The 70,702-nt window shown below is 38.8% G+C and overlaps 2 protein-coding genes across 3 annotated transcripts; one reads left to right on the top strand and one right to left on the bottom strand.

Annotated features, from left to right (window-relative positions):
* Positions 1-15,020: 15,020 nt before the first annotated feature.
* On the bottom strand, positions 15,021-46,857 carry ACOX3 (acyl-CoA oxidase 3, pristanoyl). Of its 2 annotated transcripts, none has more exons than XM_084205288.1 (18): positions 46,779-46,857; positions 44,434-44,600; positions 42,768-43,001; positions 41,694-41,765; positions 40,839-40,928; positions 40,202-40,345; positions 39,270-39,358; positions 29,623-29,719; positions 29,012-29,194; positions 27,614-27,736; positions 25,857-25,977; positions 25,265-25,384; positions 24,210-24,323; positions 22,749-22,864; positions 20,041-20,215; positions 19,493-19,560; positions 18,680-18,766; positions 15,021-15,586 (listed from the first exon to the last, which is right to left on the bottom strand). In XM_084205288.1, exons 2-18 carry the CDS (start codon positions 44,587-44,589, stop codon positions 15,467-15,469), a joined length of 2,109 nt encoding a protein of 702 aa, XP_084061414.1. In that variant the 5' UTR covers positions 44,590-44,600; positions 46,779-46,857; the 3' UTR covers positions 15,021-15,466. The 2 variants fall into 2 exon arrangements, with proteins under 2 accessions (XP_084061414.1, XP_084061415.1); XM_084205289.1 differs by lacking the exon at positions 46,779-46,857 and adding an exon at positions 46,492-46,606.
* On the top strand, positions 46,799-64,423 carry TRMT44 (tRNA methyltransferase 44 homolog). Its single transcript, XM_084205290.1, has 11 exons — positions 46,799-47,269; positions 49,499-49,616; positions 50,541-50,760; positions 51,919-51,987; positions 54,158-54,265; positions 55,671-55,742; positions 58,350-58,456; positions 59,076-59,259; positions 59,926-60,316; positions 61,149-61,265; positions 63,680-64,423. Exons 1-11 carry the CDS (start codon positions 46,867-46,869, stop codon positions 63,910-63,912), a joined length of 2,022 nt encoding a protein of 673 aa, XP_084061416.1. The 5' UTR covers positions 46,799-46,866; the 3' UTR covers positions 63,913-64,423.
* Positions 64,424-70,702: the final 6,279 nt, after the last annotated feature.

Raw genomic sequence — 70,702 nt, 5'->3', positions numbered from 1 at the left:
GAGGCATTGCTGGGCATGGCTCCTGGCTGAGCGGGGCTGAGCTGCCAGAGCAGGGGCAGGGCTGGGGTGGCAGGGACAGCCTGGAGGACAGGGGAGCTCAGTGGCAGAGCTTGCCCTGTGCCTGCTGGCCTGGAAGCCTTTCTGAACCTGCTTAATTTACCAGCAGAGGCTTAACCTCAGAGTCTGCCATGGCACCTTTCACTAGCAGGTACAAGCTGTGGTCCTTCACTTTTGCCTCTAAGAGCACTTAAAGAGGAGCAGCATTGCTTCATCCCTCTTGTGTTGGACTCTGCATAAACAGGATGCTTCCTACAGAACTTGCAGTTGGACTGATGTGCCTAATACCCAGCGTGGGACTTAAATAAATATCCCCCATCCAAACAATCTTAGCTGTTGGCTAAGGTTTCATTTCTTGAGACACAGAAAGTTACCTAATCTAAAATGTCAAGGTTCTTGTCCTCTTTCTCACTCTCTTACTCATGGTCATACTTCTTCTCAGGAGGAGAGGGAGCACCACCACTCCATCAGTGGGATACTCTCCTTTCTCCCTGTGATGGCTGGAAATGGCAGAGGCTGTAAGCAGGGACTCACAGGCTTGTTTCTGGATCTCACCAGAGCTGGTTGGGTGCAACTGCAGCAGATCTGGGGACGTGTGAAATAGACCCACAGGTATGTGCCCTGACAAATATTCCAGTCTGGAAACAAATAACTTTTTAGTGCCTGCAGAAAATGTGGTTCATCTCACCCCACCACAGACCTCTAAAATAGCTGCTATGAGCTGTACCCTGCAAGAGCCTGCTTTATTCAGTGATTATAAGGGCATTCTAGATGATCACCTCAGCAGCACCTTCAGTAGATAGCTAAGGCCAGGAGAGGCTGGTTCAGACACCAGTGCCCTGCTGAATGTAGGTCTGGGTGGGGGCTGCTTGGCCCACCACTCGATGCAGTATCACAGATACTATCTACAGAGCAAAAACCTGAGATCAAATCTTCTGTTTCTCCTACATGTCTCTGTCCACCCCTATGTATTCAGCCTCCTTTGGCCAATGCCCAGCCTGCAGACTGAGCCCTAAGTTTTTCTTACAGCCTGCCTGACTTGTATTTTAGGAAGACCTACGTGTTCCAGTCCCAGAATCAGCATTTTCAAGTTGTTCAAGAGCTGAGGTCGTGCCCAGAGAAGTACCCTGGGGGCTGCCTTTGTGAATATTCCTGGTAGATGCTGACTAACATGCACCTGCTGCTCAAACAGGTCCCTGCCAACATCCTGGCTGTGCTCTGGTTTTCTGTTGTCTCAGAAGTGCTGACTCATCAGAGCCTCTCCCATTATATGCTGGAGGAGTCTCCCCTTTTGTCCTGGAGTTTCTCCAGACCTTATCACCTCCAATAGCACAGGATTCCCAGGAAAACAAATCATCCTTCATGAATGACCTCATAAGACAAGCATTTAATTGTTCTCCACCTCTGGTGAGCTACAAAAGTTCCATGTAAATGAAGGAGCTGAATCATCTTGTTCACAAATGTTTAACTTAACCCAGCCTATAAAAAAGGAGAAGAGTAGAAAAAGGTTTTTATAAACATACTGTACATGTCCAATTTGTTCTGCTTTAGCAAAATGTAATTAAAAAGCAGAGAGGTGTTGACCAGTACTTGGTAAAAAGCTTGTTATCTATCTATCTATCTATCTATCTATCTATCTATCTATCTATCTATCTATCTGTCTATCTGTCTATCTGTCTATCTGTCTATCTATCTGTCTATCTATCTATCTATCTATGGCTGGTCAAGCAATTAAGTTTAGGGATAAAGAAAAGTCTATTAAGGCCTAAGTTAAGGAGACAGCACTCTAAAATTTAGTTGAGACCATGAGCAAGTAAGTTTGAAGGCAGCTACTGCACAGCCAAGTGCTGTAAATCCCTAGCAAAAATCCCTAACAAACTCTCTGGTGCAACTTTATCACCAAATGTTGTGTCTTCATTTAATTAGTGGAGTAAATTACAAGTAGAAATTTATTTTTCTCTTCATTTCTCTACTCCCTTATTTCTTTACTTTAGCTATCTACAGAATAAGATTGCTTGTGCAAAAGAAACAACAGCAGTGGCAGTTTCTCACTTCCTGTGATTCCAGGTTAAAGACAAAAAACAACCTCTGATGCTTCACCTCCTGCCTGTCCATTCAAGCTGCTACAAGTCAGTATTAAATGCAGATAAGATAATACTTACCTGCATTTAATACCTCTTTGCTAATTTAAGCCCTCAAGCAGCAATTAAGGTGATTAATGGAATGGACAACCCAGTATCAGACTGACTTTCCTTTTGAGCCCAGAAAGTGTCCAGTGTGGTGAATATAAACCTATAATAGAAACTGTCAGCTGCAGAACCTGCTGAGGCCCTGGTCAGAAGCCCTGGTCCCTGAGGATGTGGTGACCACACTCCTCCTCCTCAGCTCCAGCCAAGGACATCACAGAAGTTTTTGGGAAGGAGCTGGGAACCATGTGCCAAGCCTAAACTTCTACAGCTGAGCTTTGCTTCTGGCAGCTCAGGGTGCACCCAGGCCTGGTTTCCACTTGCTTCATCCAGGAGTGAGTGTGGAAGGAGCTCCCCAGGGAAGAGCAGGTCATGCTGAGCAGGGAGCTGGATGCTGCCTTGCCTCCTCTGCAGCAGTCACCTCCTTGCTGGCAGCGTGGTTATAAAGGCTCAGCCTTCCCCACAGAGGGGGCTGTGGATTCTGCACCCTCCTGGGTGTTCATCTCCATCCTGAGCTGGACTCAGCAGCTGCAGGGAGGAGCAGGGCTCTGGGTGCACCTGCCTGCAGCATGGACGTGTCACCAATCCTGCACCTCTCTTGTTCACAATATAAATACCTGCTTATACCTGTGCTCTTGCATTTTCAACCCACAGCTATGCCATGCAGTTTTGAGTAATGTGATTACAGTGAGTTTGTATAGCACTTCAAAAATAAGGTAAAAATGAATATTGGTACGTTTAAGAGGTGCACTGGACAGTTTGGACAGCCAACTATTTGCTGTCCCACTTTAAGCAGATTTCTTGCCATAAGTATTTAATGAAAATAAGTTTAATTTGTTGTGTGAAATAGCCAAAGATTTTAGGGACCATTTAACAGTTATGTACAATCCAAGCAGATAAGTAGAACAGAAACAGAGCTGTTCAAATCTCAAGGAATCATAGCATGCAACAATGGTAACTTGACACAGAGCTTACAGAATACATTTCATTTTTTCTGAACTGAACAATAATTGAAAACTGACATAGCCCCTTAAATTAACCACTGACAGCTGGAAAAATCAGCAGATTGGCCCTTTGTGCCTGTTTATAGTAGATTTTGGCAGCAAGATAGTTGATGTAGTCTCTATAGGACACAGCTATTATATCTTCCAGATGTGCTTGACCTTTATCTTGGATAAAAAAGCATCTTGCCATAGAAACTATCAATTTATGTACTCTTTGCCCAAGTCATCAGCTCCTTTAAGGTGCTGGAAAACCCCTCTTGTGATGGAAATGCTTCCACTGCCATTCAGTACAGACAACTAACTTGTGAGTGCCTAGATTTTTCGAATATGAGTGCAAATTTTAGATCAATGAGCCTGTGGAGCTTCCAAGATGAGGAAGATCTGTAACAGGGTAAGGGTTGCTCAGTGCTTGCAGAAGGACATTTGGGAGGTCCTTCCTTTGCTAGCTGCTCACACTGGGTGGAAGTAGAAAGAAAAATGGCAATGGCTTCTTCACAAGTTGCATTATTATTTATTTATGTGTACAGGGTGATGCTAATGTTATCTTTAGTGCTTTAGTGCTTTTAGGCACATCAAACACAGTGCCCAGGGAGGAGCTAAACTGCAGACAGCTCAATGCTCACCTGCCAGGCAGTGGAGGAGGGCACAGGCCACCTCACACCCTCTGACTCAAGGGGACAATGTTGGCACACCTGTGGCAATGTGGATTGTCCCATTGGCAAAATCCCAGAGCCAGGAAAGGAAAAAAAAGCCTCTGGCTGTTAAATGCACTTGAGTCAAAGGAGAATTTGAAGTATGTTAATTTGATTCAACATTTGTGCCAAAAGCTACAGCAGTACTCAGAGTGGCACAAGAAGAGAGGGAATGTCAGACATCACTGCTCTTGGGGAGGAGAATAGGGGACACAGTGGAGCAGAGGAAAATAGGGGAGACAGGCTGTGGGACAAGAGGAACCTGTGGGAACCTTGGGCTTGGCTTGGAGTCACAGAGGAGAGGCTGAGAGCAGCACATCATCTTGGAAAGAGGACTTGTTTTGATGGAAAATAAAGCAAGATGGTGTCAAGTGTGTTGTACTTGCTGTCACATACTCAGGGCTCTGGGCATGTAGTTGAAGAGTGTGACTACCTGCCTGCCAGTGGTTTTGTGGCATCTGCTATCCCTATGGTGACTGAATTTCTTGCTTTTCTATTTCATACAGGTCAGGCATGAGAACTCCTGAAACAGAACACAGGTTCAGTACAGGAATCCAGGCTGGCACACTCACCCAGAGGGATCTGTGTTCTGGTCAGTGCATCCCAGAAAACCTCAGTGCAGCACTGAAAACCTTCTGTGATGCCCTTTCATCACCACAGGATGGGATTTCTGGGTCCCCTGTGACTAGGCAGGCTCCTAGGTGTGCTTGTCACCTGCTCTGAGGCTTTGTGCCCCCCCCTCATGATGTGACTTTGCATGCAGATGCCTTGTACTGGGAATTTGGAGGTTTGAAGTGGGGTGTGACAGGATGGATTAAGGTTCCAGCAGAAGAAACCTTGCTGCAAGAAAGACAAGAGCCAAGCTGTGTGGGCCTGTGGCTCACCAGTATGGACTGGTGACAGTGATGGGCACAGCTCTGCCCTGTGCCTTGCTGTGGGACAGGAAGATGAGCTTACAGAAAGATGGGAGTATGCAGGTGAGGAAGGGAAGGGAGAAGAAAGGGGCTGAACAGCATTCTCTCATGGCCACATTTCACCTGGATGTAAAACCTTTGAGGTCCTGGGACACAACAGTAAGGCAGTTTTGAAGGAGTAGGAGGATTCTGGAATGCAGTTTCTAGAATAGCATGTAGCACTGTTTCTGCAGCTGGTCTTCTGAGGAATTTTTGTGGGAAATCAAAGAAACAAACCCACAGTAAATGCTCAAATTGGACCTAAATTGAGCACAGATCAAAAATCTTGATTTTCAGCCTTTTTGTCTGTCTTCTAGCTCTTCTACTGAGTCAAAAATCCCAGCTGGCAACAGATGGATGGCACTTTCTGAGATGTTGTTTCCTGGAGGTGGGAATATTTTTAAGAGAGGTGGCAGGCAAGGCAGGACTTTGCTTCATCATACTGGTGGAATGTTGTTGGAGGACATTGCTCAGATTTGCAAAGTGGCAGCTCTAAGCAGAGCTTTCTTCCTGTGTTCTGCAGAGCTTCCTGAAAAGGACACATTCCACCTAAAATCCCTGTTGAGGAAGATGTCATGGTTCACATGCCAAGTCATCCACATTTGGGCCTTAAGTCGTTTCACAGCATCTTTAAATCTTGAGGTAAAACAGGGGAAACAGCAAAGCAATATGGTAGAATGTATTTCACCAAAAAGCCCAAAATTTTGAAAGAGCAAAAATAAGATAAAAAATTAATTTGACCGGTAGGAGGGGGCAACAGCTGCGTCAGTTGTTATTTTGCCGTGTAAACAATTTAAAGCAATTATAAATATGCTTCTGGTCATGCTGTGTTGTAAATAGAAAGGTTTTTCACGTACACACTTCCTCTGCTTTCAGCTGTGCCATAGACACACACCATAACCTGCATTAGACATGGCAGAGTTTGCATAGGTCACAAATTCAAGGAATAGGTTTAGGCAGAGTTTGGCCTTGAAGTGTGGAAAGAGTACAATGAAATAATTTAAAACACATTTTATTGCCTCAGTAATCAGAGAGGGTGTATGTGTTGACATGGAGTTTGCATGAAACCTTCAAGCTTTTCTAACCATTTATAGTTTACATAGCTATATGTTATTTCACAGACAATCTATAGCTCTCAATAGCCCCATAGCAACCACAGATCAACAAATGATTTCCCTGGGCTCTTAGGCATACCACTGCCATTAGGTCCTCTGATTTTTAATTAAGAGGAAATGTCTCTAAACATCTTGAGGTAATTAAAGTGGTATATCTTCTGTAAGATGCATTTGATAAAATAGCAGGAATTCCCCTGTGTGACTCAAAAATAGAGCTGCAACTTCATTACAAAAATTAGATTTACCAATTTTCTTTTTTTGTAGGAACTTAAAATGTTAAGTATGCTCACAGTTCTGCTGTAATTCTTGAATGTAATAAGAGAATTCCCTCTCCCACATTTTACAGTAACTCTTGATATAATTATCTTATTAACTTTTATTATGATCCTAATTAATATGCCATATTACAAATAACTCCTTATTATCTCTTTGCATTCGTTACACTTTCATAAGGAGATGATTACTGTGATAATGTTATGACTCTTAAAAAAATATACATGCTAACCTACATTTAGACATTTATTTTTGGCTGAATTCTGACAGAAAGAAGTAGCGCCCAGAAAGAGAATGATTTGCACAAGCCTGCTTAAAATTGTTTGGTTTTGCTTCTGAACACACTCACGTGGGTTGAGTTTTGTAAATAAGTGTGTGTCTGTGTGTGTATGAAATCTGTAACTGGAAATGTTACAACATGTTGCAGTGAACCACTGCATTTTAGAAGTTTTTAGAGAATAATATTATTCCAGGTGTTGCCTAGATACATGTGGAAGCAAAAAAATAACTGAAGAAAAATTTTAACAGATGTAATTACTTAAAGCAGTGGTTTAAGGAGAGATTTCCAATGTGGATGAAAGCTCACTATCAGCCAGCCTTGTTCTTATGTCCAAACTATCTCTGGACTTTAAAACTCTTTCGAGTTCTCTGTAAAAACTATTGACTTCCCTCTCAAACAGCCAAACATACTTATAGAAGTATGTACCCATCATTTCTTTTTCCCTGTCCTTGGAAAATGCCCCTCTGTCCTTACCATTTCCATGCCAATATGAGATGTTATTTGCACTTTCTCCTAGCACAGCACTTGGCTTGGCTGTCCCTTGCTTTCTTTGTCTCTCCACTGACTTCATTCCTACTTTAAGTGTAAACCCTTGGTCTTCCCTCTCAGAGCTCATCAAAGTGCAATCCCAATTTTCAAATCTTTAATTGCTGATAGGATATTTACTCCAGGCTCCATGATGCCATTCTGGATGCTGAGCACTGGGTACAATTTGTCACGTAAAGCTTCTTTTCCAAATTAGGAAGGCCTCAGAAAATTTTGGCTAAAAATGGCAAATGGAGCATTGAGATTGCTGCACAGAGTGCTAGCCAGTACTGACATATTGATTTGTTCAAAGTGCATAATTTCTTGTCTTCTCTAAATTGCAGTGTTCTGGAGATCTGTTTGTGTACAGCACTTAGGATGGTGGGACCCTGGGCTGTGATTTCCTCTCTCATTCATTACAAGTCCACCAATAATCTACAAAAACATGTGATGAAGAGGTATTAGATTTCTAAAACAAGATCTGTGTCTGCCTGTTCCAAGAAGTTAATTACAATTTAACATTGGATCTGTACTGAAGAAAATGAGAGATTTCAGGACTAACACAGCTACCATTAATCTTGTCTTGAAGAACAGCACTTGACCATGTGACACTTGAGTTGCTTCAGTTCCTATGACGTGGGAACATCTATGAGTGAGCCTTTATTGGACCTGCTAATTGTTTATCTTGGTTGCATCCCTGAATGGGAATTTGAATACACATGAGGGAATGTCTCTGCTAGTTCAGAGGTGAAATGATGGTTCTGAGAAGTGGTGGGACACACCTCACTATTAATGATGACGCCAACGTATTCCTCCCCACTGAAACAGGCTGTCATGCATCATTTTGCAGACTGACCTTCTAAGGAATGTGCCTTTCTGTAAAACTTTTTTGCTCTCTACCTAATTAAAGCAAAATACAGTATGAGCCTTTTGACTCTGAGCTTTCTTGGGTCGAATGAAAGAAAAAAAATTCAAGAAAAGATTTTTTTTCTTCTTTAAACATCTAAGATCCTCTCTTGTGAGATTAGGGGATGAATCAAGATTTGAATAATATTATTATGGGAGAAGTCAAGCAAACAGAAAGATGACTCAAACCATTTACTGCCAGGACTATTTCTTAACAGAGAGGAAAATCATATCTGGTTGCATATGGAATCCTCCCACAATGAACAGAGAACCTGGTAACAGAAATAAAGCTGCAAATACTCCAACTTTTGTTGTTGAACTGTCCTCACAATTGAAATGTAATGAGAAGACACCAGAAGTTTGGACACTGAAGGAGGAGAAATCGTAACATAGCTAAGCAATTCTGTGCCTATTGCCTTTCTTATTGTCCAAACAGACAACCTGGTAAAATTAGAAAGGTAAAATTAGAAAGGTAAAATTTTCTTTAACTCTCCCTGCCCATCAAAAGAACCAAAATTATACCCAAAGCAAAAAGTGATCCAAACAGATAGAGGGGAAAATCCCTGGAGACATGTTCTCTCTGTAACCACGATGGGCTGTGCAGGCTAAGAACCTGTTCCTTCTGCTCCAGTGGGATCCAGCAGGACAGCCCTGCACCACCTCCAGGGATCACCTGGAGACTGCCACAGGGAAGAGAGCCCGGCAGGGAGAGCAGAGAGTGGCTCTGGCTGGGTCTGTGCCCATGGGCTGTGCCCTGGATGAACTGGGTGCAACTGATGGCTGTGAAAAACATACACGGTTTTCATCTGCCCGAGAGCATGGTGCAACCAGGCAAATATTTATGTATTGAGCAAAGAACTGGGCTGCTCTTGCTGAGTGTCTGAGGCACTGGTGTGTTTGTCCCACTGCCCCACACTTCTGGCTGCAGGACTCACCCACAGATTTGGGACTGGAACAGGATATGCAGTTCTGCAGGGCTGGAAGACATCCCTTTAATAAGAATTTGTAAGGAGATCAAAACAAGCACAGAAACCCAATTCCATCCTATATGTGTCAAAAATAAATTTACAGCTGGGAATACTCCCCAGGAGATATGTTTTTCCTGGCTTCTCCCTCACGCTAGTGAAACACAGCCAGTGCTCAGTTCTGGACTTTGCAAACACTCATCATTGATAAACTGGATGGAAAAAGCCAAGTGTTTGTGTGGGCTTAGAAAAAAAGCATTATTTAATGACACTCAGACAAGTATGTTTTTGGAGGGCAGTTCATATGGCACCAGCTGTTCTGATGTAAAGGGTGTTGGTACAGCATGTAACAAAACCATAGACCATGGTTTGGTCATCCCAAAAACGTGTGCATGCACAGACCTTCCTTCAAAGTAAACCATACCCTGAAATCTCTCCCCAGTGATCAGACACAAATTATATTTGTTTTGACATACAACATTTTGCTCCACTTTGGAGAAGCCTATAATACTGCAATTGCTCCAGATTTTAAGCTCCTCTTTGACATGCTAAATATTGAGTTTGTTCAGTTTCCTGTTGTACCACACCTTTCTCTGGCTTTGAATTCAGCATTTTTGCTCCTTTCTGTTACTTTGTACCCTGTAAGGAAAGCAGGAGTTTGGCATATGATTTCTGCAAGCACAGATGAATACTCACACACAATACAGTTTCCATTTTCCAGGCAGGCTGGCATTTGGAGCTGGCTTTTTTAACATGAGAACTGGACAAGAATCAATTCTCTGATCATATTAAGGCTAAATGACCTTGCATTTTCTTACTCTTCCTGTGACACTCCTGGTTCATTTAGAAAAAAATTCAATCCTCTCCCAAATACATCAGAGAGAAAAGCACTCACCTTCCCTCAGCTCTGTCTGGCCTAGGATGACAAAATCTCTCTTTACCCCTCCATTTTTGAAGGGGATGTTGCACACTTGGGTCAGCAAAACCAATCTGGTTTAAACTTATTATGCATTTCAGATTATATCTGTTCTCACTTAATTCACCAGTCCACCAATTCTGCACATTTTAATAGAAGAGATTTTAAAATTGTTTCCAGCTTGTAATATAATTCTAATACTAATACTAATACTACTACTAATACTACTACTAATAATAATAGTAATAAGCAGTGGCAGGTCTAGGATTATCCTTAACAACATCCCTAAAGCACAGAGAATGATTTCTCCACTGATGGCTTCCTGAGTGTGTTTGCTGATAGACAGAATTCTGATATTTTTCATCTCAGTGTCATGAGACACTGAATATGGTGTGTTAGAGGTACATGTCTATGTTGCATGTCACATATATGCAAAAACCAGAGTTTGAGATTATCTGGAATGAAATCAGATTTGTCTGACAAACTTCTGATTGCTATTTTCTGTATTGCTATATGGTAATTATTTTATTAACTTTATCCCCCTTTAGGTTTTCCATTAGTTTGTTTTTCATAGAATCAAGTTTGTCACTTTTCATCCTTTTAAAATATTGGTAGAACAGCTAACTATAGCCTGGTGGACTTTCATTGATACTCTTAAATATAAGATAAATGAGTGTGCTTAGGCCAGTCAAGTCTTCACCCTTTTTTGTTACATGGCTCTGCTGATTTTTGTGCTTACCATAGTATGTGTGGCTTAACAGCTTTCTGTTACTGAGGGATTGGAAAGTATTTCATCACATCTCTGTGATAAGAACACATAAATACAGCGCAGAACCACTTGTTGAATACTTCTGCCTCTTTATAAACCATTTTGTTATTGAAGCTCATATTTTTGCCATAGCAAATTATCTCTGCCTATACACGTTTGTTTTGATTCTTACATCTTACAAAACAACCCCAAAACACTGTTGAAAGAGGTTTCATTCTCAGGCAATGGGTGCCCATTGCTTGTGGACAGCTGCCCCAATAATCCTGTGCAGTGGTGAGGAAGTTGTGAGTGCAGTCAGTATATGCTCTACAATACAGTGGCAGTCTGGTGGCTTTCCTCTGCATGCCCTGGGAGCTGTCCTGGCCCATGGATCACACATGGAAAGCATGAGTCACGTCCCAGTCACAGCCACAGGACAAACTCCAGATCCATGTTGGTCCTTCCAGGCTGTCTTCTAATTCCTGGTTATCACTCCATGGCAAATATGCTGCCCTTCTGAAGAAAATGACATTACGAATTGAAGCATTTTTTCTATCAAAAACCATGTCATTTAAAAATATCCTTTGCTTAAAACAAGGAATAACAATGAAAAAAAAAAAGTATTTAGCAAAGCTCTGTGTAGAGAGAAGATGACAAGTGAAATGAGTTGGGAAGGGCAGGAGGATGGAAGAACATGGGCAGGTGAAGGCAGCTAATGCCCAGTGATTTTGGGTTCTTTGGAGACTGATACAAATCTCAGCAGATGCTCTACACTAAGACAGACCAAACAAAAAATGTAAAAATGTGGAAATTGCCTTCAGGAAATACACTGGGAATTTTTCTAGCCAGGCACTTACTAGTCTATTATTTGACAAATGCACTGAAGAAAATCCTAATAGAACTTGAATTTATTCAAGAGGGATTCATGCTGAGGCAATGCTGAACAACCACAACCAGGCTGCAAACACTTGAGAATAAAACAAGGCAAGGTAGTCAGCAGAACTGCTGCTCTTAGCATTCACCTCTCTCTCTGCCTTGAAAGGAACTGATGTGAAATGCTCTGCTGTCTCTCATTAACCTGTGACTTGACTGGCTTGGAGAAGAAGGAAGCTTTGTGCTCCTGTTGCCAGCGCTGTGTGCAGCCCGCTGTGCTCCAGCTGACCCCACCTGGCTGCAGCGTGTGGCTCAGATTAGACCATCACATGGATGTCTCATGCAGCAGCTCCCTCGGCCTGCAGTGCTCCTCAGGCCACTGAACCCAGCTGAAATGATCTCACTGTGACCTCAGGCTAATGAGGATTGGGAATAACAAAACCCTGGAGGGCTGTGAAGGTGTGGTGCTAGCAGAGGACACCCTGTGATGTCCATATGGCTGCAACAGAGAGACAGACTGCTCACACTCGTAGCACGGGCTGGTGTGAAATCACCACTGGTGTTTGAAAACACATTAAGTCAGTAAAGAAAATATATGAACAAAGGCAAACAGCAGAGGAACTTGCATCCCTTCAGAATGTGTGATAAATCATGAATTACCGTGGGAAGGAGGCTTTCAGACAGAAAGAGCAGCATATGAGTCTATTCCTTCCTGCAGAAAACAAGAACCTCTGAATCCAGATCCACAGACATGGCAGGGCTTCCACCTGATCCACAAAGCACTCCTGAAACTACCCCTCCTAAAAAGGTGATGTGAAATATTCATGTATTTATCTTGCCACATCAGCAAGGGAGGCCAGTGCATTCCAGCACACATTAACAATTTCAGTCTTTCTGTTAAAACCTTTTTGCTTTGAGTCACACCAGCAGCAGAATCTTACCACAGAAGCTGTTCCTGGTTTGAAACACCTGAGCAGGTAGGTGGTTTGACAGTGACAAAGCAGAAAACTGCCACTGTCCAGGAGAGGAGCAGGGCACAGGGCACTGGGGAAGCAGTCTTAGGGCTCTTTCAGGCCTACTTGGACTCAGCTTTCTGGTGCCTTCATGTGGCAGCTTAAAGGGATGGGTCCCTGAGGCCAAATTATTTTGGACTGAAGCTATTTGACTGAATTTGACCCAGCTCCCCAACCAAGATAAATGACACTTCCAACTTTATTTGGCATTTGAAATGGGAGGGAAATGACTTCTCTGTTCTGCCAGAGGTCTCTTTTATTTAATGTTCTACAAAGAGGAAGAAACTGCATATAATAATGACATCTTGTGGTAGTTGTTGAATTATTGCTCTATGATTTAGTAGATAATTGGATGCCAAATTTCATGACATCTCTCTCTTTCCATGCTCTGCAAGTTCAAAGTTACAAATTCCCCTGCTCTGAGAAGCTGGACGTAGAAGATCTCTGGAACTGTTGACTTCAGAGGAAATTCTTCTCATTCAATTACATAGATCTGACTAAAAATACAGATCAGAAATTCATAGTCAAACCTGATCACAGTTACCCAGGTATTCATACAGGAAATACTCCTTTTGATAATGTTGAGTGCAGAGTGGCTCTGGCCCATAGAATGAGCCTGCCTTTGCTGCACCATGGCTTTGTACTGGTGTCAGAATAGAGTAACAGCCTTTGCTGCAGCCTGCAAAGCCTGACAGCTGCTGAACAGCTGCACTGAGCTTGCAAACAGCCCTGGTGAGCAGCCACCAGCACCCAGTGGCTGGGGATGCAGGATTTTTTAATGAGTAAATACCCAAGGCCTTACAGTGCTTATTTCAGCTTTGGTGCTCAGGTCTGTAACTCCTGCCATCAGCCAGGTGTCCAAGGGTCCCATGAAGCTCTGAGCATACTGCAGGCTGCGTGACATTTCTTCTTTAGGGTCCATAACTGTGCTATTTTCCTGAGTACCCCACTTTGCCTGCCCATAATCATGTCCTTGCTGGTGCAGCCTCTGCTGTGCTTGCTCTAGTTGAAGTTAGAAGCTTTTCAGAACAAACAGCACTTTTCCTGCCAGTTTGTACAATCCTTATCATCAGAGAGAGGCACAGCTTGTATCAGAGAGTTTGGCTGCTGCCAGAATAGTCATAATAAATAAGATTAGCAGGGAGAGCTAATCTCAGGGATATATTTTTACAGGGCATCTGTTCATCTTGTCATGTGTTTGGTGAGTATCCTTGTGGTTCACCAGGTCTCTGCTACTGTGACACACTTTTGCTGTGGTTTCTTTTATTGGGATGGAGCTGGCTTAAGCTAAATGCCAAACACCTTTGTGTTTTCTTCTGGGCTACCAAGGCCTCGTAAACAGACTTATAGTTTATACACAAGATTTACACACAGCTGTTTCCCAGCTGTGGGGAAGGAGGCAAGAAAAGACTGAGTCACTTATGGAGAGCTCGGAGGTGATGGTGAAATCACACACATGTAGGCCAGCAAATAATGCTGCTGATCAGCATTGACAGTGCAGAATGGGGACTGACAGATCAGTGCTACTCCATTTAATGGTGCATGGCATGTCTTCTCCATTTCCCTTTTTCCCTGCCAGAGTTCACATTGGATACTGGGCATTACAAGCTCTGCCTCTTTCCTTCTGAGACCCTTGTTGGATTCCCCACTGATATGGAAAGTTCCTAAAGATAATCATGAGACCTCATGACTCCATAACATCTAATGATAGGTGTTTAGCTGTTTAACTGATCTATTTTTTCTTCCATAGGATGATGCCACCTATTGGACTTTATTAAAAGAGGCAAAACAGTTTAAAGAAAATAAACACTTTATACGGGGTTGGTTTTTTTAAGCAAAGAAGGTTAAACTTTCCTACAGTTCAACTGCAAGAAAAAGAGCTTCTATTAGGACATCCTGAGTTAAGGTACCTCATTAGAAAAGAAGAAAGAATAGAGGCAGAAAAACCACAGGCAACACTGACTATCTCTGGTGAAGAAAAAGAAATTAAGGAGAAAAAATACAGTTTAATAGGATAGCTTTTATCCATTTTTCCAATGGGACTATAAACAACAGCCATAGAATTTTAGACTTTTTGTTTGGCTTCTTTGTTTTTAAACTGAAGTGTGTTGAGGGTGATAATTTTTAATTGACCTTGAAGTGGTAAAATTATTAACATTTAAGACTGCTGTCAGTCTGGCAAAGAAGTTATCTTTACTAAAAGAACATTCCTTTCAGCTAAAAGCTAACAGTGTGATCATTTCCAATTTCCACTTCTGAGCTAAGACAACACAGGGTGTGCCCCTAATGAGAGCCATCTTCCCACACTGCCACGTTACTGTTTGGTTCCTCAGAACTGGGGCAGCCAGCAAGCTCCTGAAGGCATCCTGTGCCTCCAAGGACAGAACCTGCCCTTGTGACACTGAAACCTGCTTGACCTGACCTCTTCCTTTCTGTTCTTCTGAAAGGCAATACAGGTTGGTTCTCTGCAATCTGAGGACAGGGGAGCAGAGGGAAAGATGCTCTCCCAGTGTTTTCTCACTGTAATCATAGTTAATACAGGTTTTGTCCAGCCTGTCCTAATTTTTTTTTTTTGCCTTTATCAGCTTACTCATAATCCCTGGTGGCAAATGTTTTTTTAATTATTTATCTTCTGTAATATGAAAGTAACAACAAGAGAGTGATTGGAAAATCTTTTTAATATAAACTTTGCAAAGCAATGATTAAAATAAATTTTCTTTTTTTTTTAATTTAATTGAGTAAATATGTATAGTGTGCAGATATGTTGCTCTTGATCTTGTCATTATTATGTTAACAGTCCCTCAGATCAAGCTGGACTTGATTTCAAAGTTATTTTAAAACTTGGCACCTCTCAATGAAAATCCCTTCCATTTTCAGCGTTCCTAGGGTCTCATTTCCTCCTGATGTTTGTAACAAGGTATCCATCTCAGGCCCATCCAGACTCTTAAAAGCTGTTTGGTTTACAATCTTGACCTCAGCCTGCCTATAACAGGTTTATTCATGCAAAATTCTGCCCACCATGAAGGTCTGTTCAGAGCTTTGTTGCCTTGAAGGATCTCTCCCCACATATTTTTATATAACTGCAAAATAATAATAATAAAAAAGGATTAATGCACAGAGAAGAAACAAAACTTCTGCAAGATAAATTATTAATGGCTGAAATGAGATTTTGATTGAACTTCTAGATAACAAATGTGAATAACTATGTACAGGCAAGACAAACAGAACAATAAGAGCAAAATTTCAAAGTACTGTAAACATCAGATTTCTGTGTAAATCATTTAGACCGTCCTTGGATAAGAGCAGGAAACCAGAAACCTTTATTATCTCTGGTTCTCAACTTGACAGGAGTTGTGCTATCAAAGGTAGAAATTTGGAAACAAGGTTATATTAAGCCAATCTTTGTTCTGCCCAAACCTGAGGGCTGTGTCTGAAAGCACTCACGGACAGCTGGTGTTATCTTGGTTTGAACACACTTCTGGAAAGCAACAGAACTTCTTTCCCAGTGTGAACTGTTTGATTTGAGCATAAGAAGTTCTTCTCTCATGAGCAGATTGCTTATTTGTCATTTTACTAATTGGCAGTTTTTTGCGGAAGAGTTAAAAAGAAGCAAATTTTGCAAAAGTAGAATTTTAGCAAAATTTGTTAATTCGTAATTAAAAAAAGCTTAAAACTTTAAATAACTTTATAGAAAAATCAGGAAAGAAAGAACATCTTTTCAGCAGTGTAACAAAATAATAATGTAGTATAAAAGCAGTCAGTGAGGTAAGTGAAATGCCATTTTTCTTCACCAAAGGATGCTGTGGCCCTAAATATCTGTGATGACTTAAATAAATATTGAAATAGAATATATTTAATATTAAATATATTTTACCTTGATTACATGGGCTAATGTTAACTACTTATTCCATTCTAATTTTGATTAAATATTGTCTAACAAGTTTTAATCCTGAAGTAAATGTGGCAATACCTTCACAGACTTTGGCTGAGACTGTCAAAACTTTTATGGAGAAATTATCCACACCATCAAAGTTCCTTTTAAAGAGAATCTGAATTCTTCTTTAGGGCTTAAAGCTGCCTATAAAAAAATCTGAAATTTTTTCTCAGCTCCAACAGTGTGATCTGTGGTTTATGGTGCAAGGCACTCCACTGCAGCACAACACAATTTATCCTGATTTAAATTCACCTTTTTGTTATACTTGGATAATCTATTCTTTAAAATACTGTAATTTTTACTAAAGTGTTTGCATTGGTTCCTAGAAGGTGCAAAGATAGCAATGAATAGAGGATTAAACATAGACAGGCAGGAGACAATGATCTTTAATAAGTATTTTGATTGAAGGATTGGCAGCCTTTTTTGAATTTCAGTTGAAAATATTTACACAAGTTGAAAACCAGACTTACAGGCAATTCAGAAAACCTTCCTGAATTCTATAGAACATGGGTTGAATAGCACTGATTAAAATTATTTTCTCAAGGAGTCAATGAATTTACAAAAAAATAAGTACATGAGGAAGTGTTTAGATTCCTACATGCATTTCTCACATATTAAACTCCTAATATAGTATCTAATATTAATAATTCTCTGTAGCTTCTGCATTTGTGAGAGTTAAGAGGTACCCAAGGAGGAGCCAGCCAACTCCACCATGAGAAGCTTTGTCAGCTACTGATAAGAAACCTCCAGGTGACTGCTAGAAAGGGGGTACTATTCTAGGAATGGATCACTGTATACTTGTACCATATTTTATATTTCTGCCTATAGCATCTGCTCACAGCTTCTGCTAGAGACAGAAAAATGTGTTAAAATGGCTTTTGGCCAATACAGATACTTGGAACACGTTAACAAACTACGTTCCTTCTCTGAAGTTATCTTTGGAGCTTCCCTCCCATGACCTCCTGCATTAATTTAATCCTTGAAAAAACCTACAGAAATGGAAACAAAGTTTCCAGTGATGATTACAGCCCTCTAGGAGATGGCTGGTTAGGTAGAGACAGCCTTTCCTGCCTCACTTGTAGAGACTGCTAACAAAGTAATCATTGTGTTAGGTCAGCTTAGAAACATCTGTTCTGCCCTCTGTATTGCTGGATCACCATGGGAACAAGGGGCAACTTCAGAGAAGAATTCACACGAAATACTGAAAACCACGGAGTCTGATGCAGCATTCCTGTCAAACATCCTGGCAGGCTCCCCAGGCTCCAGGGATTGTCTGCAGCATCCATCCCCACCAACCCAAACTACTGTACTGTGACACTGGGCTCTGCAGAATAGTTATCCCACAGCTCCACCCTGATGAGTAGGTTTGGCTCAGTAAGCAAGAATTTTGGTTTGTTAAGATTTTGGAATAAAGACAGATCTTGAAATATGTCAAAAAAAAATGCAGGGAGGGACCAGGAGCTGTTGTAGCCAACTCCATGATGCACTACATCCCAAGTCCTGCTTGTAGGTCTGATTATGCCACTTCAGAAAGGATAAGGCAGAAGCAGAAAATACACAGAGAAGGAAAACAAGCTCTGTCAGAGGAATGTAAAGGCTCCCAGAGATGGCAAATAGATATGGGCTGGGACTAGGAAGCATTTTCTCACAGTACTCATAATTAAATTGTAGAAATGATGGTGTGATATTATAAGCCAAAGGACAGCTGAATTTGCAAATGGATGGAAAAAAAATGGAAAATAGCCACATCTGTGGCAACTAAACAGAATGACAGAAACAGAACCTATGGCATGAGACATCTCTTAAACTGCCAACAACTGAGGCATTAGGAAAAGAACACCTCGCTATTTCATCTGTCCTCTCTTTGGCCATCCATCCCTGTCAGGCACACAGTATTCTGTGAACTGAATCCAGCACGGCCCTTCTTATGCTCTTTACTCTAGCTTTGTGTAATTTTTTGTATACCAAAAAATTTCTCTCAGCCCTTTTCCAGTTCAATGCACAGATGCCCACAACAGCAAACTACAGCAATACTGTATAAGTCTCCCATTGAAGCTTATCTCCAGTCAATGAAAAAGTTCATTTTCTGCTGACATCAATTTAACTCTGGTAGTATGTTCCACTGAAAAATTGTCTTTCTTTTCTTTTGTACTTGTGAAATGTCTTGAATATGTTAAGACTAATTACAGGCAATAATCTTCATAATTAAAATTACAAAATTTACAATGGGTTTTCTTACCTCTCCATTTGCTTTACCAATGGTAGAATTGAGAATGAAGTCAGAAGGAGCAAAGACATCAACCAGGGCAACTGCATCATCTTTCAACTGTTTAAAACCAAAAGACATACATTTGGCAACTTCTGTAGTTGTCTATGGCTGAACTACAGAGCAGCATAAAAATTATTTTCATAAAGTACCAGCTTTGATAATTTAAGAGAAATCCACAATAAATAGCCTAGTTTTATTTTGATTTTTTTCACTCCCAGGGTAACTGCCGAAAGAGACTGTATTTCCTCCTTTACCTAGGGGGTTTCAAACACATTTGAACCAATATAGTGCTGTTCACATGTATAAACACATATATTTTGGGACTTTAAAAACATAAGGACCAGATTCTTCTTTGAAATTTTGCTGACCTGCAAAGAATATGTAGCAGATTGGAAAGCTTTTGTGCTAAGAAAAAAGAAAAAAAATCACAAACTAACTCAACAATGAAATAAAAACAACTGGATTGAAACATTTCACTGGCTTTCCAATAAAGATTGCAAGGCCACAAATGCTATGGTGTTATTTGGTAGGACATATTTTTTTCCATTTACTGATAAATAAATTAAGACTAGATTCAGGGTCAATGAGTTGCTAAACTTCACAGAAGATTATTCAGAAACCATGACTGTAATATCCTACTAACTTACCCCATGAAGTACAGAATAATCTGATGAATATAACTGATGACTATCTTTTTTAGTGATTATATAATATATACTTAATCACAATAATTTAATCCCAACTACATATTTAATCACAATAATTTAATCACAACAGGCTTACCCTGTAACAGAGCTTCAGAATAGCATCCTGAATAAATTTCCCAGGTTGTTCACCTGAAGCATAGCCACCTTAAAAATATTCACAGAGAAGCTTATACCAGTTAAGATCACACTGATGAAAACTTTTTGCCAAGTTCATGAGTTCAGTAGTCAAGACTAAGTAGCTGCACCTGTGTAATTGAACTGACAGTCTTTCATTAATGAGCTGACTGCAAAACTTAGTCTAAGTTATGCAGAGCCTTTTGCAGTGACAAGCTACACTACAGAATCTTGCTGCCTATCCCTCATCCTCTCACACAAGCACTGGACCACAGCAAACCTGTGATCTCTCTATCATCTCTGAGTTAAGAGACAGACTTTTGAGTTAATTTTTCACTGCAGATTCCTACTCCTGAAAATTTGGCCGAGAATGATTGTTTTGTATTAAACAAGCAGTAAGAAAATGCTGTAACATAAATCATCACTAGGATTCCCTGCCCCATCCAGGGAATACTTTTTGTACTTTTTATAAAAGTGACGTGCACAGCACATTCAGGGAGCTAATCTCACCTTGGTAGAGCACAGCCAGGTGTTTACTCAAGGACCAGAGCCCATAGAGAGCACTGAGATCCCTCAGCACTGGCTGCAGAGCTGCTGGGACATTGGGATCATGAGCGTAGTCATGGTAGCGCTGTAAGGCTGTCTGCTCAATGAAAGCCAGAGCCAGAGACCGACAGTAGTACACCTGAGGAGACAGGGAAGGAGAACACTGAGGAACAAAACACAAAGAACCAGTCCTCAGCCTGTGCAGGATGGCATTGGTCTGGTGAAGTTAGTGGAGGTCTGCTGATTCAGTGTGATGATACAGTTGGAGAAATTCTAACAGTAGGAGAAAACACTTTCCACAATGTCTGTGCAAAGGTTAGTTATGGAATGTCTCATGAAATGCCTATTAGAAGTAAAATTGAGTGCCTATTACTAGTGTAATTTGGCAGTTGCACCCAGGCTTCATGGGATAAAGAAGCTACATCAGAGAGAAGAAAATGTAAAATCAGATCTGCTGATTTTAGGATTGTTAGGAAACCTACATGAATCTAGAAGGAAAAAGGTAGGTTTATATTTATTTAATATGATCCAGAGTTTTATAAAGAGAATAAAAAACATTCCTATTGAAAAATTATTACAGCCCCTTCAAATAATAAACAAAAATCTGATCATGTCAGCACGAGTGGATTCTGTTGATGGATTGCAATAGATTGCAGTATGTTTTGAAGAAACTATGCAACTAGTCCTTGCCAACTATCTGATGAGAAAGACAAGTCACCAGTTACTGTTAATGCAAAGTATATAACCCTAAATGATTGTATGTACTAACATAGGAACACTTGTCTACATTTATATACTTCAACTTTGCTATATGTGCTGCCATGGAATAGATTGCTGACTGACAACATTCTAGCTGGTGAACAGCAGGGAAATATGATGCCATTGCTGTTCTAGCTGACTTGCTGCAATGATGTAACTCATGTTTGTTTTAAGTTTGTTTTGTAAAGGTTTGGGTGTTTGATTTCTTTCACGTAGAATTAGTTGATTAGTTTTAATTCTTTTATTTTAAATACTTGCAATACCCTTGCATTTAGATCCACTGCAGCCTGTAAAGAAAGCATGTTCCAAAGATCACTGTCTCTCTCAACAGCAGCTGCCCAGTGGCACACTTATGTCTAAGCTCAGATACATTTATAATTAGCAAAATACACATCCTCTAGTCTTTGCAGCATTAAGGAGGACTGCCCCCTTACTAGATGTTTTTTTGAGATATGCTAATTCCCTAGTCAGAATGAAATGCATCTTAACATCCCAAATGAAACATTAAGAATTGTTTTGCTGTTCTCCACTTTAATTCTGTTTTCCTCTTTCCCCATTGTTTGTACTTCTGTACTGTTTCTATCAAGCTGTGCTCAAACCAAAATAACCTAGGGATAGGCCCGGAATCTCTTCCAGATCCCCCATAGCATGAACAAATATTTTGTATTAGTCAACCACTGGGCTGACAGAAAAGTGTTTCTTTATGCCTAGAAAGTTTTAAATCAAATATGTACATGCCTTCAAAGCATACCTTGTAAATCATTTTCAAATGTTTTTGAAGCATGACATTTAAAATAAAAAGTACTGCTGTCCTGAGGATGAATTGTAGGGAGAAAAGAAAAACTAATGACCTACAGTATATCAATGCCGATCTCAAAAGCAGTTGTGTGCCTGAGCCTCTTTGAATTTTAAATATAATAGATAAGACAATCTTCATACTTCTGAGTTCACCATTCTCTCTATTGCACTGGCCCCTGCACCAGCCTCACCAGAACCTGGGTAACTGACAGGCTATCAGCCTGGAGTTTCTGGTAATTCCCTTTGATTTGACCCTGAAGAATTTCTCTAATAAGCTGCTTCTAGGGTAAAAGCAGGAAAGATTTTCTCCCCTCTACCAGTTAAAGCCAGGCTGGGTTTTTCTAGGTGCAGAGTGGAATGTTGACTACTCCTTTCTGCTGTTTTTTAGCTTTGCAGATAAAGTAAATGACACCAACCACCTTCAGGGAACTGACCTTTCTCAGTGACAAATGACAAGTGCTCATTCTTTGGATGTGAGCCAATTTTTCTCAGGGAGGTAGCAGAGGAATCCGGTGAGCTTGGGGATAAATACTGAAATTTGGAGTTAAGCCATTCCTAGCTGCTAAAACTCTCTGGTGAAAAAGTGGATCTGCTATATGTAAATTGTCAATGTTTCCTTTTCAGGTTCCAATGCTGTCAGTCTGGTATCTTTCATGAGTACTTTGCACTATAGGAATTAGAGATGAAAAAGACCTATTAGGTCATCTAGTTTACCTACCTGCCAGAGCAAGATTCTTTCCTACACTATGTATTTGGCCACAAGTGCAGATGGAGAAGTAATAGTCAGATGCTGAAGTGCCTTTAATACTAACAGATTCAGTCTTCAGAAGTTGTGCTATCAAAATTGCAGACATCACACAGCACATGCCTGCAACTTTTCTGAAGAGAAATATGTCCTGAACGTATCCTGGAAGACTTCTGCTGATGGCAACTGTCCTCATGCTATCATGTTCTATGCAATGCACACTGTCAGGTATTAAGTTTTATTAGTTATTTGAATTGCTGCTTTATGGGTCAGGAAATGGTACTTTATGACAAAAGAAGATAAGACTAACAGAAACTGAAAGACCTGGATGAAAAGAAATTATAAAATAAGAAAGATTATTAACTATTACCTGACAGTTGTTTTTTGCCTCAAAATCACTTTGTCCAGCCTGCTTCTCCTTATTCATTTTTAGGTCACTTTCTCGGAGCAGGTAGCAAACCAGCCATTTAAAAGCTGCTAAAGGAACTATGAAAAAGGAAAAAGCAAAATTCTTAACATTCACAGTTATGATGCAAGAAGTCACGTGAAAATTCTACTGCAGACTCAGATTTTGTTACTTGAGATGAAAATTGAAACCATTAATTAATCAATCGATTGACATGTTACTTTTTCCATTAATTTAGATACAATAAATATCTGGGGAGAACAGTCAGATTTTGAGGGTACAGCGCAGACATAATCATGTCTGGCCATACACTACTTCAAACTGACCCCAAGCTGGAAGACAAGGTGTATCCACAGCTCAGTTTAGACTTCTTACTTGAATAAATATATTTTTTTTTCATATGAAGACTTAGGCCTGCAAGGTACAAAGTCTCTTCTGAGAATACAAGAACAGAAGACAGTCCACAATTACAGGAAGCATATGACTTCCAACACTGTTTTCACTGGTGGCTGAATGTAATCACATTTAAATTACTAGCTTTGTACATAATTGTGTCATATTTCTAAGAGCAGCCTAGAACTATTAAGGTAAAAAGTTATTCAGCATAAAGTCCTTGCATGAATGCAGCTTGCTTGTTTCTTAGCTGAACATTAAATGTAGAAGCTACCTTAGGGTATAGGGAGTGTTTACATGCTGCCTAAATTAAGGCATTCAGATTAACAGTCCAGTTTCTAACAGAACAGATCAAGAAACAGATTCAGACATTTTTTAAACTATGGTCTTGTTAAGTAGGTACTGCATGAGAGGAGAGAACACGAGCTGCTCTCTCATTATGTGTTGATATTCTTTTAAACTTTTGTGTCCAAGGGCCAATCTGGGCTCAGAGATACACACATGGGAACAGCATCTAATGTCATCCTTTACTTGATTATAGCAGAGTAAAGCAGGAAAAGTACAGGGAACTCTTTTTGGACCATTACCAATTTTTCTCTATACAACAAAAAGCATCTGTCAAAAACAGATGAAGGTCATGTCTTTTCAACATGCTTGTAAATCCCTTGTATGGTTTTCTAAAAGAAGCTATTTTAGTGATAGAAGGGAGGGGCAATCAAACCCCTTGGAACTGGAAAACAGCAATACAGTGGTGAAAAAAACCCTAACTCAGAGATGCTATTTTAAGGGAAAAAGAGAAAAAATAATATCTGATGCTATCCTCCATTCCAGAACTGAATTTGGGGGAAATAGAATGTATTTTGAAATGCAAACTATGTTCTTAGTAAATAAAAATGCATGTAGTACAAAAAATGTCAGCAAATATGACAAATATCTAATAAGCAGCAAAGGTTGAATCTCAAATCTCTGGATCCTTTCCACTGGAAAGGAATTTAAAATTCTACAATCAGTTTAATAACAGCAGAAGCCTACCTGAGGAGTCCATGCAATCTTCAACACTAATGGCTGTGAATTTCCAGCCAAGAATATGATGGTAGTCTTGCAAAAAGTTTATTGTTCCCAAAGGGGATTCAAAAGGAGCTTTATCTGAAATACCAAAGAAAATAAAAATGATTTATGAGAAAAGAAATCAGACTTTTTGGAACAAAAAGCCAATTACAAAGGCATGCATACACTTGACAGGCCAGATGCAATTAGACCATAATACTTATTTTATTATGGCCTAGTCCAGCCAAAAGAGGACTGGTAGACAAGTGTGGAAAAACCTGACATCACTGCCTATAATTATTCCCCATAAGATTCAACTGCAACTGCTGAGTTTTCCAGCTCTGTAAGATGCTAGTGAAACTCGCTGCTGGAAAACTGAAACAAAATCTAGGGAACTACAAGATGTGGTGATGGATATTGCTACCAAGTCAGGTGATATGAACTGTTCTAGGTAAAATAAACAGACTTATGATGACTTTACCAATACAGAGTCACAGAATCATAGAGTGGTTTGGGCTGGAAGGGACCTTCAATGTCATCTTCTTCTAACCTTCCCATTCTGGACAAGAACACCTTCCACTAGACCAGGTTGCTCCAAGCCTATCCTATGGGGCATCCTCACCCATCACCCTTGCAGAGAAGAATTTCTTCCTAAAATCTAATCTAAATCTCTCATCTTCTAGTTTAAAACCATTCATTTGGCCCATGACTATCTGCCCAGGTAGATAGCTCTTCAGACCTGGATGCAGTGCTGAGGTAATTCAATTGAACTAAACTGCACTTCTCAGGGGGTAAGATATGGCTTAACCTGATTAGGGATGGCAAAACATCTAGCTAGCTGCTGCAAGACAGGAGAAAGAATATTTATTGCAGCAAATATTTCTGTATTGCAAACGTAGCATATGATGGAGTCTGAAGCACATTATTTATGCCCCACAAAATTATTAAATGACGGTAAATTGCTTTCAGTATGAAATTACCTCCTAATTCCATTAGCTACACACTGTTAGGTCCAGTAATATTCCACAATGAAGACATACCTCTTATGCAATTCATCCAGCTCATTAAGTAGTTGCTGGTTTGCTGAAGCAGGACGTTGTTATCTCCCTCATATGTGCAGTTTGGATCATTGTCATTTCGGATTTCACCTAGACGATTCACTTAAGAACAAGTGCACAGTTTAATGTATTGCAACATATAAGTAGAAGCTAAGAGAGATTAAATAATTCTGTCTAAATAATTAAATAATTCTGTCTAAAAATGCTGTCTATTCCTGTATGTAAAACTACTGTTACAAACAGATGAGTTTGAAAATTCACTGATTACCTTGTACAGTAAAGATTTTAGAAAAGTGTTGCATAAAATTTACAACAGAAATTTTCATCTATAAACTCTGCATCTTCATATTTAAAACTGAGACTGAATTGCTTGTACAGTCTTTCCAAATACGGGTTTAGGGAAGTTTTTGTTATGACTTCAGGTATGAAATAAAATTTTAAAATATGCATAGGAGGATAAAATACTTTCTAAACACATTGGTAAAATTCAGAAATCACAGCACAACAGCAGTCAAAGAACACATCAAACTAACCATTCTCTTTCTGATCAGTGCATGCAGTGTCTGTAACTTACTGGCAAGGTAACCATGCCCTCCACAAGCTTCTCGGCACTCCTGGGCTGCCTGCTGAGCAGTCCAAGATGTCAGTGATTTGCTGGCAGCAGACAAAGCATGAATCTCACGTCCCAAATCAGCCTTTGTGAAAAACAAATTATAAATGAGGAATAACTTTTATAGAAATTAAGCTGGTGACCAGCTAAAGCCACAGATACACGTACTGCTTTATAAGGAACAGTAACTGGCAACACAGACATAAAACTCTCTGAGATCTATGTAAGTGCAAAGCATATTCTTTGGTGCCGCAGAAAAACCCCGCCACAACTGAGGAACCTTCAGCACCAACTTTCCTATATGAGACAGCAACAATTTGTGTCAGGTAATGGGCACATGGGTGCATCTTAGTTCAGCTCTACCAGCAGGCACAGCATTGAGTGACTTAATTCACCACCTGCCAAGCTTTCCCTCCTGAAAATGGAGAAGCAGGTGGTTGAGGGTGGCCTGTCCAAAAAAAGGCTTCTATTCCCTCTGTGACATAAGCAGTATCTCTCTCCCCAGCCAGCAACAGGATAGTCATAATGTTTATTGCCTTACACAGTTCTCACTGATCTTTTAAGCATCAGTTTTAGAAAGAGGAGGAAAATTTTAATGTGCACCCTCAGAGACTCCAGAGAATCACAGTAGCCTGCATTTACACCAACTCTGTTGACCTTCTCAAAACGCATTTGGAATTCTGGTTTCTGGAGACAGGGGCTTGATACAACCAAAGCTTACTTAAGAGCATCTCCCTGCTTGATGCTGTTTGTTTTAAGATCTCCTGCAGAACAAAAGGAATCCATACGAATTACATTCTTAAAATTTTCAACAACGAGATTCTTTCCTATCATGACTTTTTCGTGACAGCCACTGTTTCACCTAAGATTAGTGACTGCACTGCAGACCTCCAGAGATAAAGTATCAGGTAAAATATCAAACCTGGTATCAAACCTGATATCAAACCTGAATCAAATAGATTCTTCTGTGTTTTGTGCAAAGAGGAGAAATTAAAATACCCTACCATTAGTACAAATTATTTCGTGAGCTTTACTTCAGCTGAAAAAAGCTTGAGGACTTAAAAAAGACCTGAGCAATCACAGCCAGTATGTAGGCCTTAAAATTTTTATTGCCAAAAATTATAAAAATTATAAAATTTATATGCTGTAAAAATACAATACTGCAGTTAATTTGATAAGAATCAGTCCTTGCACAGAGACTCATACATTAAACTATTTCCTCTGTAAAGGGATGACTTCCATTGGGCTGACTGTGGAAGAAAAATTCAATGCTAAGGCTCAGAAGTCAACTTTTTTCACTAAAAATATTTATTTTAATGCATGAATTTGAATTTCAAACTCAAGTCCGACTCAGAGAACTTGTGTAGGAATTAAGATATTTTCAGAAAATCTTTGATATATGCACCCTGTAGAATCATTTACAACAGTTATAAGCTGAATTTACACTATCATAATATATTTATGATAAAAAAATGCTGCAAGAGAACACAACCTTCAATCCCACAGAAATCAATAAAATTTTAATCACTCCATCAAAACTAATCTGAATGCTTTTCTAGTGCAACTTCAATCAGTACTGTGAATGCCCCATATTTCTGAGACATTGCTCTATCATTCCTGATAGTAAGAGAGCATAAGACTTCTAAATTGGTCTTCCATTTAACAGTTTCCAGTTTATTATAGTAAGAATTCAGTGAAGAGGAAATATGTAAACATCTCACCTGTCTCTGACTCCTTTGCTTTGTCAAAACACCTGCAAAAAACTCTACGAAGTTTCCAAACAAGGACTTAGAGAAATAATCTAAGGCATACGCAGCAGCCAGATAAGGTAAAAGACGCCATTGCTGAGAAAAAAAAAATTAAATTGATTTGATTACAAATTGGTATATGTTTTTAATAGTTACTATATTGAACCAACTCGTTAATTTTTACTCTGCTCAAAATGGAAAACTGCTTAATGGAGAAGAGAACAATAACCACCTATAATATAATTTAATTACATTTAATTATGTTATAGGTAGTTATTGTTCTCTTTATACAAGTTATGGTTATATTGTTTTAGTTCTCACATTTCATGAATTTGTGATAAGCATTCTTTTAAACCACGGAAAAAGTTAACCGAAGCTTTGGGGACCAAAGATATATTTTTGCCATGTGTTTATAAAATGTCTGGCATGCCAGGGTCAGTCTTGATTCATAAGTTTCCTCAGAACAAACATGACAGATGTTGTAACCATTTGATGGGGCTCATGAAGGAAAAGAAGAGCTGCTTGAAAGTCTTTGTGGTAAAGGAAGAAGGGAATGAGAGTTTCAGCAAGCAGAACCCACAGAACAAGCCAAAACTGGGAAAAATTGAGAGACTCAAAGAACAGTGGAAAGCAGACCCTGCCTTATTCAGAGATGGTGGAAGGAAGGCACCTTCCACCAGTCTGCAGAAACTCAAGAAATCTTTCAACATTACAAGATAAGTGTCAACCTGGAAAAAGGCACCCACACTGCAAGGACCAACTGGGCAGGTTTGTTTTCAGCACTTCTTACATAATAACCTCTGTCATTCAGCAAATCTGAGTTTTCCCCTTTTCCCAGTTATTCTACATACAGTTTTTCTTTTTTTTTTTCAGAGCAAAAAGTGTTTCTCATTGGCATCAACTGCAGGTAAACCTTGGTTATAATCCTCTTAAATCACGATTAGCTTGAGAGTTTTCCACAGTGAATGTCATTGAGTTCTATACTTTTAAAGCATACAGGCTACAAATGAGAAACAGCATAGCAACAAAAGAAGCACTGATATTTTGAAACAAATGCTACTTTCTACATCTGCAGTACTTTTGCATGTGTATGAAAGACAGTCTTTCTCTTACAAGGTTACTGTTTTAGAAGACTAATGTTTCTAGATACTTAAGAGAAACATTAATATTTTTGGTTTTGCTCTTCCAAGAACTTGTTCTAAAAGCCTGGTCATGCCAGGAGAAGGTTTTGAGTTGGAATGAACCCCCAAAGCTGTACTAGAATGATGCTTCAGGTGACACAGACAACTTTAATTTCACTGTGACCCGCAGCAGCTCTGAACGTGAGCTTCATTACACAGAAGTCTGCAGATTGAATTCCAAAGTATTTACCTGTGTTTGGTATTCAAGGACAGGTATTTCTTCATCCTCAGTTGGTCCAAACTGACAGCGAGCTGCTGAGAAGCGAATGGCTATTGCCAAGGCAAGCTTTAAGTTGGTTGTGGAAAGTCCTGTGATTATAATTCTGCCACTGGACAAGGATCCCAGAGCTGCACTGAAACGTTCTTTAGCCTCCTGAATGAATAGAATGCACAGAATGAATGCTGAGGCTAACATTTCATTTTCCCCCTACAAAGATGCACAAGCAGAAGCAACTTGGTAGCACAAGCAGAAGCAATTTTGACAATTTTGTCTCAACTCATTCAGTTGAGGCATTCAGGTGAGACTCAGAACAGTCTTGCCTGAACAGAGTCAAACTCTAAACTCTTTGGGATCAGTGGGGTCATGCAAAAAACACAAAGTTCAGTAAAGTCAGCGAGGTGAGTTGAGATGTCTCTGAAAGGCAATTAAAAAAACAACATTCATAACTCATGTGAAATTGCCAAGAGCCTTCTTAAGTTCAGGTGTACATCCAGTACTTCCTGACACAAGAGGCCCATTGCTCTGACTCTCAACCTACGTATACCTTTGTATATTTAATTAAACAAGATCTTGTTTCATACCTTGATAGAACTTGAGTACTTCCCCTCAGCTGTGACATCTCCAGCTATATTCAGGATGTTTTCTTTTGGTACCCTGACATTGTGGAACGTGGCAAATCTGTTTAAACAAATACACAAAGAATATAAAATCTATGTCTACATATTACAGAAAAAAAGGCCACAAGAAAGAAGGGATTGCAAAATTATCTCAGACATGTCAGTGAACTGAAAACAGAGCCCAGCAGGCCAGGTAGGCCATTTTAGGGAAGTATGCCTGGGACAACAAAGACTTTCAGACTCAGAGCAGCGCAAGAAGATAAATTATTTGTCATAACTCTTCTGATTTTTGGTTTTTTGTTTTAAAAAGATGATGTTTACAAAACAAAAAAAACCACTTCACTGACTCTAGGAGACCATTTTAGCAGCTTTGTAAGGAAAGAAGTAGAAAAGAATGGAAGGATAAGTAATGTATTCTGGTTGAGGGAAGAGACAAGTAAAGCTACTTATTAGAGACCTTGTACACAGGCAGTTTGACAGGTACTTTCACTGACACCTCAGAAAGCTGAAATGAATTCTCAGGCTGCATGACTTAGGTTGCCTAGGTTGGAATCTCAGCAGTTAAAAGGCTTGGGAAGATGAACGACCTCCTTCTGCCATCTAGAACAGGACTGGGCTATTCTCATTCCAAATAATTCCCTGCCTCAAACAATTCTGCAGAACTGTATTCTTAACTGAGGTGTTGTTTATTCCAGTCTCGAGACTGCTTTGGAATAGAGACACTATATATTTTTATGAGTATAAAATATAGACCTGTGAGGATCACTTATTCTACTGCAATACAAATAAGGACATAGCTGAAATAGTGCCCTGAGAAGGAACTGAAAGGAAAATTTTCCTTTGTTCAAACTCAAATTAGGAATTCTATTCCCTGAAATGTGGCATCTTAGAAAAGGAAGAGCAGCATAACCCCTTCTAAATTGCAGCACTCTAGCAGCAATAAAGATGGAAGTTCTTAAGACAGGGAGAATGTCCTGAGTATTCAAATTCTTCAGGAAGAAGGTGATTGAATTGTTTCACCCAAACGGGCAACACAATTTGGCACAAGAGCAGCAGTATCACCCCACTCATGAATATCTCACTATCTAATAGCACTTGAAAAGCTGTATTTGTAATCAAAGAAAATTCCTTTTTCTGCCAATAAAGGCTGATCTATTTAATGTGGCTCACGAGAGCCAGGTCTTTCACATTAATAAATTACATAAGGGCTGCATTGCTGCATGTGCTTTTAAATTATGAGTTGTTTCCAAGGAAACATATCTGAATACTGAATTTATTCAGCCTTAGAGATACATAGTATTTTCAGACTTAGACATGGAGAAAGGCGTGCTATCCTAACCAAGAACCAGCTGCCCCAACAACTCCAATAAGTGCTTTGTTAAATGCCAATTTCAGTGAGACTACATTACTTAGTAACAGAAGCAAATTCAGATTTTCCAAAAATCTGATTTCCATCTACGTTAATATTTTTTCATATCACTGAAAATAAAAAATATCTTTCTAGAAAGATCTTTTGGCTAAATTCACATTCTCTGCTTCCTATATCCCAAAGAGAATCACAACTAAAACTGTACAACAACCGATATTTTTAAGCAATAGCATGCATCTTAGAAAGAACTTGAGCTTTTAATTATTATTACTCATTACTTTAATTACAGAAGTGTGTGTGTGGCAAGGTTTAGGCTTCTAGTTTACCCTCTTTTTTCGCAGTTACTGTCCATCCACAGAATTCCAAGAAGGTGCTTGCTTCCTCCTAGGACCTTACAATGAAAGCATAAGGCAGGAAGCTACAAATATGTTCAAACAGTGAAGCAGACACCAATTACTGAAGAATATTTTCCTGACAAGATGCCTGCCAGTCACAGCACACCAGCAGCTCATCATTTTTTACAAGCCATTAGGTCAAAAGAGAATTTTAAAAATCAGAGTGATGAAAGTAAGAGAGCTCCATGGATGTTTATAGGGATCCCTCCCAAGTAGGAAGCTATTCAATGGGTGATAAAAACTGGAATTATAAGCCAGACTAAAGGAAGAGTTGACCTAACTCTAAGAGATGATACAATCTTTGGGGCACATATTAGGAACATATTTCAAAGGGCTCCAGTTCTTAGGCTTTCTCTCTGCAAATACATATCTGGAACACGCTTAGCCTCCTATGTGATGAATGGCAAGATTTCATGGCAGCATTCATAGAGTCATTAGGCTGGAAAACACCTCCAATATCAGAGTCCAACCATTACTCCAGCAGTACCATGTTCACCACTAACCCACGTCCCCAAGTGTGACATCCACACATCTTCTGAACATTTCCAGGGATGATGATTCCACCCCTTAGCCCTGGGCAGCCTGTCTCAATGTCTTAAAATCTTCCAGTGAAGAAATTTTTTCTCAGTATCTAACCTAAACCTCACCTGGTACCACTTGAGGACACTTTCCTTTGTTCTGTCATTTGTTACTTGGGAGACAATAACAATGAATAAAACGACAGATTATCCTCTGTTATGTGTTGTGTTTTACATTGCTACACTTTACACATTGTAGTGTGTATTCACTAAGGAAAGTTGCACAGTTGTAATTTTTTTTTTTTATATTGACCTGAGTTTGAGACTCAAGTGTTCATAAAAAGCAAATGGAAAGCTACTACTTTATTAATTGCCTATATACCAATTGCCTACTTTCAGGAATTCCATGCCTACTCATAACGAACATGTGACAGATGTGTGCTGAACAAAACAGCTCCCAAAATGACCTAAACAATTTTACCCACTTTCAGTTGCTGTAATACAATCCCAAACAGTTAAATCTAAGGGAGGTTTTCTGTTGGAAAGAGTGAAAAACCTTCAAGAAAGTTTTATTATAAACTGACACAAATATAAGGAAGCTAATTCTGTACCACATAAAAAGATGACCTAAAATTATTATGATTAAAAAGTACAAGCACACCCTTCTTTAATAACTTCACTCACAGCTAGGGAACCAAAATATTGAATTTCCTATCATTATATGGTAGCCTATTTCCTTAAAATCAAAATGAATTCAAGTAACAGGTTTTTGAAGTTTAGATTTTTTCCCTTGATATTATCCATTACAGATATATTATATAAAGATATGTGGATATGCATATCAGATGGCAAAGACTTTAAGAAGCAAAGCAGAGCAGCAGAACTAGCAATTAAAAATTCAACAGAAAATTTCCATGTGTAAAGGAATAAGCTATTTTGCTTATAAGCACAAGTGTTGAAAATAAAAGCAGAACCTCACAGGACTGGTGGGTTAAGCGACCTTGTGAGATTGCTGCCAACTGCTGTTATGCTCCTTCTCCAAGAACTTTGCTATTGGGAATTGTTAGACATACTGGCCAATTGGAACTTGATATTGGAACATATTAAAAATAAACAGTAAGATTTAATGAAGTCAATGATCACGTTTTTAATGGTTATTAGCCTAGAACGCACAGACTTGGCCCGCATCTGTCAATGCGTTTAAGGGAAAAATCTCCTTAAAGAATTGAAGAAATATCTTACAATAATGGAACTGCATACACAGTCATGGGGATATCATGTACCAGCAAGTTTGGAAAATGGCTAAATTTCACACAGTGATGACAAGACCAGAGGTTTAAAAGCTGCCCTACTTAGGGCCTCTTCAGCACAGCAGATAGCGTGACTGAGATTAAGGCCTCTCAGCAAGACAGACAGACAGCTGTCACTTTAAATACATATCACAGGCCTCTACAGCAATGTGCAATTTTGCATCATGTAGACACATTTTTTACCACAGATAAAAAAAACCTGTATCACATAGATTTCTACCAAGAGCAGCTGAGCAGAGTAAAGTGTCATTCCAATAGTAGCATTCTTGTTTGGGTTCCTTGGCCAGTAGTTTAGGGAGCATTTCAAACTAAGTTAATCTCACTGACTTTAAATCACGCAATAGTAATTCATCTGGTGTGCAGTAATGCTGATAAAAGAGGAACAGCTGGAAAAGCTATGAGCTCCTTTTGCCAGTACTAAAGTAATAAACTGTTACCTAGAGTACAAATAGCTCAAACATGCTTTGGTGAACTTCAGACTCACTAAAATGCCTTTTCTGCCAACTTTTGTTACTGACTACCTTAGAGATGGTGCAATCATCTCTAATGCCAGACTTCCAGCCAGAAACAGAAAGCAGGTGAATGGTATTGGAAGGCTGTGAGTCAATTGATCAGGGCTGTTTATGGGATACATTAAACCTTGGGAAGAATAATACTTCAGAGGTTTGATGAAAAACTTGCAGAAGGAAAAAAAACTGCCACATATTCTAGACTGATGCTCACAGAAAGGTTAGAGCTGAAAAGAGTAACAGTGAAACTGGGGAAAACTGCATGGCATTATTTTAGTTTTATTTTCTACAATCAAGGCTCTAATGTAAGAATGCAGCTATGTACAGTAATGCTCAATAACAAAGATAAAACAACATAGTTTATAGGTCACCTAATCCTAACCTAATGGACTTCACAGGCATACAAAGACCCACTCACACTAAAGTTCTTACAGTTCAAGTGCTAGTGTTGTGAGGAGCTCTGGATGTGCAGACTCCTGCAGCTGTTGAGAGCTGACAGAGCTCTGCTAAGGAACAAAAATGGCTGGTTGAAGTTCACTGCAGATGTGAGGCTGTATTTCTGTGCATCAAAAAACAATTATTATGTGACCAGATTTAAATCTACCTTTCCCCATTTTCACTCACATCGAGTGCCTTTCAGTGTGAAGTAGCTATTGCTGTAGAATTTTGAGGCACATGAACATGACAAAAATGAGGGGATAAGGCAGCACTCTGAGGCAATGTGACCACAGCCTAGTAACAGTGTATGTACACAGTGTCCACATAGTGTATGTGGTAGTCCAACAGTGTATATACAGGTAGTGTCCAACCCTGACTGCAGAAACTACATGAGGGGGGCAAAGCAGGGAAATGTCAATGATTCTGCTGCAAAAAGCACAGCTTTAACTTAAACTGTAAACATAAAAGATGTCTTTGCAAACCTAGTTTTAACTGTGGAAGCGGCACTTTACACAAAGACTAAAGTGTTCATGGTGTATTCAGATAACGTAAATACAGGTACAAGCATTTTAACATTCTTTTTTCATCTATAGCCACTTCATTGCCAGTACAATTGTTTGATACTTAGGTCAGAGGCTGTAAGGCAGTAAAAAATATTAAGCAAGCCCAAGCTTGTTTATTTGGGAAGAAGGACTGATTTTTAGACTTGATTTCTTATATCTCTGTTCTTTTTCCTGTACTGAAACAGCCACTCCTAAGGCCTTGCAGTGAACCAGACCTGACAAATTATCTGACTGAAGACTACAAAAATTGGTAGGGGTTTTTTTCATTAGTTTTCATGTAGTTCCAGTTCCCCTACAGCTACATAAATGTTCATCACAGCAGAAAGAAAAAGGCAGTATGGAAGTAGAAGCAAATAACCAAAGAAGCTGACTATGGATATTGTCTTCAGTGAACTACTGCTTCAGATTGAAAGATGAAGTTCCAAAGACTATTTGGGCTTCAACTATGTATTATAGCTCCTATCTTCCTGGTGAAATAACTGCAACAGTTGCAAAATTTAAATGAGCATTAAGAGGATAAATAGTAGAAGACTAAAAGGACTAGACTGATTGTTCTGTCCCTAAACTAGCAATAGCAGCATCATAATGTATTATTGCAGTGATGCTGAAACAGCAATGAAGAAACAAATTATGAATTAACAATTTAAATACAATTTGTAAAGGCTTGTGATATATCCCATCTTTGTCAAAATACAAGGAATTACAGTGAGGGCTTTCTGAGCTATCTCTTTCCTGAAGGATCCTTTTACACAATTTATTGTTTTCTGTCCAATAAGTCCCCTTTACCCATTTCTTCTTGGGCATTCTGTTTTGTTTGCAGTATCCAGAAAACTGAATCTGGCCTCACTGATTGCTAGAGAACATGCTGAACATCTTAGTGTGTTGTATGTGTGCAAAGATTGACTACATTTTAATTGTATACAAAAGACTGTTAAACAGCTAATAAACCCCACCAGTTCTCCCAAACCCACAATTATCATTAGATCCAGTTAGCAGCTCTTCCTCTTGAAAGACCCTTTCCTCCCCTACAAAGGCTTAAGGTAAAATGACAGTTTCATTTCTCTAGTTCTTCCCTTACAAAGGGTTTTATCTGCTCAACAAGCTGTATACATGTTATCAGTGGACACAGCTGAATGAGCTCAGAACATGTTTTACAAAGACAGGCATGCTAAGCACCAGTTCTGAAATCAGTTATAGCTGATTTTCACTCTTCCCCATACAGATATAGTTGGGCATCATTTCCATTTTTGGGGAGGGGAAAGCAGAAACTTGCTGCTTGTTACAACTGGACATGAAACTGGTTCACCACCAATTCAGTATCAATCATTTACTGATGTGCATTGAAGGAATGGGCAATTTGGGCAATGTTCCAGTAGCTAAGGTACATTCTTCCCCCCACCAAAAAAAAAACCCAACACCAAAGGAAGGAAACAGAAATGCACATCAACACATAGCCCAGCTCTTGCTTTATGTGTGCATCCCACCCCCACCTCCCCTTACGCCTGCCATGCTGAAAAGCCCCTGAAATCCGTAATACTCAGGGATCTTCTCAGTTGTTTTTTTTCCCTCAGCTCCTACAATTTTGGGTCCTCAGTGAGCAGCATATTTCAAAGACTGCCAGAGCACTAGCAACAGGTGGACATTTTAATATTATAAAATAAAGACTGAAGCATTTGCATCCCCTGGTGGCAGTCTGATTTAACTTTGGTAACAAAACACAAACCCAGTCTAAACCCTCCATAAGAAAAAACAGAGTTCTATTTTTACCCCTTAATGTATTGATTACACAAATTATTGTAAATTTACTAGAGAAAGAAAAATATTTTAAAATATTTTATGGTGATTTTGTCTTTTTTTTTGTCAGGGGAGCTAAAGTTACAAAGACCTGCAAACACCATTTTTGGACATTCAAATTATGAAACTATGAGAATTACTTGGAAAGATAATTTTAGAAATGGATTTACACTGCAAAAATTCCCACATTAGTTCTGAAATTCTTTCTCTTACTAAAAACATTATACTCTGCATCACTAGGAAACCAGCTTTCAGCCAAACAACCCAAGAGATTAATTGTTTTTCAAAGCCAGAATGGACCACTACAATCAACTACTCTGTTTTTTTACATAGCATAAATCAATAGCATTTTAAGGAGGCTCTGGAATTTCTTCCCCACGACCTTCATTAATGTTCAGGAACTTAACTCTCTGTATCCATACTGAAAATCATTAGCATAAGTTTATTGAAGCACAGAACAAAAGCAAACATCTCTGTCAGAGATGTCAGACTCTGATCCCCACTATGACCACATATCCTGAGTGTAACTACATGGAAAGAGACCTGATTGACTAAGTGCTCATGGTAGCTGAATCAGATTTCACACACACATTCAAAATAAGCTGGCAGTGCATGTAGTGGATTCTAACACAAGCCCATGCTTTCTCTGAGATAAATGAGGATGTAAGATTGCTGAACAGCCAAGGAGAACACCTTGACAGGGCCATATCTAGTGAAATATCTCCCTGTGTATCCTGGCATTTTGCAGATCATGCAACCAAGAGTCCATTCTCTAGGGTGGCATGGCTTGTTGTCTCTGCAAAAAAATGCAGGACTTCCTCTCCAGTCCCCATCCAGACCTTCATGTACCTCTGAGAACCAACATCCCCAAGCCCTGATGCTTCTGACATCTCAGTGTGAGCAGGAAGGTTGCAGAGCAAATCTTGGTTCCCTGGTTCTGGAGAACAATGTTGGCCTGCCTGCAATCTTAGACCTCTCCAAAGAAAAAAGCAGCTGAAGTAGTTCAGGAACACAGGGCCCTGGAGTTTTTAGCTAAATGAGGGCTACCTATGGGTAACCTTGGGCTCCCTCATACTTTCTTAATCTGCAAGTGCTGTCTTAAGGTTTCTAATGCAGGGACTATCTTAATGCATATTTAAGAGATCTACATCCATGATTGGGGCTCTTTGGGCACTACTATTTGAACATAATAATTTTCTTAAAACAACATCTACAAAGTAAACAGGAATGCCCTATGACAGCTTTAAATGACATATGATGTCAACTAAGGTAAGGGACTTCATCTGACATTAAGATAGGAAGTCACTGGTATCTCACTTAAAGAGTATTTTATGGATTATAATTTCAAATTATTCAGTTATTACTTGTATTTTAATAAATACTATATTTTTCCAGTAGATAATGGAGAAATGGATTTAAAATTATGTACATTTTAAAGTCACATAACAAGCATACTCTACATTCCCATGTTGCACATAAATCTATATTGCAATATAAGAATGAACAGCAGAATTTAAATATTTCTATAGAAATATGAAGTTGAATAACATTTAGATTACTCAGGCCCATGCTGCTGTGCCATCTGGTGGCTACTAGTCTGTAATGCAGAAGCAGGAAAAAATACCCATCAAACCTTAAACATCCCTCTTTTCCAAGTCTTTCTCGCAGTTTTCCTCTGTAAATTCATTTTGGGTTATTTCAGGTTTTTAAAATTTATTTCTTCTGTGTCTTCAGGAAACAGAGAATCAATGATAATGAGCTAAATAACCATAAAATTCCTACAACCTTCTGAAAAACCAGTCAATGCCATAATATTTGAAAGTAGGATACTTTCAGATGTCTATACTGTGTTTACTGCAATGATCTGTTTTGAAGGACAATACATAAATCTGTGACAAACTGAATAGACAGAAAGAAGTAAATTTGAGGCATAAGGAAGTGAAACCTTTCTTCGCCATTTAAAGTTTTTGTCTTTATACATAGCTATGTAACTAATCTGACAGTTTAAATATCTTCTACATAATGACTGTTTTAATACAGAAATCTACCTTTGTTTCCTCACTGTATCTCCTCCCCATCAGACACCTTTGGTTATTAAAGCAGACACAGAAAGGCCCTTGGAGTCCATGACTAAGAAATGGAGCCAGGTACATTTTTATTTCAACTGTACACACATAATACCGAATAAAATAACTAGCCTTCTCTTTATTGGCTGCAGTCTAGAAATCCCATGGTTTAAACAAGATACATAGTTTCTCTCTTTGGTCTCATTTATCTTAATCTTTACTGAAAATAAACCTTGTCTGGGGACCACCACTATCCTTCCTGTGGGCTGGAAATCAACAGAAAAAATAATTAAAGTCTTACATCCAGATCGGTTCAGAAGCTGATAAAGTTATTTACTCAGAACTTACTACATTTTTTTCTTATTATTATTGTTGAAGAGTCTGTGACTGCAAGACTGCCTGGGGATATTCACAGAATACCAGGAGCATTTCACATTTTAGACTGAGAAAGGCTGAAAGGCTGTTTATTCAGATAGAAAATACTGAAAATCAAGATCTTTCAGTCTGGGTTTTTTTTTAGAAATATCAAAAATTTTAAACCACTGGTGAACACTTCAGAACTAAAGACAGAACAGATACAGGGGGATCTTTGCACCACTACATTGTGACATAACCTAGAATGTTTTCTCTTTCAAATGTATTGACTTACCCATTATCCAATCCATTCAGCCCAAGTTTCTTTCCTATGTCTCCTACCATCACACCTGGCATTGGTAGGAGAGTTTTTGTATCTCGAATCTGTACAGAAGTGAAACAAAACATTTCAGTAACAGAGCAATGAAAGTTATTGGCTGAATTTTTAAAAAGTTTTAAATATTCCAAACTTGTACCCTGATACTAAACCTCTCTGTTTTTTTCAAGCACATAATCCTGCATATAACTTGTACTTATGCATCCTCTCATTCAGGACATAGATACTTTAATGAAAATTACTTTGGAAGATGGCATTAATTACATCACTGTTTTAAATATCACTTAACACTGATGACTGCTCTCATCAGATAGCACTGAAACCTCCTTCAGGTGTACACAAAGCAGAAACCATTGGAATTTTTATGTAACAATCAGCTTTGAGATATTACAATTCTGTAATAAACTTTGTTCAGTCTGCAACTAGTCTAGTACACTTTACCATGTACAAGTTTTGTATTGCACTGACATATTTTCTGATGCCTTTAATTTTATAAAATAATTTCTGTGGTAGAAGTTTGCAGATTTCATGCAGACCAGCCTGAAGCACTGGCAGACATAAATCATCTTAAGTCCTGTGCAAGACTTTCAGGACTTCATATGACGCAGATGAGTTCTCTCTATACAAGTACCAACATCATCTGGAGACTTTTCAGCTCTTTTGTATTTTCTGAAGGTTTTGCAGAAAACTGACAGTAGAAAACCAGCTCTACAACCTTCATAAAATCAATGAACATTTTAAAAAAGTATCCTGCTTGCAATTCCAATTCAATGTGAAGGTATTAAATAAAGAATCTGCTGGTCAGGTATAGATAACAGCATTACAAAGTCTTTAATTTGAACCCACTTTTCCCCGAAAGAATAAAACTATTAACAATATTGCTACCCTACCTGTACAATAAAGGGATGTAATCCTTGGCACTGTCCATCGGGAGTATAGAGCTGGGCATACAAAACTGCATGAGTGGCATGTTTCCCCATATTACCAACCCAGAACTTTGCAGCTTCAAAGTCAGGTGTATTGATGACAAATTCCTGCAACCAGGAAATAAAAAGAAAATTATATAAATAATAAAAATAAGCACAGATGTTTTTTTCACCATCCTGGTGAAAAACATTCAGAAACATTCAGAATACATTCAAAAATATCCAGAAAACATTCATTAACTGCCAGGATTTATTCTATACTGCACTCCAGCATCTGAAATCTCTCTTATTGTGTTCAACTTTAGAGAGAACACATGCAGTAAGGAAAAAAAAAATTAGAGTTCAAAAAGCTCATTATCTCTTTGTAAAGACTGAAACTCAGCTTTTTTAATTGCTCATTTAAGCAGTTAACAAAGAAATGCAGATTAATGGACTGGGAAGCATTTCCTAGATCTTAGGTTAAACTGAGCTGTGATTTCAAGTAAAGAACTGAGAGAGTTGTTTCAGCTGTGAGAGCTGAAGCCTGTGCAGGGACCAACTCCTTCTCACACAGTTCTGTATGGAAAGGAAGCCTGGCTGACAGCGTGCAGCAAGGACTAACCTGAGAGCTGGGATCAAATGTGGCTGTAGTCCGTAAGCCTTTGGTGTTAGATCCGTGGCTGAGTTCAGTCAGAGCAAAACATCCAAAAATCTAAATTAGGAGACAGAGGGCACAGTTCAGGACCACTTTGTTATATTAATTAAAACTGTAAGATTTTAAAAATTATTTCAAATTCAGCTATTGGAGAGTAACTTGGCAAAAAAAAAAAAAAACACAAAAAAAACCCCAAAACGAAACAGGAAGTGAAAGAGCAACAAAAGAAGCACAAGGCTCAGTTAAAGTGCAATCAAAACATTTATCTTGCAAAATCAGAGGGTCTGGACAGACAGTGAATGCTGCCCACATGGCCTAGACTGGAGAAAATGTTTAGAATTTCTTCTGTATCAGACAGGCTGCATTTATTCTGCAGAGTGCTTGGTCCCAAGTTCCCACTGAACTCCATGTGGTGTTTCTTTGGCATTAAGACATTTTTATTTTCCATCTATAGCATTACAATGGAATTTTTTGGCAACACATCAAGGTTAAGAGTATCCTAGCAGGACACTCTTAAATGACTCTGGACAGAGCCTGAACTGGTGTAATGTCATCTATACTGCCTTTAGGGAAAAGTTCCCAAATTTTGTCTGCATGTTAACTTGGACAGTCTAAAACATATCCAGCAAGTGGTTTATGAGCTAGTAGTGAGGACAGTCAGAGTTCAATGCTTGAATCTGTTCCATGGCCATCTGCTCCATTCTTTTGCTATTTAGAGGTACCTAGGTATGCAAAGAGATCAGAAATAATACTTAAACTGCAAATAGTGCAAACACAGTTCTAATAGTGTCCATTTCTCACAAATTATTAGAAAAAAATTACCTCCATGCTATAAACGTGTTTCAAAATGTGTGCAAGTCTCTTAGAAGCACTCATAATTGAACCTGCAAATGTCTGTAAAAAGAGAAAAATGAATGAAATCTGTGTCCTGTGATGAAAAGCACAAATTGCACATGACTTTTAATAGAGATGTCCAGTAAAGAGACCAGGCAAATTGGGCTGCACAGTAAGCTATAATTAGACTATAGCTGGAGGAGGTAAGTCAGGATTTGATCTTGTCAAGGCCCCTTTATATATGACTGAACTTGTCCCAGCTCTAACCTGTTCAAGCCTTCATTGCAATTGCTTAGAAATACTTTCCACTTGTACTTACTGATATTCCCTTGAACAAAGGAAAACTTAAATACTATTTTAGTTCATTCTACTGCAAACAGATTGGGAACTGAAAGTAGCTGTTTCAGGATCGAACAAGAATGCTGATTTGAAAGCTACCTTCAATTTTCCTACATGTATATTCACACAACAAAACTCTAATTCCTAGGCACTTCCCAGCTGGGTGAATAGTAATAATTAATTTATTTATTCAACTGATAATATTTGACCAGCTATGCTGAGCAATCTTTGTGAGAGACCCATCTGGGAAACAACTGATTAACAGAATTCAGCCACTGATACCAGTGAGAAATTTTAAACTGCTTTCTATCCCTTCAGGATTCTGCCCTTCATTAAGACACTGGGGCTCAAGCAGGTAAGTTTCTGATAGCTGCAAATCTTTAGCAAACACACAGCGACCAACAAAAAAGTTCTTTGGCTACCCTAGAGAGGAAGCAAAGAAGTAAACAAAAGAAGTCATGAATTTTTCTTTTCTTTATCTCTGTCTGTACTGTTTCACCTTTAGTTTCTAGGTGGGATTCCAGTGGAGACAGGGGTTTAACAATAAAGATTACCCACAGCTCTCTGACTGTTCTAAACAGTTAAAACTTAATACCATTCTTGAAAAGAAAGGACGAGGAAAAAATCAAATTTTCTTAAAATAGGCATAAAGCAACAAAATGATGATCTTATAAGTTACTTAAATTCAAACATACACCACTATAGCCACTGAACTGTACTTACACCAGAATGTAAGAAAAACTTGAGACATAGAGACCAATCATACATTCCTACATAGAGCACCATATTAAAAAGTCTTAATGGGTTCTCCATCATCTCTTGCTGAGTGAGAAACTCATACTCAAAGAGCCTTTTACAGCGCAGGAAGGTCAGCTCCTGGTACTTCTCACGGCACAAATCTTCTTCAGGATGATGTGCAAAGAGAGGATCATTTTCCAGAGCAGAGAAGATTCTGTTCTTGGAGAGGAAAAAACTTAAATGAGAATATTGACCTAAAAATCATTAGCAAAACCTGTTAACTTCCTTCTAGAGTAACACTGGGTCTCAAACTACAATTGTTTGCTGGAAGGTATAAACCTAAAAAGCAAAAATTCCAGAGAATTAGGAAATATATTTAAATTATATCATATATACAGCTAATGCAGCTAAATTTTATGACATCTCCTTCACCATGAAGTGATTCACTCTGAATCTACAAGAACACTACGGTAAAACTTACTTGCTTTGTGTAGCAGCTTCACTATCTCAATACATGAAGCTGCTGGCAGAATCTAAGGGGCAGAGTCACTCCGTCTGAGGATAAAGGTAAAACTCCAGGGCTTACATTCAGTTAGAAATATGTCATGATGGTAAAACCATTAAGCTACCAAACTGCTCTCTTCCCAGATGAAAGTAAAAAAGGGCTCCATTTAATGGAACCACCATATGCAGCCCTCCAATGTGGGGATGTGCATCTTTTAATATTGTAATTTGGATCCTTTCTGTATTAGGTAATATATTATGGCTTTTTTTTTTATCCCAGAGCTGTGTCTTCAAGATATTCACACCTTCTTAATTGTCTTTCACATAAGAAGGAAGAAATCTAGACTTCCTGTGCTTTCCTTTGAAAGGCAGTCATTTCCTTTCTCCGTGTTAACAACTCTACCTGCCCACACAGCTTTGAAACTCCTTCAGACACAGAACATTGGAGGTTTTTTCTCTGCTCTAAAACACACCAGTCAGATGCAAAACCAGGCCTTTTTGATTTCTCTGATCTACCTGCTAGGATTTTTATAATTATGGTGAAGATTCAAGATTACTTAAATCTATATACATCTACACCACCTTCAGAAAGGCTCTTTCTCCTCCTATATCTCCAAGTCATGCATTTCCACACCATCTCTTGTGCAATTAATCTCTTTTCTTGGTAGGGTTAGCTTTCAGCAAGGTTCACATGCTAATCTCCAATTGCAATGCCACATAAGCATTAATGCAAGCACAAAACATTGGAAAGGAGGTCAAAGTAAGACAGAAATACTGTTTGACAGTGGCTTGAACTTAGCTCTGCATAAGTGCCTTGCAAAATCATGTGATCTATGATTTAATGCAAACAGTAAATAAATGGTAGAATATAGTTATTTCTCAGTTTGAAATGAACACTCGAGTTCTGAAATGTAGCACCTGCTGGTCTCCCCTGTACTGATGTTCAGTAATTAAATGAGTCTTACAACACAGCAGAATAGATTGGTTAAAAATTCAGCTCTCTTCTGAAAATTGGCTGTGCAAATCAAATTTCTCCATGCTCCATATTTACAGAGCATCATTAACTACAGTCCCTTAAAAAAAACCATACTTAGTTCTACTGATATCTCCACAATTAAAATATCCTTACAATTCTTGCCAAGTTTACCTTCAGCTGGATGATATCTTCACCATCTATGAACACTGCCATCTCCTTCCAGTTGAAAGAAGCTTTCTTACGATATCTGGAAAGCGGGCCTTGAGGGAAATCTGCTAGCAAATTATCCCAGGAACTTTGGTTGCCAGTCATTTCTTTCTGATTCATTGTTAGCTAAACTGCAGCAAACAAGAAAAGATAAAACACAAACTAAAGCAAAAGAGATATCTGTTTTTTAGTTATAAAATGAAATTAAAAGAGTTGTTAATTGAATCCATAGACTTGTTCAAATTCATAAGTACAGCACTGCAGAGGCAACTAAAATCTTGCTCTCCCCTTTTTCTAATTCCACTGGACTGATACAGAGTAAGAAAAAATGCCTTTGACACAATGTAAACGAATTACATCATCTTTGTTATTAAAATATGAGCTAAATATGAAACAGGGACACTACTGATTATCACCTTATTCTGTACTAAGAAAGGGGGAAAAGACCCAGGTGAGAAAATACCATGTCTTAAACAACAAATGGAGTAAAGCCCCACGAAGTCTGGCAACTTAATGTGCATTTATGGGTCAGGCAAGAGCACTTCAAAACTGCACACACCCTGCAGGAGTTCCCTGTCAGGAGGTACAACTGCACTGGTTCGGCAGAGAGAGAAGAATCGTGCGTTTCATTAGAACCTGGCTAAAAGAAATAGAGGCTGAGCCTCTGCTGCTTCCAGAAGCTGGTGTTGGAGAGCCCTCTGCTGCTCACGGCACAGCCAGCGATCCCTGCCACCGCACACGGCAGAGATCCCTCCTGTGCCTGGAGGGAGCGGAAACCATCGGACAGGGCAGCAGAAGCTGGCCACGATTTAAGAGCACTGGCTGAAAGAACAACTCAAAGGTATGGGTAGAACATCCTGGCCCAGGGCTGGACAAGGGCTCACTACGCACTTCCCCCTCATCTTGATATATCTCATTGATAACTCTCTGTTCTTTCAACCTTATTCTTTTATGGAGGTCATGCTCTAGTTCTGAACAGAACAAACGTAGCTTCTAGAAGGGAACAGCAGGATAGTATTTCTGCATGTGACTTCCAAATCAGTTCTAGGAAGCTCCAGTACTGCACAACATGTTTGGAAAGAGAGAAAATTAAAAAAAAATTAAAAAAAGGACATTAAGAAAGTGTTTCAACCTCCAGCTAAATAAACAGATACTACACTTGTAATTGGGAAACAGGTAAATCAGGCAGCAGTCGGAGGCTTTTCACTCATGAAAGAGAAAAAATTACATTGCAATATTGCAGCTATTGCATCTAACTTTATTTACATTGCAAGTCAGTGATATTATCCAAATGAGACTTCACGCAATGTTTTAATATAATTTGGCTCCAAGTCAACAGTTTCAAAATTAATTAAGAAATCAAAAGGTGGTTGCAAAAGGAAAGTGACAACGGGCTGTGCTAAAGAATAACTTCAGCGTTAATTTCAGCCTTGCTCTGAAATTTTGAAACGTGTGGGAAGGTGGAAGTAAAAACCACATTATCTTCAATTTGCAAAGAACTGCTGCAGTTTCACTGCGAAATGTTGAGTTGGAAACCTTTTTCCATGGAAAGTGCTCCTGCTAGTAACTGAAATTCATACCCAGGCACCAAAAACAGGTCACAAATCTGGGCAAAGGTCAGTTTGTAGGATACCATCCTCAACTATCTCATGTAATAATGACATAGTTTAGACACTTGGTAGCTGTGAAGAACAGTGATAGTGTACCCTTATGGCCAAGAGATGACAAAACCAGTGTTTTATTTTCTATATATTCTATTTATATATTTATGTATATATATACATATATATATATAGTTAAATTATTTTCTATTTATATTCCATTTCCGAGCAATCTGCTGCTGGCAGGGGCCCAGAGCAGGACGGCCCCGGGCAGGGCAGAGGCAGGGCACGGACCGCCTCTGTGCGGGTTGGCCGCACGGCCGCTGCTCGAGCGGCCCGAATTCACGGCGGGGCACGGCTTCTGCTCAGACAGGGCAAAACCGGACTACACCATATGCTATTATTGGTGAAAAAGGTGTACCGAGACGTCTCCCTGATGGGCCGGGCTGACTGCCCGGTGTCAGCCAGCCGTCCCGATCTGGAGTTTGCTCTCCGGAGCGTTTTCACGCAGCTGTTCCGCGCCCGCTGTCACAGCGGCACAGACCTTCCCCAAACAGAGCAGCACATGCCGTGACGACCCTCCAGCCTCACGCCCGCTGGGAGCCGGCGGCTCCCCGCGTTTTCAGCCGCAGGACGGCACCGCAGCGGTCTCTTGCGGCACTTGGAGCCTCAGAGCCGCAGGCGGGGGTCAGGGAACCCGGTACGTACCTGAGGTCGGCGCCGTCTCCACCTCGGGAACTGACGGGAGCAGCCTGCGACGCGCTCCGCCTCCTGGCGCGGCGGCGGCGGGCGGCGGATGGGGCCGGTGGGGACGGCGGCCGTGCGGGATCCCGGCGGCGCCGCGCTGCCCCGCGGCTTCTGGGCGGCCGTGCGGGTGTGGCTGGAGAAGCCGCAGGTGGCCAACAGGCGACTGAGCGGCGCCGCTATCCAGGCGGAGGGGACGGTGCCGCTCGGCGAGGGCGGGGAGATATCGCCGTCCACCGTCACCGCGGGGGCAGGCGGGGGCGACGGCGGGCAGGAGGGGCGAGCGGCGGGGGCCGCGGAGCTGGGCCGGCTCTGGAGGGAGGTGCGGGGCCAGCTGGCTCTGCCGCCGCCCCTCACGGCCTGGGGCGGGCCCGGCGAGCTCCGCGCCGTGCTGAGGACGCTGCTGCCCCGGGGCCGCCCCGCCGCGCCCCCGGCCCGGGAGCTGGCGGTGCAAGGTGAGCGGGGACGGCGCTGAGGGCGGCGGGAGGCCGGGCCCGGAACGCGGCTGTGAGGGGCCGGGGCTGTCCCGGACCTGTCCCCTCAGGGATTGTCTCGCAGATGAGAGAAACGCCGCTTTTTCTCCCCTGTTTGTGGGAAAGAGGACGGAGTTTAGTCCCGATCGTGTGCTTAGGGTTTATTTTTACGTTCCTTTGTTGCGCCAGGAAGCATTGAAGTTTCAGCAGTTGAAATACAAATTACAGAGGCCGGGGAGCCGTGACACTCAGGAGCTCCTGCCCCGAGTAAGCTGCCCACGCTCGTGGTGCAGAGCTCATGACAGCTTTGCCAGCACTGACTGTAGTGTTGGAATTACTGAACAGATTAGACACCTGCCTGGACAAGTAGAAGTGTCTCTATCGGCTTTCTTAATTGTAATCGGCTTTCTTTAGTATTGCTTAATGTGGAAAATGCATATTTTATGATTGGCTTTTCGCAAATATTAAAATGAATATTATATGTGGCATGTTAGAATGTTATGCTTTCTAACATAGTAGTGTGTTAAATATAGTTTTAAGTTATAATGTTAAAATAGAAACTGTGTTATGTACGATACTTTTTTTTTTAAAGAAAGGACTCAGCAAAATAGCAGCCACAAGACACCTAAATCTTTCAGAGAAAGAGAATTTATTGCTCTCTTATCAGAAGAAACGAACTTCTTCCTGCCTTGCTCAACTATGAAGACGCCGTTAAGATTAAGAAAAAGTTGATGCTGACCAGACAGAATCCTTTGTTTGAATAGAATTTATGCATCGTGTATGATGTGTATAAATATGCAACAAATTATTGTTTTTAAGAGTTAATCCTCTGTTAACGGGTGTCCTTTTTCGGGCTTATGTTGCCCAGAAAAAGGTACCCAGATGCCCATAACTCTTTGTTTCTGTTGTCTCATATTGTCCTAATCCAAATTATCCAAATTATTATTGCTCTACTTTTATTGCTACTTTTATAACCATTTTATTACTATTAAATTTCTAAAATTTTAAGAACAAGGGATTAGCATTTTTCACATTAGGAAAGAATCTCAAGTTGTTGCTTTTTTTTTTTTTTTTTTTAATTGTCATTTTTGTGTGTGTGAGGTTTTTTTGTTTTGTTTTGTTTTTGTTTTGCTTTGTAGTGTTTTTTTACATTGTATGATGGTAATACGCTCCAATAAATCCTGATAATATAAAGGGTAGGGTAAAACTTGACACCATTTTTAAGATAAATTTTGGAAAAATGCTGATATGAATTAAATTATAGTCTTATAATGTTTTGGAAAGAATGAGAACTCCAGAAACTGCTCGACTTACAATTCAAAGACTCATAGTCATTTGTGGGCCACAGTTGGGGTGTTCTTGAAACCTTCAAAAAATTAGTGCCTTTAAAAAAATATTATATGTTGCAGTTTTGATTTATTTTTTCTTCTGATGCTAAGAGAAGATGCTCCTGAGCTGCATCTATGAAGTCTGTCTCTAAGAAAAAGTCTAGGAGATTTTTTAAATTATTTTTTTTTACAATTAAAAAATATTAGAAGTAGAATTGTTAAGGATGGGATGAGATAGCAAGACTTAACACTTATTCTATTGCTAATTAATTCTTTCTTGTCTAACTCAGAAAATTTTGGAGTCCATTGAAAGCTGATTGTGTAGCATTTTTACTTGCAAGAAGATTTGTTTTGATGGTAATTAAAAAACATTTTCAAAACTGAGAACTTAAGAAGTTATTCTGAAGAAGTCACCCTGGGTAAACAATAGCTGAAAAGATTTTTTTAATTTTTAGAGGAAGTAATGCTGCATATACACCTGCTTTCCAGGACTCTGTATTTGCTGTAGGATATTAATATGCTAGAAAAATCTTACTGTTTAGTCTTTACTAAAATAGTTAGATCTGATGAAAATGAATACTCCCGGTCAGCCCTAGATATTTTGGGAGCATCATGCCATAGAATGCTAAATTTGGAGAATTCAAATCATCCAGTAGTTTCAGATGTCAGGAACACCAAGAAACAGATCTATTCCTGGCATTGTGCTCCTTTCTCTATTGTCTTAGATCTGGCCTTGCTGGTTTGCAGGCAGAAGTTCATTTTTGGTGCTAACCAGGGTGGGTTGCACCATGGAATAATAAACCCTTATTTGCAGCTAGAGCCACGTTTGCGAGAATACAGACACTACAGACATTAATAATAAACCCTTATTTTATCTTTTCAGATGTTTACAATGGAACTGTGACCTTTCTGCCTTTGGAGGAAAACAGTGAAGGAAAATACCTGGTTAAAAAGTGCAATATTTATCAAATTCAACTTAAACACATAAAGGATGAGGAATGGTAAGTGTGGGAGTCAGAGAAGAAGCAAACAGAAAGTTATTGCAAGAGTCACATAGTGGTTTAATATTGGTATGTAGGCAATTCAGATTTTATAATTTTCTGCTTGATTAGTAAAATAGAGTAGTGGTGTGATATGAGTGCACAGTGTTCTCTAAAAAGAAACATCTACGATACCCAGAATAATGTAAAACAAATCTGTTTCACTTCTGAATGTCAACTTTGACTGTAGCCATGTGTGGTCTAGAAAAAATATGCCTCTTCTGATCACAAGGATGTAGCAGTGCCTGTGAGAAGGGTCTGTGCATGTTAGTAAGGATGAGGATCAAACCACAGTTGCTGTAAATGCCTGAGGTTTAGTCATTGAAATGTAGACCATTCAGTTTGGTCCTGAGCATCTGGGGATGCTCTAATAAAATCTGAATAAAGTTAGGGATGATGAAATAACAAGTTGTGACAATGGATATATTTTTCTTTTAATTTTGCCTGTTATTTTTCAGGAATTTGAAATGTTGGCTTTCACTGTTTAGTGTTTGGCTATCTTGTGAGATCAGGTTGCTCATCATCTGTGAGTCCTCATTTATTGTTTTAAATGCAGCATGGACTCTTTTGTACTGTGTTTGAATTCAGAGATAACGAGTAAACAAAATTCAGGGCAAGCTGTTACATTATTCAGTAATTTCACTGGTTTATTTTCCCATTTTTCTCTACCTATTTACTTATTCTCCAGTCTAGTTTTATATCTCTGATCTGCTGGTTTTCTCCATTTCATCCTTGTTTTCTCTTTGTGTTTATACTAAGTTATTTTGTTTATACTAAGTTAAACAAAGTTATTTTGGTTATACTAAGTTTTAGTTTGTTTATACTAAGTTCTTGTTTATACTTTGTGTTTATACTAAGTTATTTGTTTACTTGTTTGTTTTTAAGGTCTGTATCTGTTGTAGCTCCATTTCCAGAAGATTGGTTTTCAGATGGAATTGTGTACCCCAAACTAGCATGGCTTGGAAATGAACTTTTGTCCAAACTGGTTAAATGGTCTGTGGAGCAAAAGGCCAGTGAGTTTAAAAGTACACTCTCACTCATTTCAGTAGCAAAATACAGCAAGGTTTATCAGGACCTCAAAGAAAAGTACAAACAGATGGTAAAGGTAAGCTTAAGCAATAAATGCAGTAATGTTATCCTTCCTTTTTTTTTTCTTTTACTTTATGTAATGAAGCTGCTTCTTTCAATATTTTTTTTTAAATAAAAGAAGCAATTGAATTATAATGTATGTTTTTTGATTTTGTGTTTTGGGGTTTTCTTTGGCATATATAGAGAATAAAGCAGTTCAGTACTTGGAAGAACTTAATTGTAAAAGCAGGATTTAGAGCCAAATTCACAATAAATATTTGGAGGAATTAGGAATTTTCCAGGATGTATCACTTGTGATAAAAAGGAAGCAGTAGGTCAGTGGAATAAATAGTCATCCACTTTTTATAAGGCGTAAATAAAACACCTCCTTCTCCAAAATCTTTGGATACTATGTTAATATGTGTTTGAAGTAGAGGAGCAGTGTTGTAATTTTTTTTTCTTATTCTGGATATCCTGAAGAGCAACAGAGTGCTGTATGAGGCAATGTCTGTATTCTTGCAAACTTGGCTCTAGCTGCAAACAAAAAAAAATTGGTAAATGCTTTTATAAAACATAGAGTGAAAATGTTTTACTGTTAATATTTCTGTACTAACTGGAAGATACCCAAAACTCTAATTCTCCTCTCCTATGTAAGACAACTTTAGTTCTGCAGTAGAATTGCTGCAGTTGAGCATTTTAGTCTTTGTTTCAATTCTTCATTTACAAAGTAACACTTAGGAATAAATCTTGCCCTTTCTGTCTTCCTACTTCAGATTTTGATTCTTCATGTTCTCTTGTGCCAGGATAATTCTAGGTCTGTCCCTTGTGAAAAGAAATTTGCAAATGTTCATGTTCTCAGTGTTGTAGAAGTATAGATAAGATTTTTTTTTTCTTGTGAGAAAGTTAAGGGAAAGATGCATGGTCGGTTACAGAACAGATGGAGCTGTTTGCTTGTGACCTGCACATGTGGAGCCAAAATGTTCTTAGAAATTTTATTGTTTGGTTGAATCAAACAGTCTTTATATTCTGTGGGTGTGTTTTAATGAGATTAAAATGCAAAATCTGTGAAGTGCAAAAACCTACTAAAGTGAATAAGTATCCAAATTGCTTTGTCTGAGCATTTTTGAGGTTATTTCAGATGATGCAGAAAATAAATTTTTATCTATTTTTTCATTCTATTTTTTTTTTCCTGAAGGTGTGGCCTGAAGTGACAGATCCTGAGAAATTTGTTTATGAAGATGTTGCTATTGCCACTTACTTGCTGGTAGGGAACTGCTTTACCTAATAATATGCCGTAAGGTTATATTTCCTGATAATAGAACCTCTCTAAAGAAGATCATTTTAGAGGTAAACAAAAACTTCTTCGTGTTGATATGATGAAGATTTGCAGTCTTCTCTCAGGAAATTTGTCATCTACATACACAAGATTTATTTATTTCTAAGTGAAAAAACCAAAAGTATTCATGTAGAAGTGATAGGATGGATCAATTCGAGATTAGGATTGATTGATTTATAAATTTTTCTATTACTTGTTCATTTTATACTATGAGCAAATAAAAAAGGTTTTCCACAGCTATGCCTTTTTTTGATAAAATTTCAGCTCAAATCCCATCTTCAAGTGTAATAAGGTCAACTGCAGATGCTAGAAGTGCAGATAAATGCTTGGTGAAGTTTTCTCAAGCATCTATCTACTTAAGATTCAAGGAAAATTCTGCCACCTGCAGTTTTTAGAAACTTTAGGTTTTTAAAAGGCAGGCACATATTTTTGTTTTCCATCCAGGGTCTGGTAAGAGCATGTCTACATTGAACTATACTTGTAGCATCTTACCTAAAACAGTATTTCTGAGTAAGTTGGCTCATTTTCAATATTCATTGAGGACTAATTTATTTTGCTAGTGAAGTGTTTGACCCCTTAGAACCTTAGATACTGGCTTATGGAAATAGCTATGTAATAGACTCATCTTTACCATTTTTACCACCGTCTTAATATTCAGTGTTGAAAATAAGGAATTTAGTTGTAGCCACAATAAAATTCTGAAGTGATAACATTTTTGTACATGTGAATGTTGGTTTGCAGTGATTATGTTTTGGCTAATATAGCAGTAATTTTCAGAAAGTTATTAAATTCATTCAATATGCAGCTTATGTAAATGAAAACAAAGTATGGTATTAATAACCTAACCTGCTGCAAAATGTTCAGGTATCGATTTGATGGTGTATTGAAGTCAGTGTTTAGAAGTACATTACACAGGTGATTAAGAAAAGGTCGGTCCGGTGTTAAGTTTTTATGGGGTAATGGCATCTGCATGTGACCTCATTTTATTTTCCAATCATACATCACCCACTATCCTGGGGCATGGCCAAGGGCATAGCTGTTGTATTGTGAAAAACTCTGCAGGAATTGGAGGATAGGTAGGATCTGTGAAGGAGATAATTAGGGATTTCTGGGATACTCCCTGGGAGTGCCAAAGTGCAATGATTGGTAAATCTAAAACCATAATCCATGACAGTAGCAGACTGTGCTTATCTTGAACTTTTTTCCTTCTAGCAAAACTGACAATGTTACAAATACTTATTTTCATAGTTAAATACTCTTCAAGATTTTTGGTAGTCATAGTGAAAAATCAGAGTGCAGAGTTATGAATGTGTGGTCTCTAACTTATCATTGAAGGCAAAAGAGTTGGAAAATGGTAAAGGTTAATCCATGCTTTGCAGGGAAACACCCACTTATTAATTATGGATTATATATCTGGGTAAAAGTACCTACTTATGTACAGATCAGGGACTGGAATTTAGCTAAAAGCTTTGGGGTGCCTTAGCTGGTGTAATATTTTGGGGCAGTTACCTTGCTAGGTAACACTGTTGCTTTGCTCAGTAAAAGGGATGTTATCTGTCCCAGTATATCACCAAGTGATTACAAAGAATATTTTGGGGTTTATTTTCAGCTCTGCCATCAGTGCTTTCTTTAATGCAGTGGATATAAATGCATCTGTGGTGTTCTTGCAGGGACAATGATGAAGTTTACTTGGTACTTCCCTTGCTTTCCACTGTTCTTCTCTTGGACCCATTGTTTTAACAAGTTATTTTACATTTATGTTCATTCTAGCCCAGAGTTGTAAAGCCCTGATTAATTTTAACTCCCGATTACTCAAAACGGAGTGGAGGATGTGCTTAGCACCTAGGAAACTATGGATATTTTGCAAAATAATTCTTGTTTCACTATAAACAGTGGGTTTCTGTTTTGGTTTTTTTTTTTTTTGTTTTGGGGTTTTTTTAGGTTTTCCTTTTTTTCCTCTACATTTATTGTACCTGTGAGTGCAGTGAACGTTTTCTGTCAAGTCTGCATTTCCAGGTTTCCTCTTCAATCTCCAATAAGGTTTCTTATAAGGAAACTTGAAAGCAGAAGTCTAAAATGTGTTGTTTTCTTGTCTTAGATTCTTTGGGAAGAAGAGAGAAAAGAAAAAGGATTGACCAAGAAACAGTCATTTGTAGATCTTGGATGTGGAAATGGTTTGCTGGTTCATATTCTAAACAAAGAAGGGGTAAATAGAATGCTTTTTAAAATAATTATTAAAAACTAGTGCCAGTATTCTTGTAATGCATTTCTTTTATCTCGCATGCAAATAGCCAAAATAAATTAACTCATGTTGCTAAAACAGGATTTTGTCACTCTAGTTACTAACAGAAAATCCTACCAGAGGATTAGATCATTCATTTATTTATCTTAATTAGTGTATTTAATTTAGATTCAGGGCTATTTTTTATGAGGTTAGAAACTAAGAGGAAAAAGAAAAGGTAATGAAGTACTTTAGATATGCAAAAAAGAATGTGGAATTTTGACATAGGTTCTCTCTCACAAGTTGTGTTCATGAACTTATTTTTATCCAAACTGAATTCTAATTGTGATGTCATAAAATGTTTTTCTATATCTTTGAAAGCAGTCCTGAGATTTCTTAATTAAAAATGCCTAACAGCGTACTGTACTTTTTGGAGTAAAAATGTGGCAACAGCATAATTCAGTTTGTTGAGGCATAGTTTCTGAAATAGCAATGAAAGAACAGTGAAACTAAACAAAACCCATGGAAGTTGGATCTGTCTGATTCAGAAAATTGCATTTTCCACTTTTGGGAGAACATGGGGAAATTTGTAGAGGAAATTAATATCTCTTATTAGATAAAGAGACATCACTGGGGGAGTAGGGAAATGTTCCATGTTCTCCTAGCACAAGGTTTCTATTCTTGTGTGGCCAGAAAACTTTTGTGTAACATAAGCTGCTGTTTTCTGTGTGGATTTTTCAATCAATCAGTCAGTCATTCATTCAGTGCTGACAAACATTGACTGTCAAAAAATCATGCATGAGAGTTTTATGAGACTTTTTTTAGTAATTGATTTTTCTTAGTTCTGCACAAGATTCTTGGATTTTTAATACTACACATCCTTCATTTTATGCTTTAGTTTCCAGTCTATTTCCTCTTCCCTTTAATTCAGACAGGGGAAAAAAATGTTTGGGTTTCAGTAGCTGAAAGGCGGTTCTCCACTAAGGACTGCTTAGAGTAGCATTCTTCTTTGAGCCCTGTGGGTGCTGCAGTAGTACTCAACTTGTGAAAGGTTTTGATATTTTAAAAACAAACAAACCAAAAATCAACACCTCTGTGTTTACATTTGTAGAGATACAGATTTTAAAGAGCAGTCTCAGTTAGGTGTGCCCAGGTAAAATTTTGAACCAGATATATTCTTAAGGTTTCCTAGTTATTCCCTTTATATTTTAAAGGGAAGAAAGGGAATAAAAGTATTCAGCTGAAATGGCAAAGCTGTTTTTTGTGATGTGTCTAAATTTTAACAAGAACGAAATAATTGAAGTTAGTGTGTACATTTACTGAACCTATTTGAAATTTCTGAAAAAAAGTAGTACTTAAATTGAATATTTTTGTTGTTCAAATATTTCAGCATCCAGGAAGAGGAATTGATGTGAGGAGAAGAAAAATATGGGACATGTATGGACCAGAGACACACTTAGAGGTATTATGCAAATGTATGTCAGTCTTACTGATCTGTACATTTATTCATTTGTTCATTGTTTCAGGATGTATTGATGCAAGTGCAAGGAAGCATACTGGGTCGCACACAGTTGTCTAAAGGGACCCATGGGTCCCTTGTTATGCTGCTACCCATATCCCTTGGGGGTGAAGTAAGTTGTAAAGGGAATTATGAGAAAAATATTGTATTGTACCCTTGCATGTTTGCAACTTGCTTGTTTCTCAGCCAACAACCGCTGGTATGATTTTTTACTGCATGTACAGACATGCACACCATGAAACAAGCTTTCTTTTTACCAGATGATCAGTATTAAGCAGCTTTGTTTGCACCACTCGTTCATAAAAGACAATAAAGCCACTCACAATTTGGGATAATTACTTGAAAGTGATTCTGACCTTCTAGTACTGTATTCTGTTTTGGGGGCAAAATTTTTGTTGTACCTCAAAGGAGCCAACCTAAATAATTGCAATAAAAGCCTTCAAAAATGAACAGGAAAAGGAGTCTGCAAAAGGGAATATATTTCAAGTTTCATGTTATAATTTTTATGAACAATTTGAGCATGGGGACATTCACTTTGATTCTGATACTGATTAAATCTAATAATCTGAGACTCATTAGAGCATGATGCCAATGAGCAGTTGCCCTTGGGAAATGAGGTGTTCCTGGTTTTTTGTTCTGCAGATCTAAAATTTCTTACTCTGTTCTGTCAAAAATTGTCATCTCCCAATATAGTAAATGAATTTTCCACCTGTGGTTATTCTCTAGTAGTGTTGTTTAAAGTTCATTCAACGTTTTATGAATTGTTCATTCAACAATGAGGATGCTAACTCATTAAATTAGGAAAGAACCTCAATTTTCACAGATGGGACATCACAGATTTCAGTGTTGTGTAGCCTTCTCTTTGCCAACCTGCCATTTTGGATACAAGTTGCCAAAACTGCCATATTCCTTTACTGCAGTCTGCAAGCAGATCTTACTGAAAAGCTTCAACAACCCAAAACATCAAGCTGTGGTGCTCCATCATTCCTGTTGTACTGTATTAAGACACCTCTGATCATGATGAACAGCATTTCATCTGCCCAGAAAGAAATAATAAAAGCTGAAGAAAGTGATTATTTATGCTGGAAGGAGTTAGGCAGTGAACAGGAAGGGTGAAATGATTTTGCAGGCTCCTGTAGCAACAGGAGCCACAGAAGGAAAAAGAACCTGCTCACAGCCTTGTTACCCCTGAAGCTAATTTTGTTTTGATCTTTACTTACAGCACAAGTTGCAGGGTAGATGTTGCCACCTGTGTGGTTCAGTACAGTTCTAACAACCTAAATGGATGCAATAGGTGGCACTCTGTGCTTCCAAACTGCTGTCAGACGTAGTGAATACAAATTTGATTAGGGGGTGACTGTAAAAATGGGCAGTGGGGCACTGGTAATTCATGCTGTGCCTAAATTGAATGATCAAAACTAAAATGTGAAGTATGAGCAATGTGTTTAAAGAGCCTTAAGAAAACACTAAAGGCCTGGTAATTTAACATCCAGTAATCTGCCAAAAAAAACTTGTTACATTCATTATCTAGAAATGTTTATACATATCTAAAAATGAGCTGTAGTATTTAAAGTGAGCAATTTTAAGTGAACAATCACCATATTGATCCTTAAGTGGGATTTTGAAAGTAACCAAGATAGTCTGAAATTCCCTAATTAGTGGTTTTGTTTTATTTTATTCTTTAATTCCTATACAGATACTGCTTTGCATGTACATGTGAATGTTAAGCTCTTAAAACATATCTTTTCTATATAAAAAGAGATTATGGGCATCATTTCCAGAACTTTTCCTAAAGGACTGTGGAAATTCAAATCTAAAACTTTCTTCAAATTTGCCCAATAATTATCTTAATATTCATACATATTTTCAGGGAAGAGTGTCTACTTGTGTGATGTCAGCATCTTTCAGTACTTTCTCTGATGAACTTGGTTCAAAGTGAGAAAACTTATTTGTGAGGCACAAACATTATAGCCACTGTAGAACGTTTGAATTTAGCCTGTATGGGAATTCATCCTCTTGGTTTTATTTGGGGCTTCTTTTGTTTGTTATTGTTTTATTATATGTGAATGATAGCATGTGAAGAATGGTGTTCTGTATATTAGGATTTGATTTGGGCAGCATCTGTGAAGGAGGAGAAAAGAACAATGGAGCTGTGTTCTGATTAGTTGCTATGTGAGGCCTACAGGCTGCAAGACAGCAAATTAGGTGCCCTTCTGAAAAACAGAGTTCAGGAATACAGGTGACAGAAGGAGATTGGCAGGAAATCATAATTTAGTCTATGATATTTATTTATATATATTTAAATGCCAGATATCTTAATCAGAGTTGCTATTCTACTGTTTTTCTGACCCATGTTTTGTGGGTGTTTTTTTGCTTAATTACTTCTGTGTAGCTATAAAAAATTGCTGAGGAAAACATTGTTGGTGTGTGTGGTGCTCACTCTCCTTGTATTTCTCAGCTGGTATTACTTTTTATTATTGCTTAGTGCTTTAAATATAATCCTTTAAAGAAACTTGTAAGAGGATTCACTTGCTGTGTTCTGTTTTTTAGGAAGCTATGATCATTCCAGGTGACAGTCATCTCTTTCCAGACACTGACTGGCTCATAGGAAACCATTCAGATGAATTAACTCCATGGATACCTGTGATTGCAGCTAGGTACTTTTGCAGAGGGAGGGGAGTGGGGTGGAAGGAATTAAAAAAACAAACAGGCAGAAAACACCCAAACACCCCCCCCATGATTACCTGTGTAGGCTTGATAAAGACTGTTAGCTTTGGTTCCAATTGTTCTTTTAAGATTGGCTGCTTTTGATGCAAGTTGATTATTTTTACAAAGTGTTTCTGTGGAGAAGTGCAGATGCATTATTTACTTTCTCATAGAATTCAGTGCAGCGTTTTGCTTTTGAAATTCAAAAACCAAAACTTTTTTATTCCTTATATGTGAAGCTGTTGATTGGTTTTTTGTTATGTTTTCTTTTTCTTGTAAATAAAAACTTATGGTTCTGCCTTCCCTTGAGCTCTCTACAACCAGCAATAGTAATTTAGAGTTTTACTTCTGCAAACTAAGTTTGCAAATTAGGTTGCTGCATCAAATACTTTGTGAAATGATATTTTTGACTAAATTGATCATTTTATTGAAAGAGGAAGTTATATTATTGCGTGAAGCTCTGTAGCTTAATAAAAATTCCATTGTTGCTTTTATCTGATAGGTTGTTTGTTAAATTTTTGACTTTTCTGAAATAACTTACTGTTCAGCAGTTTGTTATCCTTCTTGTAGGTCTTCCTATTCATGTTGTTACTTTGTGCTGCCATGCTGCTTCTTTGATTTCCATGGAAAATACAGCCGAAGACAAAGCAAGAAAACTCAGTACAGAGAATATCTTGATTTTGTTGCCCAAGTGGGATTTGTATGTGGCTTTCATGTGGAAGAAGATTGCCTTAGAATTCCATCAACAAAAAGGGTAATTTTGGCCTCTGCAGGGCTTTTGTCTTTTATTTTTTTTAATCTGTTCTGTTTGAAGTGTATGAACGTTTGTTCATTGTTATTGTTGTAAGATAAGACTATAGTCAGCTTCATTACTTGATACAGTATGCTCTAAAAAGAGATTAAAAATACTCATTGTTTTCTTGGGAATTCTGCTCTTAATGTTATAGGTATAGTCCCTATTAAAAAAAACAAAACCGGGAAAAAATGAAATGTTTCACGATTTTTTCTTATGTGACTCTGTATGATGGAGAAATGAAAAAACCTAATTTTTTGCCTTGATTTTTCTAGCTGCCTGTCTTACTTTTTTGTACTTAATTTTGCTGTTTTTCTTGTGCAGTGAAATTTAAAGGGAAATGTTCTGTGTGGGAAGTGGTGTCCAGCTGTAAATAATCTGAGGGTCAGGAACAATATTTTTGCTGTGTGATTGTGTAGCATGATGGATTATGATTTGTTTACTGGATTGCTTCTGGGGCACCAATATTCAAAGACTGGAATTAAAAACCCCTCAAGTGTTACCGAGCATTGAGTTGGTATTGGATTTTATTGTCGGTAGTGAGAAGCCTGCATAACATGTGGAAGTTGTGGGGCTGGATGTAATTACAGGATTCTGATAGTGATTTACTTGTTTCTGCCAAAATAGGTCAGCTTTATTGGGAAAAGCAGGACCTATGCAGCTGCAGAACGTGCCCTGATTGACAAGCAGATAACACAGTTTATTAACAGTCGTCAGACCTGTGCTGTGGCCACGTGTGACAGAAGGGTTGGGTTTAACCACGAGGATCACTGTGGCGGTCTGTGCAAAGAAGCAGGCTCAGAACCTCCTGAAGATGAGGCTGAGACAGCTGGTACAATTTGGATGCCTGGATTTCAACCCAGAGAAAAAGTAGAACAAGTCAGAAATTGTGCTTCCCTCCCTCGGGACTTTGTAGATGAAGTGGTTCTCAATGTGGCAAACTTGCTGTTAAATGCAGCCCCCCAGAAATCATGTTCTGATAAACAGGGTGGAAATACGAATATCTGGAATCAAGGAGGTGAGGTTATCTTTCCTTTACACTATCTTTAGCTGGTAGAACATGTCTTTTCCAGCAAGTTTACATGTTTGTGAATAGATTTTTAGGAAACACTGGGAACAATACAGTCGCAATCAAAGTGCTTTTTTTTGTCACTATGTTTTATTGCACGTAGAAGACTATTTTGAAATTGGTGTGCCTTTTTTTTTTTCCTGGTTTACACTTAAATGCTATTATAGAATTGATTTTTATTAAACCAAACCCAGCTAAACCCTCAACTCTACCCTATTTGGGAAGAATATTATGGTTTAGAATATAAACATAATTAACTATAATTCTGTAAGAGTTTGTAAGAAGTCCTTCAAAGTGCCATTATGTTACAACATGATTAGAAATTTTTAGTTTAGTTTTAGGAACAAAAAGAATGTTAAGCTGCTGTTAATTGTATAAGCAGTCAGTTATCTGACTACTACCATCTTTCCATTTTCTTCCATCTATTTTTATAATTTACTCACTGTAGTTTGTCATGTCTTACAGACTAAGTCTTCTAACTACATGCTTTTAAACTGTGCTTATTGCAATGAGGATTACATGCTACTGTAAAAAAAGCAGAGCAAATAAAAGGTGTGTCTTACTGTGGAAATTCTGACTGGAGTCCTGTAAAATGAAAGCTGTTGTTTTACAATATGCATATAAAATAGATACCATACATCATATTTTGAGAAAAAAGTTGCTGCAGTCTTGCAAATAATTCTGACATTTTGCTCATAATCATTACTTTATATAGAAGTTGAATTGTATTAAGGTTTTATAGAGAAAAGTTTTTTGTAATTCTACCATTTTTTAATTGCAGAAAGCCTTTCCTTGAGAGAAGTGGCAGAACACTTGGATAAAGAGATTTTGAAAAAGCTGAAAAGTGAATATGGAGGCCTGCAGACACTACTCAAGAACAATCATCAAGTTTTTGAAGGTAAAGGAGTTTTGAGGGTTTTTTCCCTCCTTAATTATTTATTTTATCACCTCTATATGCACTTAAACTTAACTGAAAAATTACTATGGTGGTGGTTTTTTAACTGCTTTTTGTATCTTTGCGGAAAACTGAGTATTGTTTATGTGCCCATTGCTCCAAGATATTGTTAGTAAAGCTCTTATGAAATGAGATTGGTAAGGCATCTATCAGCAAAATGTTGTGCACTGACTGTGCCTGAAAAGACAAGCCTTAAGAGGCTGATTTGATGCTATTCTTTGACCTTTTACTTTTGTTTCTTCCTATTAAGTACTGATGGTTTTGAGGCTGTCAAATGCAGAGCAATTTTACTAAAGCATTTAACCGAGGCTTAGTCTGACTGCACCAAGCCCCAAAGTGTAAATGCTGACATGAAACAAAATTAGCCTCCTTAAGAACCTGTAATTGTGAGGCTTGATGTGCTTGTAAAGCTTGTGTCTGTGTAGCTTTGGTAGCATGGCAGAAAGAACTCAGAAGCAACTCCGCATGGCTGGCTGGGTTTGTTTGTAGCAGTTTTTCAGGTTTGAGGTTTTTTTTCCCCTGTTGTAATGTGTGGTGACAGTGTGCTTTGTGTAATTTGTGCTTTGGGCCTTTTTTGTGAGTGTGAAGTTTTGCAAAACTAAAATGTAGCTTTGCAGTAATACAAGATCTTCAAGGTTTTATCAGTATTAAAGCTGCTTCAAATTTCAAAATGTGTTATGTCCTAACAGTTCTATGTCTCCTGATCAACTAATCCATGGCAAGTAATCCTGATTATGCCACCTGTTTGTTTCCAGTGGTCAACTTAAGCAAGTTTAGCATCCTCTGAAGATTTGTGTACACTTGGCTGATAAAATCCTCCTGAATTATCATCCATTAAAAAGAATTGGTCATGTAGAGTTTTTTATGTGTCTGAATTTGGTTTCCTATCATTAGGAATAGCTGAAATTGGTTTTGCAATGTGTTACATTGTAAATGGAATGAGCATTTTAAATTGGCTTGGAGGCTGTGTGTACATTACCTATGAAGAAAAGTCTGGGATTAAGTCAGACCATCTCAGTAATTTATGTCAATTTAGGGTTTGGGGAGAGACCACATGATTCCTCCCTTAGTAGCATGTCACCATAACAAGAAACTTCTGGTGGTCTCCAAGGATATTGCTCCTGCCCAGGAGGACAGAGAAGAACATAGCTACAGCTCTTTTGTAATCTTCACTGATTTTTTTTTTCTTTTAAAACATGGAAGTGGATGGATGTACACACACACACACCAAACAGAAAGTTGGTCTTAGAATAACTGGTCAGTGTCAGTTTCTTTAGATCAGGTATCATGTCCAATACAAGATTGATTTTCTAGAAAAAAATTATGTTTGATAATAAATAGCTGCTAATCTTTCTTCCTCTTTTGTGAGGGGTTTTAAAGCTCAGCTGAAATTGCTTCTTGATTGGCTTAGTATGAGTTCAGATCTGTGTATCACAAGGAAACCTGGATACATTAATTCATCCAGGGCAGACTGTGGGATATTCAGCTTTTACTGGACTTGTTACTTTTTGAAAAGCAATAATCAGAATGCAGAATGGTATTTGTTAACTATCCCAAGCTACAAGTGTCTGAGACAGAAGGTGGGGTTGAAGCAGAATATCAAAGTAGGACATGGCAACTTAAAAGTGGCAGATTCTACCCTCTTCATTTTCACTGTTTTTTGTCATCTGTTTTTTTCTTCCTCTCTGGCTAATTTCCTTTCATCTGTTTTGTTTACTTGTTTAAGGAGTTGACAGAGATTCACAAATGTGTGCATGTGCAATTTGAGGTCCTAACACAGCAAATGAATTTGAAAAGCCCAAAGTGCTGAATCCTTATTAACCAATGATAATTCAGTATTGGTTCACATGAAGGATTAGACTTGTCATGTCCTTGGTGCAGTGTGTTTTTGGGTCAGTGAACTGTGAAAATAGTAGAAGACACTTGCTGGTAATCACATTTTAGATGTGGAATCATAAAGTTACAAACATGGGCAGCATTACAGTTCTTGAAGTTGAAACTTCTTTTGTTAGAACTTGCAATCTAAGTTCAGCTATTTTAGTCTAAATGATCCCAACTGCTATATTTAAAATGGACTAAAACCTCTACAAAGATGATGCAAAGGTGCCTCAAACTATTCAGCATCCCAGTGAAACATCTCTCAGGGAAATCAATCAAGGCTTCTTTGTGCTGTCTCTGCTTTGTCTTGGTTTGTTGTGTACTTCCTTCTGTTTCTGTACAAAGAGCTCAGATGGTTTTGCCTGAGTGATCCATTTGTAGAATGTCTTTTATTCACAGAATGTCACTACAATTTTTTCCAGTATAATTGTCATGGGTGTCTGTTAACAGCTGGATTTTTGTTTGTTTTTAAATCTTAGTTCTGAATGGGAGAGTTCATATTCGTGACTGGAGAAAAGAGAAACCACCAAGTAAAACTAAACCTGAAGTGAAACGGCGCCTTTCAGCTGAAGCATTTAAAACACGCCTCTGTTGGTTTTTCATTCATCATCCTGATGGTTGTTCTTTACCTTCTGAAGCTTGCCCATATGCCCATGGGACTGAGGAGCTAAGGCAGTCTCAGATGATTAAAAAGAAAAAACATATACAATAATAAAATGTTGCAACTTTTGTTTAGGTTTATGTACATAAGAGAATCTATGATTGATTTTGGGACTGCCTAGTGTGTGAACATCTGCACAATATGGAGGGATTTTCCTCATTTCTGTGCATCTTATTTTGCAGTTGGTTTACAAGTTCTCCTGTATTTCTAATTCTTAATTTTTTTATTAACTGGTAATAGGTATAGTAAAGTACATATATATTTTTGGATTTGTCACAGCTTGTCTAGCATGCATTTGTATAAGTAAAAAAGTTTAAAAACTTAATTTCCTAGGAAACTCCTCAGGATCCTTAATCAGATCAAAAGTACGTGATGCAGCATTTCCAAACCCTGAAAATCAGCCTGTTTTGTTCCACATTTTCTAAGAGTGTTAAGTAAACTTCTCTGTCCAGCCGTGCCACTCTGGCAGCCACACCTGCAGCACCTGAGCTGGGGCTGAAGCCCCTTCACAGTAGGCAGCTCCAGTGAGCCCAGGGTTGCCCTGCTTGTCTTCCTACACCCCCACACTCACAGTCAGACAAGGTTCCTTTACTCCCTGGCCCCAGGATTCCCATAGCACAGTCTCACTTCTCAATCCTTAAAATAATTTAAACTTGGTGCAACAACAAAATAACAGTTCAAGCTGCTGGCTCTGATGAGGGACCTTGTACAAAGGAACTCCTGGGCTTTTATACCCTCACAGGCCCAGCATACAAAGTCTGGAGGTCCTCAGCTCCTGCCTCAACTCTGAGTGTCCCGTGCTGCCACAGATCCCCAGGCCCTTTCCTATGCAAAGGTGGCATTTCTCAGCCTCTTCCTGGGGCTCCCACCACTCAGAGCTCAACCTGCAGCTCACACTGCAGCTGCTCACCTTGCTACCTGCACTGAATGTGTTCCTCAGCATTATAATTTATGGCTTCCTATAACTCATAGTGGCTCTTGGAAGTCTTGGAGTCATAAATGAGAAAGATTTCACTCTTTCCTGGCTTGACAGCTTCCTTTCCATCTTACTATGCAGTAATATTATAGTATACTCTTCATAGTCCTTTCCTTATGTTTTATTTTTATTTAAAGTAATTGGTTTGCAAGAACAACTTTCTGGGAAATTACTATGGAAGCCTTCAGATGTAGGTGTAGGTTTTAGGGGTTTATAGGCCACACTGTCATAGATTCATTGAAGGAGTTGTGTTGGAAGCAACCTTGAAGATCATCTAGTTCCAACTCCCCTGCCATGGGCAGGGACATCTTCCACAGATTCCTCAAAGCCTCATCCAACCTGGCCTTTTCTGATTTTCAAAGTAAGGAGTAAAAGTAGAAAATCTGTTTAATAATAATATTAGGATGATGGGGTTTCTGTGTATCAGATAACAAAGGAATGTTTAGCACCTTGAGCGACTTTTCGCACCTTTGGTAGACATTTATTTTCTTGAAAAAGTTTAACTTTTAAATGCACATCCTAAGAAGAATAATGAAGCTAATGAAGTGTGTAGAGAGCATGTCCTGTGAGGAGCAACTCAGGACACTGGAGCTTGTTAGCCTGGTGAAAAAGAAGCTCAGAGGGCTCTTATTATTCTCTACAGCCTGAAAGGAGGTTGTAGCCAGGTGGGGATCATTCTCCCAAGCAACAAGTGACAGGTTAAAAGAAAATTACTTCAATTTGCACCGGGGAGGTTTAGATTAGATATTAGGGGAAAAAAAAAAAAATCACCAAAAGACTTGTCAAGCATTGCTACAGACTGCCCAGGGAAAGGGTAGAATCACTCTACCCTGCCTGGAGGTGTTTAAAAGACACGTAGGTGTGGCATTTAGGGACAGGGTGGTGAAATTGACAGTGCTGGGTAAATGGTTGGAGTCAATGACCTTAGAGATCTTTCCCAATTCTATGATTCTGTCAACTTACCAGTGAACCTAATTACTACTCAGTGGCAGTCATTGAACTGATGTCATGTCACCTGTCAAGTACTTGTAAGTTCAACATGTGCTGTACAAGTTGTGACAAGGACTCGTGTTCTGGCCCGGTTTGTACATTGATGGTGTGGAAACTCTGCTCTGATGTACTGAGACAAGACTTTGATTGCAAAAACCTACTGAAGAAAGGCAAGATGAAGATTACAGAAGAAAGTTACTAAAGAAGAAATGTGGAGGTGGGAGCAAAGACACAGAAAGTGAGTGCAGGTGAGATCTAGGGGTAAGAGTGAATAAGCCCTGTGAGGACTCTGTAAGAGCTCAGGGAATCTGGAGAAGAAAGGAAGGAAACAATTGAATACAAAGCAGAGGAAAAATGAAAAATGACACTGTAAACATTTTTCAAAATGGTTCCACACACCCTAACTTCAAGCAGCAGGGTGCAGTCCATTGCATGAAGATGAAACAGGCTCCAAATGTATTGGCAGGAGAAGACCAAAGAACTGACTGAAGTGTTGCACGTTCTCCTTCCTTCCTTTGCATTTTTCTTCTGATCTTGAAAGAAGCAGCACTTGCTAGATCACAAGGACCCTGATAAATGGAGCAGCATCTTGCTCATGAATCGTGTACCACGTTATCCAACATGCTAAGTGGTACAGGTACCTGGCCTAGCAGTGCCAGGAGCTGCTGTGGGCTCTGAGCATTTCCAGTTGCAATGTTGTGTTGGGTATCACATCCTGAGTTCAGCTCTTATCAGTGTTGTGTTACAGACTGTACAGAATTTGTGCATTTCAGAAAAAAAAAATACCCTGAGGTGAATTACCACTAAGAGGCATGTGGGATGCTGTTCCATGAAGGTAACTGGACTAAGGAAAAGAATAGAATAACTCAGGGAAACTGCATCTGCCATGAAACAGGACAGCACAGAACAGGAACACAACTGATGGTATAGTTACTGTTGTAAGAATCAGAAAAGTTTTTCCCCTATTGAGAGGGAAAGAGTTGAGAAAAGAGAAGAAATTGTGTCAACTTGAAAGTAATCAAAGGATGATGTTGCCTGAGTTAGCCTTTGTTTGGCTATGTGCAGTGTAAGAAGAATCTCAAGATGTTTATTTATCGTGGTAAGCATACTGGTATGTTTGTTGAGGAGGAGGCTCCTGTAAAATTAAGTTTATGCTGTCTCCAGATTGTTTCCAAGTGGTGCAAAGAGGAAAAACAGACTTTGGGTTATTTTCCAGTCATAGGTGTCTACCCTGATAATTCACCTTTGGGTAGGATGTATTTGCTTGAAAAGGGTGATTTGTTGAGCTTGCATGTGGAGCCTTTTAGGTAGGCTTGGAGGAAGTCAGGGTTAAGAAGCTGGAAAAAAAGTTGGTTTTGAGGGTTTTTTCCTTCTTTACACTAAAATGGGAATGAAATATGTGCTTGACTCATTGAAGTTGCAAATATACCCATGATAAGACTAGTGAATTAGTTTTAAAACTACTTTTTTCATTTGTGCAATGCTATGATAACTGAAATAGTTGCTGTTGCACACTGCCTCCTCTGTATAGGCTTTGTTTCTGAACTCACCAGCATTCAGCTCTGTCACAGATGTGTGAGTGCTGTTCCCCTCCATGTGTGGCATCCCTGCAGGTGGAGAGCCAGCCAGCAAATCTCCTGGAATTACAGAAACTTCCCTGTTGTTTGCAGAAATGGTAAGAGAACATTTTTGCATCCAAATGCCAACCTTATATAATTCTACATTTGTATGTGAAAGTAACTGCTGAAAGCATAAAGTGGTTCTGTTTTATGTAAATTCTCTTGTTGCTTCCTGTGTAATCCACAGCCTTAAAATGGCATTAATCCAGCTTTGGCAATGGATGAAATACTATATGGAGTAAGAATCAGCTCAGCTCTATAAAAAACTCTTGCTCCACAAGGAGTTCAAGCATAAAGTTTCAATTGTTTTTGGGATGCTGTCATTATACTGTTTAGTTTTTTACCATCACTACCCATTAGTTAATTCAGCTTTATTTGAAGCCTATTTTATAGGGGCTAAATACTTGCTGTGTAGCTAGCTAATGTGAGTGAGAGTATAAAGAGAAGTTAGATGTCAGATTGCGATCCAAAATTCTGGGATTTAGAGATTTTGTCTTTCCATCTGTAGATAAGCTATGGTTTCATTAAGGCTGAAGAAATATTCTGAATGAAGTAACAAATATATGTTTGCCTTTGCCCTTAAACATCTTTAAAGGATTGTATTTATTTGCTCATCCCTAAACTGACAGCAAATTCCAAGACTATATTGTTACTTATGGGATGTATATGTATAGCCTCAGAACAGATGATTTTTTAATACACCTCAACCAGAGATTTTTTTTCTGTGTATTATTTGTGTTGTCTGTTTACAATATTACTGTCAGTACTTCAATTATTAGCCCAGATTTAGAGCAATTTCTAGAGGAAGTCTTACAGCTTGCTGACAGTAAATACAGGTTTCTAGCTAGGCTTTGTAATAAAATTAGGCTGCTTCTTATGGGTTTTGGGGCTTTTTGTTCAGATTTTAAGTTTTAAATGCTAGTTTGAATAGACTGTACTTGTTGAACTTCATGAGGTTTGCACAGGCTCAGCTCTCAAGCCTGGTAAGGTACATCTCCCTTAACTCTTTATCTTTGGAGATCTCTACCATATTTTTGTGAGCTGGAATCTCGCTTTATTTATATAAAATAGGCAAGAGGGAGCAATCAATAGCCTTGCTCAGGACATAGTAATGGTAGATATTTGAGAATCAACAGAGATTAAATATAAAATCTATAACAATCCTAGCAAGTCACAGCTAAAACAAATAATGAGGCAGGTATCCACTAAAATGTCTAAACATTTGGCATGAACTGATGTCAGACAATATGTTTTGCTATTGCTCATTACTTCTGTTTATATAACTGAAAGTGTATTTTCATACAAAAATTGTGGTTAATTGGGAATTCACACAGAATGTAATACTGACACATTAGCACAAGGAATAGTTCCCACAATCAAGACTGTCTGCTGTTGTGTTGTGCTGGAGCTGTGAGTAGCATCTTACAGTTTTTCTCTGAGGCATTGGCACATTTCTCTTGTGGGAAGCTGGTGCAGCAGCTCTGTGCTCACATGGCAGTGGTTTCTTGGTGGGCTCTGCGTGCTGGCAGCAGGTTTCAGTGAACACACAACCTGAGTGTGTGTGTTAGTGCTCATTTGCCAGCTCATAAATGCTGCTCTAGGCCAGTTCTAACTGGGTGCTTTTACAATACTACTAGATGAAAACTGCTTAGCAATTGCAGCACAGCTCCTCTCTTCCCTCTGCCTCTTTATTGTAACAGGTTTTAGCAGCTCTAAATAGGTGAGTGTAGCTTCAACTGCCTCTGTGGCAGGTGCATCACAGCAAATTTTTGTTCTGAGATCAGTGGATCCACCTGCATTAATTTCTCTGTGAGCCCTCCTGTGCTTGGCTCAGAGCTGTGCACCCAGCCTTGCTCAGCTGTGGGGGGCTGTGGGGGGATGCCCAGGGAGCAGCACTTGGCTGCTGGAGCTGGATGCACCTGTCACACTGTGCAAACACTCTCCTTCAAGCTGCCTGTCAGGCTCGCTGTCTGACAGCTGGCCAGACACTGCACACAAAATCCAAACAGTCTTCTCCTGGAAAGCCTGCCCTGAATAAGCAAAAAGGGAAGTGCCCTCACTGGTAATTTATATTATGAGTAGGGTGTACACAGAGATATGACTGTTGTGAAATTAGAGCCTTTTTGCTTTGCTTTGCTTTTTTGTTTCACGTTGGAAGTTTTTAATCCAGTGGAAAAAAGGAGCTGGGAGAGGAAAGGAAAATTGCTTGCCCTTTTCTCAGGTACAAAATATTGAGAGATCAGAGATTTTTCAAGATGTCTGTTGTCAGTACACCATGCTTTTTTCTTTCCTTTGACTGTGTAGCCTTCCTAGGAGCAATGCTTTTACTTTCCACCAGCATGGTGTATCTTCACTGGCCTTAGGTGCATTGTGAGAAAATCCATCTGGTACAGTCATTGGTATCCTTATCTCTGTTTTGCTGTGGAACAGTATAGACATAGTAATTTTAGGCTTGTTTTTTGTTTGTTTATTGGTTTGGCTTTTTTGATTTGTTCTCTTTTTATTTAATATTTGTTTTGGCAGATTATTTCAGCGACTTTAAATCCCATAGTGAACACATCACCTGTGAGCTGTGATCTGACAGTGCTGTGAGTATAATCACAGAGTTTAGCCCAGCAGCCATATTCCTTCCTGGAATTGAAGTAGATGGGGAGTGCTTTCAAGTGAAAGGCGTCTTCTCTCCTCTGAAAAGCTTCAATGATCAGAATTTTGCATTTTTTCCATTTTTTCTTTTTTTTTCTTTTTTTTTTTACTTGGATGTCTCCTCAGGGATTCTAATCTCAATTTTAACAGTAAAAAAAACCAGTAGAACAATTTTATGAGTGGCCCGTGGAAGTAGCTGGGTGTGAGGACAGGATCACTTGGGTTGGATATTTTCCCGTTACAGAGCCCGCTGGCGCTGTGCTGCTTTCCATAGTGACCAGCAGGTGGGGAAAGGCGCAAGGCAGCAGAGACGGCGCAGCAGGAGCTCCAATCCCGAGGCCAGCGCCGCCGGGGCTGCTTCTCCAGCTGCGAAACTGCGCTGCTTGGCTGCGTTCATTTCTTTAGCTGATGTAGCAATTGAGTGCTGAAGCTTTCTTTCCAATTCTCCCTGTATTTCTCCCTTTAAAAGATATACTGCATTTACTTCTCTCTAGGATCTTCTGAATAAACACGAGTATCTGAAGTATATTACCAAGTGAAGTAACTCCACCACAAGTGGCATTATTTTGATAATTGCCCTAATCACATGAAAGAGACTAGTCAAGTCATTTTT

The sequence above is a fragment of the Fringilla coelebs genome, assembly GCF_963513975.1.
Source record: "Fringilla coelebs genome assembly, chromosome: 4".
Lineage (NCBI taxonomy): Eukaryota > Metazoa > Chordata > Aves > Passeriformes > Fringillidae > Fringilla > Fringilla coelebs.
Note: the sequence above shows the minus strand (reverse complement) of the source record. Positions and strands in the feature narration are given on the sequence as shown.

Coding starts and splice junctions, on each gene's coding strand:
- ACOX3 (XM_084205288.1), bottom strand. CDS start 44,589: ATGAATCAGAAAGAAATGACTGGCAACCAAAGTTCCTGGGATAATTTG. Junction 40,346..40,838: donor CATTTGATCCCAGCTCTCAG/GTTAGTCCTTGC, acceptor TCCTGGTTGCAG/GAATTTGTCATCAATACACC. Junction 19,561..20,040: donor CCTGGCTGTGCTCTACCAAG/GTGAGATTAGCT, acceptor AATATTTTTAAG/GTGGCTATGCTTCAGGTGAA.
- TRMT44 (XM_084205290.1), top strand. CDS start 46,867: ATGGGGCCGGTGGGGACGGCGGCCGTGCGGGATCCCGGCGGCGCCGCG. Junction 47,270..49,498: donor CCGGGAGCTGGCGGTGCAAG/GTGAGCGGGGAC, acceptor TTATCTTTTCAG/ATGTTTACAATGGAACTGTG. Junction 51,988..54,157: donor CTATTGCCACTTACTTGCTG/GTAGGGAACTGC, acceptor TTCTTGTCTTAG/ATTCTTTGGGAAGAAGAGAG.